This window comes from Plutella xylostella, chromosome 11 (genome assembly GCF_932276165.1).
Source record: "Plutella xylostella chromosome 11, ilPluXylo3.1, whole genome shotgun sequence".
NCBI classification, from domain to species: domain Eukaryota; kingdom Metazoa; phylum Arthropoda; class Insecta; order Lepidoptera; family Plutellidae; genus Plutella; species Plutella xylostella.
Window position 1 is genome coordinate 358,635 of NC_063991.1, and position 61,366 is coordinate 420,000.

The 61,366-nt window shown below is 37.5% G+C and overlaps 8 protein-coding genes across 9 annotated transcripts in view; 4 read left to right on the plus strand and 4 right to left on the minus strand.

The window, feature by feature from the left end:
* Nucleotides 1-11,796: 11,796 nt before the first annotated feature.
* LOC105397669 lies at nucleotides 11,797-25,543 on the minus strand. Its single transcript, XM_048624185.1, has 11 exons — nucleotides 25,198-25,543; nucleotides 23,047-23,167; nucleotides 21,495-21,662; nucleotides 20,954-21,039; nucleotides 20,267-20,357; nucleotides 19,586-19,721; nucleotides 19,097-19,219; nucleotides 15,844-16,005; nucleotides 15,285-15,380; nucleotides 14,311-14,373; nucleotides 11,797-13,998 (listed from the first exon to the last, which is right to left on the minus strand). Exons 1-11 carry the CDS (start codon nucleotides 25,262-25,264, stop codon nucleotides 12,133-12,135), a joined length of 2,979 nt encoding a protein of 992 aa, XP_048480142.1. The 5' UTR covers nucleotides 25,265-25,543; the 3' UTR covers nucleotides 11,797-12,132.
* A 241-nt stretch (nucleotides 25,544-25,784) lies between these two features.
* LOC105397667 (protein LLP homolog) lies at nucleotides 25,785-26,349 on the plus strand. The gene has a single exon (XM_011569684.3). The coding sequence runs from the start codon at nucleotides 25,858-25,860 to the stop codon at nucleotides 26,302-26,304; it is 447 nt and encodes a 148-aa protein (XP_011567986.3). The 5' UTR covers nucleotides 25,785-25,857; the 3' UTR covers nucleotides 26,305-26,349.
* A 71-nt stretch (nucleotides 26,350-26,420) lies between these two features.
* Nucleotides 26,421-27,500, minus strand: LOC125489189. The gene is made up of 2 exons (XM_048624182.1): nucleotides 27,087-27,500; nucleotides 26,421-26,653 (listed from the first exon to the last, which is right to left on the minus strand). Exons 1-2 carry the CDS (start codon nucleotides 27,396-27,398, stop codon nucleotides 26,510-26,512), a joined length of 456 nt encoding a protein of 151 aa, XP_048480139.1. The 5' UTR covers nucleotides 27,399-27,500; the 3' UTR covers nucleotides 26,421-26,509.
* A 704-nt stretch (nucleotides 27,501-28,204) lies between these two features.
* Nucleotides 28,205-30,205, plus strand: LOC105397668 (zinc finger protein 64). Its single transcript, XM_011569685.3, has 2 exons — nucleotides 28,205-28,888; nucleotides 29,152-30,205. The coding sequence occupies exons 1-2, from the start codon at nucleotides 28,716-28,718 to the stop codon at nucleotides 29,894-29,896; spliced, it is 918 nt and encodes a 305-aa protein (XP_011567987.3). The 5' UTR covers nucleotides 28,205-28,715; the 3' UTR covers nucleotides 29,897-30,205.
* An 859-nt stretch (nucleotides 30,206-31,064) lies between these two features.
* On the minus strand, nucleotides 31,065-58,459 carry LOC105380693 (possible lysine-specific histone demethylase 1). The gene is made up of 13 exons (XM_048624272.1): nucleotides 58,264-58,459; nucleotides 57,257-57,340; nucleotides 56,369-56,489; nucleotides 55,824-55,927; nucleotides 54,701-54,917; nucleotides 54,182-54,283; nucleotides 53,236-53,312; nucleotides 52,326-52,407; nucleotides 33,962-34,039; nucleotides 33,399-33,509; nucleotides 32,560-32,657; nucleotides 31,908-32,027; nucleotides 31,065-31,220 (listed from the first exon to the last, which is right to left on the minus strand). The coding sequence occupies exons 1-13, from the start codon at nucleotides 58,443-58,445 to the stop codon at nucleotides 31,100-31,102; spliced, it is 1,497 nt and encodes a 498-aa protein (XP_048480229.1). The 5' UTR covers nucleotides 58,446-58,459; the 3' UTR covers nucleotides 31,065-31,099.
* LOC125489188 lies at nucleotides 34,241-38,934 on the plus strand. Its single transcript, XM_048624181.1, has 4 exons — nucleotides 34,241-35,730; nucleotides 37,161-37,415; nucleotides 37,592-37,717; nucleotides 38,544-38,934. The coding sequence occupies exons 1-4, from the start codon at nucleotides 35,720-35,722 to the stop codon at nucleotides 38,917-38,919; spliced, it is 768 nt and encodes a 255-aa protein (XP_048480138.1). The 5' UTR covers nucleotides 34,241-35,719; the 3' UTR covers nucleotides 38,920-38,934.
* LOC105390813 lies at nucleotides 43,339-44,383 on the plus strand. Of its 2 annotated transcripts, XR_007266799.1 has the most exons (3): nucleotides 43,339-43,673; nucleotides 43,766-43,836; nucleotides 43,926-44,383. XR_007266799.1 is itself a non-coding variant. In XM_048624183.1 (2 exons), exons 1-2 carry the CDS (start codon nucleotides 43,825-43,827, stop codon nucleotides 44,313-44,315), a joined length of 402 nt encoding a protein of 133 aa, XP_048480140.1. In that variant the 5' UTR covers nucleotides 43,352-43,824; the 3' UTR covers nucleotides 44,316-44,383. The 2 variants fall into 2 exon arrangements, 1 of the variants encoding a protein (XP_048480140.1); XM_048624183.1 differs by having other exon boundaries at nucleotides 43,352-43,836.
* A 2,091-nt stretch (nucleotides 58,460-60,550) lies between the features above and the next one.
* The window catches only part of LOC105380648 (UPF0547 protein C16orf87 homolog), a 2,028-nt gene continuing 1,212 nt past the window's right edge, over nucleotides 60,551-61,366 (minus strand). Inside the window, exons 3-4 of the mRNA XM_011550242.3 lie at nucleotides 61,361-61,366; nucleotides 60,551-60,953 (exon numbers count right to left, since the gene is read on the minus strand). The exon at nucleotides 61,361-61,366 is cut by the window's right edge and continues 70 nt beyond it. Coding sequence (XP_011548544.1) covers nucleotides 60,775-60,953; nucleotides 61,361-61,366 — 185 coding nt within the window. The 3' untranslated portion in view covers nucleotides 60,551-60,774. The remainder of the gene's footprint in view (nucleotides 60,954-61,360) is intronic.

The window sequence follows — 61,366 nt, forward strand, 5'->3', positions numbered from 1 at the left end:
CATAGCTGCACGTCTTTGGTGGAATGGCACCCTTACGGAGACGTTATCAGAAAAGTACATACCTAGATGTATCTAGGTGTTTCACACGGCCTTAAACTAGGAAGCTGCAGATATAGACAATGCGTAAACAGTAGGCTGACCTAACATTCTATTGTTTTTAAGAATTTCTTGAGGTGGCCATTTTCACATGGCAGTAGGCACCTAAGGTGTTTTTAAACAAACGAGGTTCTTAGATAATTATAGTAATTTTAGGCCTTAGGCGGGTAGCCGGTAGTGGTTGGATGAGGAAGGCCGAGGACCGAGTGTTGTGGCGCTCCTTGGGAGAGGCCTATATATGTCCAGCAGTGGATGATTATTGGCTGATGATGATGATGATAGTAACTAGCTACTTACTGGTCACATCTGTCGAAGAACCGATAACCAATGGGATAAACATGTTCTGGGGTGGAGACCGGGACTAGGCAAACGTAGTGTGGGACGCCCTTCGGCTAGATGGGGTGACGACTTGCGAAAGGTGGCTGGTTATGATTGGATGCGGAAAGCTATAGATCGCATCCAGTGGCGTGCTTTGGGAGAGGCCTACGTCCAGCGACTGCTATAGGCTGATGATGATGATAAGGTACCTACTTACTTTACTTCTTCGGTAGATAAAGTAACGCATCATAATACCTATATTTACCAACTAAAAACGTAAATCCTAACTAATACCTATTATCAATGCGAAAGTAACTGTGTCTGTCTGTTACTCTTTCACGCCAAACCTACTGAATGAATTTGAATGAAATTTGGTATACATATGCTCTAGACCCTGAGAAAGACTACTTTTTTCCCGGAATTCCCACGGGAAAACTTTTTTAGGCGATGCGAAGCTCGCGGGAACTGGTAGTATAATAATGTTATAGTGTTATGTTATTTAATGGGGTTGTATTTATTATTACAGAAAGCTACCTAGTTACAGGAACTCCACCGGTTATAGATTACCTAGGTGACCTACAGAAGTCTAGGCCCGCTGTAATTCCATCTGACGCTACATTTCATTTAAGTATGCTATTCTCTCGATCCGGTCTACTTGTTGCCGATGATACATCCATGAGACTCGGGTTGAATAAACTCTGGTTTACAGGGTGTATACGTATTCGAGCCAGCTTCAGTGATAGTAACTGAACATTGAAGTTCAGCAACACATACGCACTAGTAAAAAAAAACAAAAAAAAACACGCTTTTACGCCTTGTAATAATGTACTCCCTTGCGGGGTAGGCAGAGATGCATTGCTGCACCCACTTTTCGCCAGAGTGTAATGTTAGTCCCAATGTAATAGGAGGCGGGCCTATTGCCATTTTACGGGCACATCCAAGACCCGAGAACAAATATCTGTGTTTAAACAAATATCTGCCCCAGCCGGGAATCGAACCCGGGACCATCGGCTCACTAGTCAGGGTCACTAACCACTACTCACTACGCCATTCGGTCGTCTCACACATACTCACTAGTACTTTTATTTAAATGCAATGTTACGTGTACACCTTCCTCTTTTACTCCACAAGTATTTCATTCACCCAAAGGTGGTCTGGAAGAGATCGCTTTTAGCGATTAGGCTGCCTATTCTGCTTATTCCTTTTTTATATTGTATTGTAATGTATTTATAAGTACTTATATGACAGGTTCACCAATGTGATGATTTCAAGTGATTGTTTTCTGGACGCTTCCGTGCTTCGGACGGCACGATAAGCCGTGGGTCTCGGTTGCTGCTTCGGCAGCAATCGTTAAGCCAAAGGCCTTCGGACAGCTTGAAAATATCTGACATTCGGGTGGCCCACTTACCCGACAACTCTTTCAGCACAAGCTTGCTTGTTGTGGGGTCAAGCGCGGTTATTGTTCCTATCTGTTAGAAAATGCAACCTAGGGTGGATTTTAAGAAACGTATCAAAGACAAATGTTTTTATTCATCGTATAAATATAAAAAAAATTGATGAACGATATAAAAAAAAAAATTATGAACGAATAACGGATGATATCATATTTCTAAACTAGCGTAGGGCAAATTCTGTGACATATTTAGGTATGTTTACCTACGTTTCCCAGAATCCTGGGTGTTTGTCTGGGACAGTCTGGGTCAAGTCTCTTTGCCGCGGTCTGTATTTTTTTGGCACATTGTCAACCAATAGCAGTCCATTTACTGGAGACACGCCCCTTATTGTCACTCCAGCTGTTAGACGCCATATTTGTGGAAGTTCCCGCGAGCTTCACTTCGCCTTAAAAAGTTTTCCTGTGGGAATTTCGCGATAAAAAGCAGCATATGTGTGTGTTAATCCACGGTGTCAGCTAACTCCATACCAAACTTCATTAAAATCGGTTTACGCGTTTTAATATGAAGAAGTAATAAACATACTCACAAACTTTCGTCTTTTTCTTTTCATAGGTTATTTGTAAAATATGGCATGAGCCCAATACAATACAATCCTCTTTATTTGCACCAAAAAAAATGAAACAATACAAAATAAAACTTAAAAATAAGAACAGTTCAAAAAGGCGGCCTTATTGCTTATAGCAATCTCTACCAGACAACCTTTGGATGGAAGAGTTATATAAATAAATAAAAAATAGGATTATTTATATCTATATTTAGATTGTAAAAGAGACTGGGCACATATATATGGAAGCTGGGACCATCACCAATAGAAATGAGTGATACGTCGTTGAAAAGGTATTTTTTTGCAGAATATGAATAACGGAAGCGCTAGTTTTGATTTTCTGTCCAATTAGAATAATCGTACTTTGAAAGTTTTTATATTTTAATTCTGTAATTTTAATGTTTTTGTAATTTTTTCACATTTATTTTTATTTTTTATAACAAAATGATCATCATTCATCATAAAATTATATTTGTTTATTACCTCAGTAAATAAAACCAGTTAAAAGTAATTTCTCCCATTTTAATAATACGTGTTTACGTGTATTACGCCCTAACTGTCATCAGGAGAGAGAGTGCAATTCCATACAAAAATACTTCCTTCCGACAAATATATTTCGAAACGGACAACTTATACGGATTTGTCGTCATAATATTTTTTTGCTCACTTGAAAAGAGCTATCCAACGATGTATGACTCATCTTTATTGGACATAGGTCCCAAAACGCCCATTGTCATTTAAAATAGAGATTTTTAAGTTTAAAGAGTTGTCGTTATCTACCCCACTCGACCCAACTGACCTGATGTCAATTTTATGAATTTATTCGTTTTAACCGAAACCCACTGATATGGTGATATGGATGCATTTATTAATATCTCGTCAGTACTTGTGTTATTATGTCTGCTTTAGGAGCTATTGTGAAATGTAACGGCCAAATATGTAAACTTACAGGGTGTGACAAAAGTTATCTTAACGTATTGCTGTCTGTACCCGTATCACGAAAATTCGAGCTAACGAATAGAATCGAATGCGAGTGCGACTATTGTCAACTTGACAGCACTTTCGAACACTTTTTACCTTTCGAATGAGTTTCGAAAAGAATGACCACAGAGTACATAATATTATTCTGACAATGACCTATGGAATGATAGCTGTCAAACTTTCGCAAATCTATACACCGCCATTTTGTTGTTGACAGGTTGACAGCACTTGCGAATAGACTATCGAATAGAATGTGCTGCGTTTTTTCCGGATCGCTCTACTGATGTCGAGTGTGTATAGACAGCACCGTAGCTAAGGCGTTAGTGAAGCTGCTTCTGAAGATTGGGACCGCGGTTCGAATCCCGCCCAGAGCAGCAAACATTTATGTGTTGAGCATTTGTGTTTGCCTTGTGTCTGGTTGTCGTTTATATAAATGTTTAATATGTATCTATCTATGTATTTGTGTACTTAGATATATCAGCTGTCGACACCTATATCATAGGCTCTGCCTACTTTGGGGTCGGATGGCCGTGTGTGAGATGTCTTCCACATATTTATATTTAAATAAGTATATAGTGTTTCCATAAAAATTGACCAGAGGCGCGAGCATAGGATTCGAAACCTCCGTTTACGTTGCGTATCGTCAACTGTCACTGTCAAAATGTAAGGCAAAGTTAGTTCCAAAAGTGACATTTGTTTTTTCCATAATAATATGTTAGGTGGAATTTCACCAAACGCTAACTGTGCTACTACAAAAAACTTTAAACACTGTTTAAAAAGTGTTTAAAACGAAATTTTACAGATTTTGTAGGCGTTTGACAGCTCTAAACACCTGTTAAATACTGTCTAAGTTTTTGTGGTAAGGCCCTAAACGTTTCTAGTAGCCTGTCATACGCCTGTCAGTTAGTACAAAATGTATTTAAAATTTGATTTAAATACGTTTACCGTTTGGTAAAAGTGACCCTTCGTGTAGATTCGAAAATAGTATCGAATCCTGTGCTCGCAGTACATATTTACTGAGATTTACGGCCAGTTTTTTATCCGTAGTTAACTCAACCATAGGTCAAAAATGGAACCATTTATTAAAAACCACGGAACCGGTCCCATTTAATTTTTATTTTAGCTTAGCCCACATTTGATTTTAAGCTTCAGGGTTGACTGGCAGAGATCGGGTTTAGGCGATAAGTCCGCCTTTGTATACTAGTTAAGTTAAAATACCTCCATCTTTTTTATTGTAGATACCCATGTAAGTACACAATAAAGCGTTTGAATAAATAAACTAGTTACCTAAAAGTAAAAGTAAGTAAAAATCATTTATTTGCGTAAAAGTGGTAATAATACAATAAGATCTTAAGTTTCATAATTCGTCCAGCACTTCCTGTCAAGTTTTTGACATGCAAACATACAAAGAATAATAATACAAAAGGCCTACAATATTTAAAAAAGATATATATATCTGTACAATACATATTTATCAGCGCACAGAATAAAATAACAATCTAAAAACTCCTTTCGTTTAAGTATTCATTTATTGAGTAATAGTTTTTTTCTAATAGCCATTTTGTTATTCTCCTTTTGAAGGTATAATCTGTCATTGTATCATTCCTGAGATCATTTGGTAATTTATTATAAATACTAAATGCCATGCAAAAGCAATTATTTTTGTAAATTTTTAATTTATTATGTGGCAATCTATTTTTGTGTCTTGTTTGTCTACTCAGTGATTCACCATGTGTAGGGAAGTAGTATTTATTTTCGCGCACAAATATTGCCATTTGTTTTATGTACATACCTGCTAATGTGAGTATTTTTAGTTTTTTAAATAACTTTTTGCAAGACTGCCGTTTTCGTGCTTTGCAAAGTGCACGAATGCATTTTTTTTGTGCTACAAATGCTTTATTTGCATCAGTTGAGTTTCCCCATAGTATTAGGCCGTAGTTCAGGACGGATGCGACATATCCATGGTAAGCAGCTAGTGCAGTCTCTAATGATGAGGTACTACGTAGTTTTCTTAGGGCAAATATAAATTTATTAATGTATATTTTATACAATAAAGCGTAGGTATGAAATAAATAAATGATTTCTGACAAAAACACAATAAGACGTGCGGTGAAATAATACTTAAGTAGGTACCTACTTAATTTACTTAAGTACCTATTTGTAACATAATGACAAAACCGTGCCGCATACATTTGCATCAACTTAGCCGCGGAGAACATAAACATTGCTTTAGTTGGCAGAATTCTCTAAAATCTTTGCCATTTTTTATTATAAACGAGTTCCAATTTTGAACTACCTACTTAGGATGTTTTTTAAATGTTTTTTCTGTAGTAACAACGTACTAGCTACTTAGGAGGTACTTATTTGTAAAAAGAAGTTAAGTTTAGTAACTACAGTAATTAAAAACTATGAAGTCCTGAAAACGGAAATTCTAACTAATTGTTACAAACCGTATTTAATCGATATACTTATTATATTTATTAAAGGACAAAACCGTCAAAAAGTCATACCCAAATAGTATTTACTTAATTTTTAAATAGTATGTAAATTTAAGTAAGTAAATAACTGGTAATGATAAAAAGTCTTAGCAAAATCGCACTCTTTTTATCATGACTTTTTAGTTGGACTGTAGGAACTTACGTATAAACAGACAGTAAAAAAAACAATAAAATCTTATTCATTGATAAAATACATTTCCCAAATTAATTACTTGATTACTGCTTAGTCATTCTGAAAACAAAATATACCTACAAATAAAGGACCCAAAGAACAGTGGCGTTGATTCACTGAACGTATAATACAGTGACCTATTGACTCCATTAATTAGCATTCTTAACTGTACTGAAGCAAAACTTTTATCTCACCCTCCCGCCAAACTCGCAAAACCGCAAACCAAAAAGAAAGTCACATAAACAGCAAGGAGTTTCAACTAAAAATGTCACATCACTAGTTAATAAAAACTTTTTTGACCACAAACTCTTTTTACCAAAAACCGCGCGACACCGAATGTTTGTTTTTATTTTTTTCGACGCAACGACCGCGCTTTGCAAACAGCCAGCTGAAAACGCGTGTAGCAATGGCGGGGTTCTAGCTATACTGACAGAATGGCTTGGAACGGGCAATGTAAAGAGAAGTACAAGTAAATGAAATACAGTTATGGCTCTGCACTGTCACCTAACCGCTAAGTAGTGAAAGTCCAGTAAAGATGCGCCGTTGCTCAAATAACATGATTTAATTATAGCAAAGACCGTGCGAACGAGTGGATTTTGCCCTATTTAATTTTACATAAGTACATGCTGATACTGTAATCCTCGAAGGGATAGTCAGAGATGACTCTCAATCGCGGCCGGCTTCGCCGAAAAGGGTAAAATTCCCGATTAGGGTTCCGCAAAAATTCAAAAATACTGAAATCAAATAATTTTAGCGCATAGTTAAAGGCCCAAACTAGGGTTAAGTATGCCAAAAACACGGCGGGCAAAAAGGCGTTCCGTGGAGTGGGGGAGTAGAGAGGAGTGGCATAACTTTGGAACGGCTAAACCGATTTTGCTAAAATAATGCTAAGAACACTCGGGTTAGTGGGTCATCTTTCGTTGTAACATTACCTATGATACGTAATATATCTAAAAGAAAATCGGTTCAGCCGTTTAAGCTAACTACCACAGACAGATACACGAACACACAGACGCGTTAAACTTATAACACCCCTCTTTCTGCGCCAAGGGTTTACAAACGCACTCTGCATGTTCTGAGGTTAGAAATCGGGACCACATGATGTTTGTAACGGTGTGAAATTAGCAACATTAGTCGCGTAACGTTAATGTATGGTTGACCTCCATTTTGACCTATTGTGAACCTGAACGAGTTCTCGAGTGGAGACCACGAACAGGCAAACGCAGCGTGGGACGCCCTCCTGCCCGCTGGACTGATGACCTTAGGCCGGTAGTGGTTGGATGAGGAAGGCCGAGGACCGAGTGTTGTGGCGCTCCTTGGGAGAGGCCTATGTCCAGCAGTGGGTGATTATTGGCTGATGATGAACCTGCGGGCCGGTATTACCATCCGGTGTTATGTTTGTAACCCTTCTCTTACCATGGATTAGATATGTAGCTACACATGATTTAGTTATTTTTTGCCAGATTATGTGCTGCCAGAAAATCTCTCGTTGCATGGAAGCGAAACGAATCGGGCCATGTAGCACGGGGCGCTATTAAGACGTGACAAAAGTTGTGAGTGAGCGCGATGCAAAACGTACTAGCCCTTTTGAACGGTTCATGAACAGTCGATTATTCTTATCCTTACTAATATTATAAATGCGAAAGTAACTGTGTCTGTCTGTCTGTCTGTTACGCTTTCACGCCAAAACTACTGAACGGATTTGATTGAAATTTGGTATACATATGGTCTAGACCCTGGGAAAGAACATAGGCTACTTTTTATCCCGGAATTCCCACGGGAAAACTTTTTAAGGCGAAGCGAAGCGCGCGGGAACAGCTAGTTCTAAATGAAACGTTCAAAATCTGTCAATTTAGGACTTATCTGTGATTTAAAACCAGACTTTAGTAAGTCGGTAGGTACAGCCAGGGGCAGAGAAACCTGACCCCTTTCAGGTGAATTTTTGGTGCAAATAAAGTATATTGTAAAATGTAAAGTAAACTTTAGTTTAAGACTGTGATAGGTTACGGCCAAAATACTCGCGTGCAAGGTGTAAGAGGATACAATACCATAAGTATACTTTTTTTTTATAAATGGCCGAATATTATTATGCGCATAGAATGTGACTGTAGTAATAAGAACATATCACATTCATTTCTCAAGTGAAAGAGTGGGTACTCATTAGTAAAAAACAAAGTTGCTTAGGTTTAAATAAATATTTATTCAATAAAAATAAAATGTAGGTAGCTACAATTTTTATACAAAAACCTCAAAACGTGCCAATATAGGAAAATAAACAAATCCATATTTATTTTTAACTTAGGTAGGTAATTCATACATATCCTTACATTGTCAGAAATAATTTTTCTAAGCGTGAGATATAAAACAATCTAGCTCAACTTTAAAAAATATAGCATGACCCCATGACAGCTGTCAAATCCTTATCTGTCATTTGTTGGTTTTCCGGAAAAAAATACTTTAACTTTATTCCCCAGGCATAAGCATCTGTCAAACAAACGTCAAATGGGTCTTGCTATACTTTACAAAGTATAATGTACGTACAGTGCTCCTAAATTGATAATGCGCATAGAAATCTTTGACAGATCGGTTGTTTTCGATTATGTGACACATGATATTGACTCCTATTTCTTTCGAACAAGGTGCAAAATTATAGTGTTTTTTTAAGGCTCTTACGATTTAATGATTCGGGTGTGAAGATCTGCATGTGCATTATTAATTTTGGACAAGTGTACTTTCATGATAGTCGAGACTTAACTGAGACATATTCTAGCATTGGGAAACAGGCCATAAATGCATAAGTAATTAAATCTTATCTAGGACAATCAGAGAGAGATCAATGTTATAAAAAATATTCAATTTAAATGATTTGTGATAAAAGTGATTTCTGTAGGTTAATAAATAAAGACATAAAATTAAGGAGATTTACTTACAGCTCAATAAACAAAAAGAGAACTAAATCGTAGATGGCACTAGTAATGCCTGTACGAATTACCACTGCATATTTTCATTACAGTGGTCGTCGTGGGATTACTAGCGCTATCTATCTATCATAATAATATGTGAGGAAATCTCACACACGGCCATCCAACCACAAACTAGACAGAGCCTGTAATATGGGTATTGGACAGCTTATACATATAATTATCTACACACATACATATTAACAACAAAGAGCCGAGTACAATCTGTTTTTAAACAAATATTGTAGCCCGGCTAGGAATCGAACTCAGGGCCTTCAGCATAGCTATCACTACACCAGTAGGTCACCTATCTATCATTTATGATTTTTTTATGAGCTGTCAGAAAAACCCTCATTTTCTGCACACATTTTTCTTTACTATGTAATACAGCTACATTACTGTAACATAATGTTCTATAGGTAGGTAATATTACTTATCTTAAACATCAAGTTCAGTATCTAATAAAATTTTAGCATCATCAATTATTCTACATACAAACTATCTTAAAACTACAACACAGATCGTAATATATTATATACTTAAACATACGGTGTATGTACAGTATAAAGCAGAGATATCTGACCCCTCTCAGAAGCATTGTTACTATGAGAGGGGGGTCAGGTTTATCTGCACATGACCGTACCTAATTACCTTTTTTTAATAATTATTTCTATTCATTATTCAATAATGCAAATTTTATAGATTTGATTGTTCCTGAAGTTGGCTGCGATTGCACTTTTGTGCTTTGTCAAACTAACCAACTGTCAAACTTTGAAAGAATGAGTAGGCGCTTTGTTAGTTTGATAAGGTTCATTTATGTACTCTTATAAGTGTACCAAGTTGTTTAAATCAAACTGTAAATAGGTAACTAGAAGTAGTAAAATAATTTTAATAAATTAGACACAACGTTTACCTGTTTACACAAACGTATTAAAGAAACGTAGGCGTTTACAAGCATGAATAAGATAATTTTAGATTTTATGATGTCTTGCCTTGATCTCACAAGCAATCGACAATAAATTATAATATTTACTAAATATTTAGCAGCGCTCCCATCTGTCAAATCAAAACTAATGTTTGTTACCAAAACGCTAAGGCCCTTTAGCAAAAAATAGTAGTAGAGTCTTCTTAGGGCCGGTTTTTAGCTTCCTAGTAAACTCAACCATTGGTCAAAAACGGTTGAGTTAACTACGGATAAAAAAACTGGCCCTAAGAAGACTCTACTACTCTGGGAGTTTAGACAGGACACCAAATGAAGAAGAAATAAAAGACCTAATTTATTAATTTACTTAAATATCAATTACTTAAGTACACCTAGATTTTATAAATACTTACTTAAATTTCGATACTTAACTTTTATTTTTATTTAATAAGTATGCATATTTATCTTAAATTCATTATATTTTTAACTATCACTATAACATATAGGTAATCTTAATATTTTTTATATAATCTACGTTACCGACATTTCAGTAAGTATCATTCTTAAACCCATGGCTTTAAATATACATTTTAAAACTTTTCAACTGCAAACCGTATAATATAATGAATTCATCACATCACATTAAAATCCAATATTTTAAGGTACAGTCAGGTCAAGACAACATGGTAGTTCTTAAAATAGGCTATTATACTATTGTGCTTTGTCAAACTAGCCAACTGTCAATCTTTGAAAAAAGAATGAGCCGTTTGTCAAAAACAAGAACACAACTTTCATTCTGAACTTGTAAATTAGACTAAATAGAAGTACATACTATTAAAAGTAGTGAGTTCTTATTCTGAGTTTAATACTTCAACCACTTTGCTCTCTGTGTGCAATATTTGACAGTTCGGTACACTACGTTGTCACGACATCTATCGGCTTGAACAAAAACTCAACTGACAGCTGTCAAGGAAAACGGCTCATTAGGGAGATTCGTTAGTTTGACAAGGTACAAAAGTGCATTCACTTCGGAACCACCAAGTAGTTTAAACGGAACTGCAAAGTCTGGTGAAAAGTAACATGACTCCTCTAAAAAAGCTTTTTCACTCGGAGGGGTCAGCTTTCTTTGCCCAAGACTGTACGTAGCCACACATCGTCTGCTAATAATTCGCACCTTTATTTTTTTTTACTATACAATTCAAGTTTATTTAAAAACAAACTTATTCTCAAACACCCGGCTATGCCAGTTTAGGTTAAAATAAAATTTGAGCCTAATTTTGTTCAAACTGATCTTATGTGCGTTATTACTAATAAATAAGGTAAGTACAATGTTGGAATAGCTATGGCTATAATTTTGGACGGTTATTCCAATTTGGTACCGTAATAAATTATTTTTTTTAGCTATAGTAGGGTAAATTCTGGGAAAAAAGTTTCCCGGAATCCAGCCTAGGGTGAATTTTCTAGGGTATCATGTCAAAATAACCGATTCTGACGTTTTGAATTCACCGAGAGAAGATTAAACAAAATACAATAACCTATTTATTTATCGTATATCGTATGGCTTCACTGGTTACACAAAATATTATTAAAATAAGAATTTATACAGATCACTAAAAACTACATAACCTATTCCAACGTTATACTTACTAGCTATTCTTTAGGATGTTAAAAAAGTGGTATAGAAAGCCGAAACAGGATGATTGAGGTCATTTATTTATACAGACTATTATCAGTAATTCATAAAAGTTTGCAAAATGCGCAATTTTTTTTTAAATTTGTAAAGAAAAATATGATCAGCGTGACGAACTTTACCTGTCACCGTATTTCAGCTTATTATACCATACTTATAACAGTTTGCGAAACCCGAAAAGTAACATTTTACAATTCAACTTAAACCACTCACAAATTATGTACATATTTTTAACTAGTCTTTATGTTATCACCAAATCACTCACATAATAAACATCCATTCACAATTTACCTTGGCCAATCCACCACGGTGACAAGACCAGGCACTATTATTTGTCACCAATACTGGCCAATCTTTCACGGTGATAAACCCCTCATCATCATTTGTGACCAAGCCAAGTCCACTCCCAACAGCAGCCTTATCACAGCTATTAGACTCGCAGGTATTACCACCCGGTAATCCGCAGTCACCGGCAACCAGAAAAACATACTAAACCGCTAGGTATTATTCCCATACAAAACTTGACAGTCTGGGCGCAGAATCCTAAACGCCTCGACCCCTTGCTCGTTAACTTTAGTACCGGTCACGTCCACCAGAGTCAAATCTGGCGCTGCTGTCGCCAAATGACTCAAACTCGAGTTGGTCACGCCGCTGTAACCTGTGCATACCAGTATTCTTAGCCTAGACTTACTTGGTCTTTCTGTGCTAGCATCACCAGGCCTTGGGATCCCAATGTGCACATAATTTATATCTTCGCCGTCAGATCTTCCAAATCTTCGCAATGCTGAATCGGTTATTAGAGAGCTAGGGTCTATATGTGGGGTTGGCGGTCCGTAGATGACATTTCTGACGTAAGGGAACCGCATTTGTCGGTAGATATTGCGAATGTCTAACCTCGGTTCTTGGTCAGGCATTTGTCTGTTCGGTGGGACTTCAAAATCGGCTGATAGTTGGTAGACTGCATGCAATTGCCTGCCCACATTCACGTATAGTACATGGTATCTGTTGTTCGCTTCCTCAACTCTTTGTACTGGTGGTGCTTGTTCTATTATCTCGTATTCAGGAGGGTTCCGTGGTCGGTCTATGACTTCATTGCGATGTGGATCTATCAATAACTGAGCGTCATCTCTGTCCTGTTGTTCGACTGGTGCTATGATCACGTGTCTAGGGTTCCGTATGTTGACTTCTCCGTTTTGGTTCGCTTCTATTATTGCGTTGGCGTTCTGCTCTTGATTTTCACCGTTCTCTACAGCGTTATTAGCGTTTATTTCGTCCTTTTTGTCGCCTTCGTCCATATTTTCGACTTCTTGTGTTTTATCACCATTTTCTTCATTATTACTCGCAATAGCAGTGCCATTCTGCTTTTTCTTGACAAGATTAAGTCCATTTTCTTTCACCTCTCCATTCTCCGACTTAGTAATAACAACTGGTGGACAATTTCGACGGAATTTTACAAACTTCTGAACGGTACCATTAGAAGTTGACGCGCCATCTTTGCTTCCGTATGGCTTCTTAACTGCTGGTTCGTCATCGTCATCATAATCGTACACATCTACATCTGGTTTGCGTTTTAAACCGTTGCGGACCGTACTTAGGTCTTTAACTTCTGGTGGATTTGCGTAACTTGGACCTGGGATATCTAGATTTTCTGCAGCTTCACTATTACTAGGACCAGCTTCGTGCATTTTTGAATCAGATAATTCTTCTGTATGATTTTTATCGATATGATTTATTGTAGCCGCTATTATAGGAGTGTTATCATTATTACGGTCATTTTCATTATGATTACTATCTATTCGGAGATCTCTAGGTTCCACTTCCATTTCTTCATTCTCTGCACCAGGGTCTATTCTAAGGTCCTTAGCTTTCTCTTCTACCACTTCTTGGCTTACACCACCAGCCTGTTGATCATCTTGCTCTGCCGGTATTTCTGGCGCTTTACTATCACCTGTTACGTTATCAGCTTTTGCATCATCTGTTGCATCACCCTCCACTTTTTCAATTTCTCTATTGCTTTCTACAGCATCCATCTCCACATCTGGTCCTTCTACCACATCCTTTACATCTCTTTCCACTTCTTTCATTTCCTCATTATCACCACCAATCATTTCATCTTTACCGTCACCGTGATCTCTTTCCACTTTCATTTCCTCACCACTACCCATCTCATTGTTACCTGGTACGTCAGCATTACCGACTGGATGCGCGTCACTATGGCCCGCGTCCACCTGCCTGCGGTTGAGCGTGATGGTGACCGCGCTGGCGGGGGCGTGGCGGGGCGCGGGGGGAGGGGTCGGGGTGCGCGGGGGGAGCGGGGGGAGCGGGTCTTCTGGGAGGAGCGGCTCTTTTAAATATTCAGGTTCCTGTTGAATAAAGAATAGAATAGACATTCTTTATTTGTACACAAAATGCAAAATCACAGAAAAACTTGGACACATATACTGTACAAATGGCTGCCTTATGGCTTAAAGCGATTTCGTCCAGACAATCTTTAAAGTTAGTTATTGGTTTGGCGTTTTTCTTCTTCGATAATTAACCCGTGTAGCGGCAGCAGATGGACATAAATATATCGATGTATTAAAGCCCTTCGTCTGCCCGGGATTTCATTAAATAAGCTATAATAAACAGTTAAATAGCAAACAAATAAACAACTATAATAAAAAGTTTTCACATACCTCTTTCTCCCAGGACCAGAGTTCAGGTTCGACCTCCGCGTTCTGCAGTGGCGGCGGATCCGGCTAGAAAATTATAAAATAAAGGTGAATTGACGTGGTTAGTGACCCTGACTACTGAGCCGAAGGTCCCGGGTTCGATTCCCAGCTGGGGCAGATATTTGTTTAAACACAGATATTTGTTCTCGGGTCTTGGATGTGCCCGTAAAATGGCCATAGGCTCGCCCCCTATTACATTGGGACTAAACATAACACTGGCGAAAAGTGGGTGCAGCAATGCACCTCTGCCTACCCCGCAAGGGAGTACATTAGTACAAGGCGTGAGTGTGTGTGTGTGTGTGTTTGTTTTTATACATCAGTTGTCCGATACCTATATAGAGGGCTCTGCCTGGCTTGGGGTCGGATGGCCGTGCGTGAGATGTCCTCACATATTTATTTTATTTATTTATAATTAGACATTTCAGTTATACAATCACTTGCATTCCCAATTTTGTATACCACACAGGTTGTATGTTTATGGGTGGGATATTTATGTTTTTACTTCAGCATAATACTCTGATACTCTGTTAAAGTACTTCATTATTGCCGACGACGTCATTAAGCTAGTTTTTTTTCCGTTTAGTGCTATTGTCACTGAAACTTTTTCTTTGATCCTGAGTACACATTTGTAACAGTGTTATATTATAACCCATTCCACGGGGAAAGACATCTGACAGAACTCTTATTACATTCGAATAAGAGTAGTTTATGTTTGTATCAGATGTCTTTCCCCGTGGAATGGTATATAGGTGGAATTTTACCAAACGCTATTTAGTAGCCTGTCAAACGTTTGTCAGTTGGTACAAAATGTATTTAAAATTTAACTTAAATTCAATTTTAAATATGTTTAGCGTTTGATAATCTAGGGGTCACATATCAGTATCTCAGTAGCATTGTTACTCTGGGGGTCAGGTTTATCTGCACACGACCGTACGTACCTGTTGCACGGAGCAGTACAGTTCTTCTAGGAGCGGCAGCCAGCCGAAGGCGGAGACTTCTGAGTCCGCCAGAGGAGACCCACGCACGTCTAGTACCTGCAGAGGACGAACGTTCATTTAATGGGGCAGAAAACCAAGTGAAACTTTGGTAGCACAATCGAGTGTGCTTTCCAGGTTCTGACCAATTATGTTGTTGGGGAGAAAAAATGGCGACTGAACCAACCAATTTAGAACTGGAGAAGCTAGCTTACACGACAGTGGCGACATCTAAAAGTAGCTTTGCGTTATCCTCCCCTTTATACAGTATCTTAAAAAAGGTATACAGTGCGGAACATAACAAAACGCTTGTTTTCAAATTTTGCAAAATAAATTATGTATGAGGTGATTCATACCATTTCGGCTTGCTGTACCCTTCTTGCAACACCATGCATAGGTTTAGGTTGAACACCACCATACCGCGATGAAACCAACGCCATCTACTATGAACTAAAGAAAACAAATTCTAACCTTTTAATCCGACAGCGCCATCTAGTAGCAAGTAGTGAAAATACAATCTTACCTTCAAATTCCTAAACCCGTATCTAGCAGCCAAACTCGCATAAGCCACAAACTCAGCCAGTCGTTTGCACCCCCGCGCTGCGAGGACTCGCAGGGAGCGTAGTTTTGAGAGTGGGAGTAGGGCGGCTCCACATACCCAGGCGCACAGGGATATGTTCACTGACTGTAAGGGAATAATAATGTAAATATTAATGTATTTATTTTACTCGTTGACCAATGAAATGAGTTGAAAATCTATTAATGTCTCGCCCACGGAGGTATTAGGTTAAATGCCAATTTCTCCATAGTCGGTTAGAGCTAGGGTTTCTGCTCGAGAATTCTCGAGCTCGAGAAGATTCGAGAAATTCGGCTTGGTTCGAGACGAGAAAAAAATCTGAAGACTCGAGAATTTCTCGAGCCTTGAGATAAAAATTAAGAATATTGAATTCGAATTTTTCTGCGCCGCTTTACAACACACACGCATACCATTCGCGTGTATTATGATTAATTATGTTTCATCCCCATTTAAAAAAGCTAGTGTGTACTGATAATACTAATGAATGATTAAAAGATAACGTAGAATAGTTACGTACTGTTTCTTAGTTCAGGTGGACCAAAAAAAGTCATCCGATATTGTTTGGCTCTCATTTTTTTTCTAAATGAAAAACTTTGATTCTGTTTTTTGATTATGTTTAGATATTTGAAAACCTTTACAATTTTATTGGTAAAGTCGAGAAGATGATATCGGCCTAATGGGCGCCGTCACAATTGATTGCCATACGGGCTCGCCGAAAACTTCGGGCGAGAGATTCTCGCACTCGTGTCGAATGTTGTCCTTACGAGCTTCCAGAGACGGGTTTATTCACATAAACAAGGGACTTCAAAAAACTGCAGAAAAACTGTCTGAAACGGTTAAATCGGGCGATATTGCAGGGGAAAATGGCAGATAAAACGAAAAAAGGCGACCCGAAAACTGAATTAACACAATTATTCCGAGTTTTTGGGGAGTATATCACTCCACGGCTTCTGAACTTGTATTCTGCATTTGTCTAGTCCACCAATATCAAAACTAATTTGAAATTGGCGGCCATTTCCACAAATGAGAGCAACTTCCAATAGGGTGATCACTTTTGGCCCACCTTGTACTAGTAATTAGTAGCTAGCTAGACAGCTAATTATGAGTATTAGTATAGTATTTTTTTTGTGATTAAGTTGACAAAGTAAAAAAAAAGGAGATTTAGTGGTTTTTTTTTAAATTTAGGTTATTTTCTAAAGGTTTTCTTAGAAAGGCTCGAGACTCGAGAAGACTCGAGAATTTGGGCTCGAGAATTCTCGAAGCTCGAGAACGCAAATAGGTCGAGAAATCAGAAACCCTAGTTAGAGCATAACCAGTGCCGGTTTTAGTACTACCAGCGCCCTGGGCGAGATTTCTTCGGCGCCCCCTAACTGCGATTCGGTGAAGCAACCTTGTCGTCGATTTGTGCTTTCGAGCAACCGCGCTATCGGAGAACAATGATTAGTAAACGGTTTGGAGCTCTACAAAGTCCAGTTATAAGACTTTTTACCTTAAATTGGAACAAATCTTGTTCGTTTCCAACCATACGAAAAAATTCGTTTCGTTTAAACCCATACGAAAAAAGGCGAGGCGCGAGGGTAATAATGAAATAACCATTTATGAAAAGAATTAAAAAAACTAATAAAATTTTTCTATTCTAGTCTTTCTATCGGCGAACACTTTTATTAAGTTATCAAAGTCGATGTTTTCAGCAATTTCATTTTCGATTGACAAAGTTGTCAAGTTTGTCAATCTAGATTGAGATATTGTCGATCGCAGATAGGTTTTTATCAGCTTAAGCTTAGAAAAACTCCTCTCTAATGCTATCCAAACATTTGGATATAGTTCTTGTAAGTTGCGGTCTTTGATAAAATTTAAAACAAAAACAGGAGTAACCACTTTCTGATCAGGCAAAAACGATTTCAGACATACGAGTTCATCGCAATCGCTCAACATAAATCCATCTATATCTGTTTTGGAATTAACATTTAAATTCAATTGAAGATCACTACAGAGTTTGATAAGGTCGTGTTTTTCTGGGATCTGTTTTAAATTGTACAAAAAAGACCAAGATTCTGAGTACTCACATAACTGTTCAAATCTTTCGTTGAGTGAAGTTAACGTCGTGTCCAAAAGACGGTTGAAAAATTCAACCTATTTTTTTTCTGCAGAAGTTATACAGGGTGATTGGTAAGTCGATGTATTCCTTCAAATGGGTTATAGACGAAGGCATTTCTAGTCGATTGAACCCCATAATGCATTATCCGAAAGTCAACCATTTCTGAGTTATTTAAGTTTTAATTTTTTGCCAATATTTATTTTTAAAAGCAAAATATTTAAATATCTAACCATTTTTTTAATACTTTTTTGATTGTTTTGCATCAGTGACACCATAGTTTACTAATTATAATCATTAAATGCGCAACATTCAACTTAATTTAGACTCAGTGCTTCAAAATAGTTAAAACATTAAGAAAATTTTACGAAAGGTGAAAACAAAAATGCTAAATTAAAAAAGAATTTTATCTGAAAAAATTTCAGGCACTACAGCTTAAAAACATAGCCAATTTATGAGCTTTAAAATGACATATTCCAATCTAAAATCGATTAAGGTATGACCAAGATATAGCCAAAACTACTACATAGGCGGACAAATCTCAGTAGCTAAACGAACCAGATTTGTTCAAATTTTAAGGTAAAAAGTCTTATAACTGGACTTTGTAGAGCTCCAAACCGTTTACTAATCATTGTTCTCCGATAGCGCGGTTGCTCGAAAGCACAGATCGACGACAAGGTTGCTTACCGAAATGATGCTTGTCCGTTAACACGTTAGCCGAAGGTACTTTTCGCGCCGCTTAACGGCGCCCCTTAAAGTCCGGCGCCCCTGGGCGGTCGCCCAACCGCGCCCTACCCTAACGCCGGTACTGAGCATAACCGCATGAACGCCATCTACCGTCAACTTAAATAAAGTCTAGAACATCAGCCGCCAATTTTTTTTTCATTATAAACTTTTACTTGTTATTTTCATAAGAGATAAGAGGGTTGTTTACCTCCAAATGCAGTAGATAAAGCAAAAAATTTACCTCCGAATGCGGCGGTTGATATTCACGCATTCAAACATGCATTTAATAACACGAGGCGTATGTTACGTGGCGCCATCTAGCGTCAAAAATTCAAACACATTTTAATTTTAATTTGTGTAGACAAGTGTGTTTTTTACCTCCAAAAGCGGCAGGTAATCATGGACCCGGAACATGAAGGACTTGTCGACGGGCAGGTTGTAGCACTTCACCCCCTCCAGCGACAGCGAGCGCAGCAGGCGCGGGAACTGGGACAGGTTGATCTGGGGACAAATTGTTACAGCAATTAAAGTCTGTTTTTTAATCTCATATACTAAATTGAATTACGTTAGACGTTAGTACGCTCCAGCTCACGCCGCCCCCGCGTCTGTGTGTCTGTGTATCTGTTTGTGACGGTGTAGCGGGCGAACGGCTGCACCGATGTGCGTTTTGTTTTTTTTGTTACATAGCTAGTGTCACCCCGCGTGTTCTGAGCTATATTGTGTCAAAATCGGCTTAGCCGTTTAGGAGTTAAGACACTTTTAGTGTAAAATTTCGGTTTTTTTTGCATTCAGTGTAGAATTTGGTTTTTTTTTTCTTTCAGTGTAGAATTTCGCTATTTTTCTTCAGTAATTAGTACAAATAGTCACCTCGGCTGCGTCTAGGTTGCAGTAGTCGAGCGCCAGCACTGTCAGCTGCGGGCAGCGCGCCGTCAGCTGCTGCAGCAGCGGGCGGGAGACGCTCCAGCGCACGCCGCTGGAGGAGTCCGCGTCCGTCCATGTGATTCTGGTGGATTGAACGAGTTGGTGAGTGAATGAGTTAATGAATGAGGAGTGATGGGGTTGGTTAGTGAGTGAATGAGTTATTGAGTGAGTGAATGCTTCTAATCTTCACGAACAAGTGGATTCATGGACGAATGAGTAAATTGAGATTTTACAGTAATATAAAGGCATTAAACTCTGCATACTATTAAAATATTTATTTTCGTATCGACATTGTAAAATCCGTTTGCATCCGAAGTCGTGACGGCCGGTCGCTTAAAGAAACATTAATTTGTTTGGTACTCTCACAAAGACAGAGGCAACACAATTTACATACAAAACAAAGAGAGTAACATAAAAGTAGCTAAATTAGGACTGCGAGCATCCAAAGGTCTCCAACTCAGCATGTGCTGTATATACAATACATACCGTGGCATCTGCCGGCTGTCGGTGCCGCGAATGCAGTAAGTGGCATATAAATACAAACAAAACAAAATTTAACAAAAGGGAAGACCCTTTTGTTAAACTCTGCCCACTCAGCATGTGCTGTGCTGTATACATATTACATACCGTGGCATCTGCCTGCTGTCTGTCCCGCGGATGCAGTAGGTGGCCGGCAGCCGCATCGGGTGCGCGGGCTCTCCGAGGTAAGCGGCTGGCACTGACGAACAAAATACATCATCAAAAATGTACACCTGACAAATTATCTATCAAGATGACGATATAAGGAAAACATCTGGTAGCAAATGGATAGAGATGGCCCACGATTGTAATGAGTGGCATAGACTGAAGGATGCCTACACCTTTGAGGTTGAAAATGGCTAAGAAGAAGAAAGAATAGCAATCAAAAAAGTATTTAACTCTATCCGTGGGAGCACTAATTGAAATCATTTCGAAACGATTCAGTAATATGCGGTAATAATTATTATAATAAGTTCATTTTTTTGTGTGTGTTGGTCACAAAAATAAAGACTATCAGACAAGCGTTTTTGAAAGGATTGGCCAGTCTGATTACATATTATTATGCGGTATCAATGCATGAAGTATGTGAGTTAAAATTTGGGATGGCCTCTAACCCTCTCAACGTTAAAAAGTTAAAGGTGTGAATTGCTCTTCCTGTACAGGTTTTTAAACTTGCAAGAAGAGACTCATAATGTAATAAGAAACATTAAGATTGTTAGTAAAAACAATAAAGTTATTTTTTTAAATTCCTAATTTCAATGGTCTCGTATATGTTCTGCAAAGTAAATATCTCACCATCAACATCGCGACTCCCTCCCGCGCGCGGTTCGGCGGGGACGGGTGCGGGGGCAGGGACTGGGTCGTCTTGTTCCACAGATGCGCTGTGGATGGTATAGTGTTTTAGGACGAGACATCTAGTTTTGAACATTAATTCCATTGAATAGGTAGGAATCTGAAGAATCTACTTCTTTTGATTCTTCCTCTTAAAATGTGGATGAAGAGACAATGGTGCGTGTCTATGGTTCGTTACTGCTGTAAAAGGATTAGTCAGTAAGATTTGTTTGAATGTTACTCGTTCACGGCGGCTGGACCAATTTATATGAAATTCACCATTCAAATAGTAAGCTGACACCCTGGATAACCTGGATTAACACTTAAACCTGGCAAACCTTTTAAAGGAATCGCTTCGCAGGGAAACCTAGTTTACTACGAGACAGCAGTACTTTTTCATAAAACTTCAGGGTGTTGCAAAAAGGGTACACTAAGCCGAAACCTAAACTGAAAACAGAATTTCAAAATACTCGAAAAAAGTTCTGTATAATGAATGAAAACTCACGTGACCACATCGGCGGCGTACCCCCTCAGACTGATGGCCTCCGTCTGCGGGCCTAGCACGCGGCGCAGGTACCAGCGCAGGCGCGCGCGCCCCGTGCTCTGCGACCGCTCCACCAGGCGACGCCAGAGGGAGCGCTCACGGATTAGTTCGCCTAGGCGGGCGCAGGTGCTATAAAGAGCAAAAATGACTGTAATGGAAAACACGGAATTTTTGCTCATCTAAAGTCTTACTCATTAGCTCCCTCGCTTTCGCTCGGTCGCTAGACACCTTCTCTGAGATAAATATGCAGATTAAACCACGTTTAACCAGTGTCTAGAGTTGAATCAGGCACATTTTTGTAGTAAGCATTAGATAGCGTTTAGCATGTGTCTATGTTCTAATGGTATCTCTTCTACAATGATCAATCGTCTTCCTATCACGATGCAAGGACTAGCCAGCAGGTACCAGCGCAGGCGCGCGCGCCCCGTGCTCTGCGACCGCTCTACTAGACGCTTCCAGAGGGAGCGCTCACGGATTAGTTCGCCTAGGCGGGCGCAGGTGCTATAAAGAGCAAAAATGACTGTAATGAAAACACGGAATTTTTGCTCATCAAACGTCTTACTCATCAGCTCCCTCGCTGACGCTCGGTCGCAAAACACCACCTCGGAATTAAATACTCATATTAAACCACGTTTATGTAGGAAGCATCAGACAGCATTGTGTCTAAATATGCGATGCTATAATTCTCTATTAGAGATTGCATTCAATGGTAAAGCTTGTTCCTACGCGGCGCAGGTACCAGCGCAGGCGCGCGCGCCCCGTGCTCTGCGAGCGCTCCACCAGGCGCTTCCATAGGGAGCGCTCGCGGATTAGTTCGCCTAGGCGGGCGCAGGTGCTAGGAGAAAGGAACAAAAGGATAGTGTTTTAATGAAAGACACAAACGCCTCTAACTCATTAGCCCCCTCGCTACACTCAGTTGCAAGTAAGCAGCAAGTTTTGACAACACATTTCGAGTGTCTAAGTTTTGATGACCGGAATCTATCTGTGCAACCAAAAAAATATATATAAACCATCGATTAACCAGTGTCTAGAAATGAAGAGGACACATTTTTAAATAAAGCAATTGACACAAGGAATAATAGTGCTGTAATGTGTAAACAATAACAAAAAAACGGTGTTTAAACCTAGGGAAACCGCTTATTTACCCTCTCGATCTATTAGCGCTCTTGCAACACTCAGGAACCCATAAACTCCTCCTTGTACATGCACTGTTACTGAGGATGGAATTAGATTATGCAGGTAGCAGACGTAGGAGTACAAAACCAGCAAATTTCTCTAATAAAATTGTGACCATCACTTACTGCCAGTTTCAATAACTCCATCTACTGATGACTGGTGGTTAATTTCATACTATTTTGACACATCAAAAATTACAATTTGTCAAAATCGTATGAATGTAACTACCAGTCATCAGTAGATAGAGTTATAACAACGGGCAGTGAGCCACTATCATCTGTTGATTACAACACCTTTAGCTGAATTTCTAACAACACCTTGGAAGGATGACACTTACAACCCGAGCGCCTTCAAGTCCCTCGGCTCGCAGTAGCGCAGGATGCAGAGCAGCACATCATCAGACAGGTCCAGCAGGTTCACCCGGGCTGGAGGCGGCTCCTCCATCTTAGTTGGTGACTCTGAGGACAATTCATAGATAAATAGATTACATATAAGCATACATATGCACTCACAACTGTAATCCCCGAAGGGGTAGTCAGAGGTGGCTCATAAGCGAGTCACCCACTTTTCGCAGCACATTTGTACTCACATGATAGGTTGCGAATCATCGACATAGATAGATAGATAAAACGTTTATTTGTTTCACTTTCTTACATACACAACAAATCACAGTGACAGATGATAAACATAGTTGTACTTTAGTTACAGAAAGGGGGAGGTCAACCAGTAAAAGATCAATAGTGTGTGACTCCCCTTGCTGAGTCAAATCTCAATTTACGGATCTCTAGTTCTTTTTCATTATCATGTAAACACATTAATTGACGACCGAATGGCGTAGTGGTTAGTGACCCTGACTACTGAGCCGAAGGTCCCGGGTTCGATTCCCGGCTGGGGCAGATATTTGTTTAAACACAGATATTTGTACTCGGGTCTTGGGTGTTGGTATTTATATTTAGTATCTATCTATCTATGTATTTGTGTAGATATATCAGCTGTCCGACACCCATAACGCAGGTTCTGCCTAGCTTGGGGTTGGATGGCCGTGTGTGAGATGTCCCCACATATTTTTTTTTATATTTTTTATTAATTGTAATAATTAAAAGATTTTTTTGTTATATTTTTTGTGCATTGCATACCAATTTACTAGTGTTTCTGTACCTCTTGTAGGTTGGCTGGTAGGACAAGCCCACCTTTTGTACATTTATATCCTATACTAAAGTGCAATAAAGAGTTAAATAAATAAATATGCTTACACGCATAGCAGTAGAAGTGGAAATAATTAGTTTATAGCATTACAGAAGTTTCATAGATGTCCATTCGCAATGCAATAATTTTGTATTTCTACATATATCAAGATGTTGTTAACAAATCTATTGTTTTTCGCGCAATATCACACAGGGATGCAAAAGGTTAAACTACATTATTAATGTACTTAGTAAAATGGCAATAGGCCCGCCCCCTATTACATTGGGACTAACATAACACTCTGGCGAAAAGTGGGTGCAGCAATGCACCTCTGCCTACCCCGCAAGGGAGTACATTAGTACAAGGCGTGAGTGCGTGTTTTTTAGTATTTTATACTAGAAACAAAATATTGTTGAAACAAAACAGTACAGTATATAAGTATAGAACATTTAGTGCCTGAGGATATAATATATATTTGTATATATTATGATGTTGTTTAAAAATTAACAACTTAACTAGGACACATTTAATACAAATAACAGTTAACTACTAAAAGGAATAGATTTGTACTTTTAGAATAGCCATGGATAACAATTTAAAGTGAATTAAAGCCAACATTATTAGGTAGAGGGAGAGAATAGACAGAAAATAGAAATACATAAAAGAGACATGATTATCAGCATTAAAGCACTAAGATGAATCAACAAGTATACTTATCAATCTAACATGATACTAAATTAATTTGTACCTTTAGTTAAGAGCACAAATATTGAAATATGGACAGCCATTCTACCACTATTGGTAAAAGGGTTAAATATACAATAGTATACACCTAGTGCTCCTAGGTTCAGTCTGTTTCTAGGGCTCTAGGGGGCAGGCGCGAGTCTAAGTGCAGTATTGATTTATTGCCTTTGTAAAGCTACATTCACACTAATACACTTGCTACACAAACCATGGACTAAAGTTTTAAGGCATTACTAATAAATGAGGTATGCTGTACCTACAACACATAGATTAACAACAGGCAGTGTTTCTTCTGCATAGGCGTCGAGATTTAAGATATTATAAGACATATTTACAAAGGATGTAGTAACTTTAAGATTTTCAGTACATCTATTATATGCCTTAAGTGTAATTTGAATAAGAATTAGCTTTTAAAATGTTAATGTAGTTCAAAGAAGCCATGGCATCGTAATAACAGCCTGTTGATTGTTCAACGCGATGGTATCATGTAGGTAGATGATACTATACGTAGGTGCAGAGAAATAGGTACATAGTATTGATGAATTAATTACATACTTACCATCTTGCACACATCCACTATCATCCATATCACGCGGAACTGCACTATCTGGGTCTGAAGTCTCCATTTAAACGGAAAGTGTCACTTATCACAACGAAATTCAAGGAAACCAAATATAACTAAAAGTGCAATCAAAAATGTCGATCATACAGATTTCAGGTGCGCGACACAAAGAAACTGGTCGTAAGGGAAACGCGATTCACGGAATGTAAACAATTCAGTTTTGGAAACCATCCAAAAAGAATGATAATCACAATTTATTTCCAATTTAGAAGCGAAATAATTTCTCGCTCGGCTTCTCTGCACAAAAACCAGAAAGAAACGTCAATTTCGTTTGTTTTGGTTTTATTTTACTCTGTGCTCGTTTTTTGATTATCGACCTAGCACACAGAATAATATTGGTAGATTAGTATTGGTCTATGTTTCGATAAATACCGGTTTTTTAATTAAGTATGTTTCCTATGCAAATGTCAAAACTAATTTCGACTATAAACGCAACATCCAATGAAAACAATGACTGTAGGTTCAGCCGTTCTGTGATTGGACGAATTGAATTTGACATTAGTACGAATAGTACGATACAAAAAAAAACAATTCCTTTTCATTTGACGTGACCCACACGGGCACGTTTTTGTTTATATTTTCATTAATAAAAACACCATGGCCAAGTCTATCAGAAGTAAATGGAAGCGGAAATGCAGGGCCATAAAGCGGGAAAGGTATGCCGTGAAAGAACTAGCCAGATTGAAGAAGACCCTGGGAATAAAGGACGATGAAAGCAAACCTGCGGAAAGTGAGGTTATGGAGGCTGACCAGAATGAAGAACAAGTGATTTTCTTGGACGCTGGCGAGGTCACAAAGAAGGCCAAAAGCAAGAAGAAGAAGGTCGAGGCCGCAGCGGAAGAAGAAGAAGACGAGGCAATGAGTTCTGACGACGAGAAAGTCCAAGTGGCAGATGAGGATGGCAAAAAACGAGTATTCAGCAGCAAAACACTCAAAGATGAAAATGGACAGTACCCCGTGTGGCTTCACAAGAGGAAAATCGCCAAAATGAACAATACAATCAAGAAAAAAATAAAGAAAAGGTCAAAGAAACGAAGGCGCTAGTTTAGTTTTAATTTCTCTTGTGAATAAATTTAAGTTTAAATTCAATTTGTGTTTTATTTTTGATATTGTGTAATGTGACGTTAGGATTATTAGGAAGCTAAAACTATAATATGGAAATAGAAAGGAGAACTATTATATCAAACATTTATTAACATATTTCTTACATCAAGCAACTAAATCACCGATAATATTTATATTTACAAATCTAATCAACAGACTTATAAAAAGCTGCCCTGTTCTTGGCTTTATTCAGTTCTTCCTTATGTGCCTCGGTGCTGACGTGCCGCACCGTTATGTACTTAGAGACAACCACATTACATATTGTGCAGTAGTAGTTATCGGGATTTACCTGAAAACAGTGTCTTTGTTTAAAATGGAAACCAGTTGCAGTAGTGGCTAGTGACTGAGGTTGAGGCAGATATTTGTTAAAAGATATGGTGGTTTTTACTGACATACTACCTAAGAACTCTTATAAGGAAAAAGGTGGGGGCTTTAGTATTTAAGTTAATAACAAATATGGATAGAAGAGACATTCAAAGATGCTTTAAATTGGTTTCTTTAGGCTGCCTTTCCACCAGAAATGTGCTATGCTATGCAATGAGATGAAAATTAGAAATCCTCTTATGTGGACAAATGAATATTATGATTGGTGAATATCAAACGCATCCATAGCCATGTCATCTCTTGTGGAAAAGCACCCATGGTTTTATTCATCTGTATAATGTATTACTAAATAGATGGAGGAACCATATCAATCTACATAACGTGATCGTGTGACTAACCTGCCTCAACAAATGAATAGAGAAGTCTTCCAAATGCGGACACTCCATCAGCTTTTTCTTATGTTGCGGACTCAGCTTGTGAAGATCCTTTATATTCATATTCTCCATACTAACGTCACAAACGACGCATTTAAACATACCCCCAACCATCAGGATGCCGTGATAGGCGTCTGAAGCCACCACTAACTTAGAATCGGATTTTAAAGTCACGATAACATAGTCGACCGGCGTTTTTGAGACTTCCTTCTGTTTGGAGTGTTCAAGTGGTTTGTATTGGAAGTGTTTCGGTTGCCTTAGCGGTGGGAGCGACATGGTTGGAAGGTGTTTTACTGATTTTAGAACTTTTTACTGAGTACAACAACCGCCTATTTTAACTAATTTCATTTGAGGTTGGTATGCTGAGGGTAGAGTGAAAAAAAAATATGTTGCACTTGCTCATCGGCTATAGTTACTCTGTGGTAGAGGGTGTCAAAGGTGTGTATCTGAGAATAATAACCGAAAAGTTATATGTATTATTAAACCACGCTATCTATTCACTTTACACATAGTTGTGCAAAGTTTTTCAAAAGTTATTGTTCTAAAGGAAACTTTACCATTGTAGTCTGTGGTCGTGGCTAGTTTATTTTCTCTATGGTCGTGGCTGTCAATTGTCAATATATGTCAAATATTTTAGTCTGTCTGTGGCCTGCGCTTGTTTTGTTTACTGTTTGTCGGTCTGTTTGTTGTTTTCTGAATCTTTTGTAAAATCCACCTAAAATCATAGTTTACCATTCATTGTGATAGAAACTACATGTGTAAATTATTCTTCAAGATTTACAGGTAACAATCATCCAGGATTAGGTACTTTTATAACTATTTAAGGCACTTTCAGGGTTCCTTCCCAAATGCAGGAGATACGTTGTTGTACCTATCCAATTAATTATTTTATTTTCTCCGATTGTTCAAACTCAGCCAGTCCGTTTCTACCACACACTAGGCTACTATCCCATTATATGTCCATATACTTAGGTTTCAAGTACCTAACCTCCAATTCGTTATTTTAAGTATAACAGCTGCAGATGAAATTAATAACAATCATATAAGGCTCCCTGCACACGGGCCACCGGCCACAACTCCAAAACGCCGAGACTGACATATTTCCTGTAATTTTCTTATATTTTATATGGACTCGCCGCACACGGTTGACGCCGGTGGCGGCCACACGCTACAAATCGTTTCTATACAAAAGCTTCTCGTGACGGTGTTTGGGCTGTGGCCGGTGGCCCGTGTGCGGCGACACTAAATTGCTGCTGTTTTATAAGGTGTATTGACAAACCTATGAAGGTTGAGATAGTATAATTTTGCATTTTTAAATTTATTTCTATGCATTCCATTTGTATGCAATATTGATATTGTTTCGTAATGTATATGCATGCATTATAGCAGGGCTGATTTGTTTGCAATTTTACACACTCCACATTAGAGTGTAGCTGTACTAAAGTGCCAAAGGTCCTGGATTTGAATATAAAACTAAATGTCATAATATCACAAAATGGTTAAATTAAAAACAAGAATGTAATGAAAATTTGAAAATATTTATTAAAACTAAAGATTACAAATATAATATTCCAGTGTCCTCCAGTCAGCAAGATGGAGTCAGCACCATCCAGTACAACAATATTCATAGACGTGGGCACCGGGCCAGAGCCTTACACGCTGCCCGTAGACTTCTGCCAGCCGCCGCCCGTGCAGCAGATACACATCATGCAACTAGCTGAGCCGAGTGTGATGGAGACTGATGCTGTGGAGAGTGGTTGTAAAAGGTGGGCATTGTTCATCATCAGAACTACACAGTGACAGCTTTTAGCTCTTACCAATATATTGATGTAAATGAGTTTCTTCTAAAGTATAATGGAGGGTTATTTGATAGTCCCTGTAAGAAACCCTGTAATGTGGTGGATTTTATGTTCTTTTTGCACCATAAGTAGCCCTACGGGACTTATCTGTACATTAGCAAGGAAACTATAATTATGATTTGACTCTGGTCTAGTTATGATATTAACAATAATTTATTCCACTGTTTCAGCCAAGAAGAGTCCACTGTAGAGCCGACACCCCAACAAACAGCATCCATTGCAGAAGAGAACTCAACACTTCTTGTGATCCAGCCAAAAACGTTCAAATGTCCAGAATGCCCGCGGTTTGCTGCAGAAACCGATGAAAAACTGCAGAGGCACATCAAAAAAATACACAGAGGTGTCAATCCTTTTAGCTGCTACATGTGTGACTATTCTACGTCTAACAAAACTATGTTTGAAGAACATGTCAGAATACATCAAGGTATTAAACCTTTTAAATGCTCGTATTGCAGCCACAGAAGCGCATCAAAGAAGAATATGAAAAAGCACGAGTTAATCCACCGACCTGACAACCCACTGCGCTGTCAAAACTGTGGCTTCATAGCCCAAAACCCTTCGTCACTAAAAAGCCACGAGAAAAAATGCTCGGACAACGAGTGCAATAAATGTGACTTTAAATCTGAGGACGCAGACGAAATGAAACGGCACATGCGTGCACACAAGGGGTTAAAAATCTACAAGTGTAAAATGTGCAGTTACAAAACTAAGTCGTCGGTCAATTACAAAGTGCACAGTAAAGCGTGTAAGACGAAAGTGAAAGATGTGAATGTGAAATTCACTTGTGCGGTGTGTCAGTGGTCGTCTAAGCAAGATGTGAAGATACTGTTGCACTTGATACACCATCCTGAACAGGAAGTGGATGAGAGTGTGATCGATGTTAGTGTGTTGCGTAAACATGGCATTATGGTGTGAAGTATTGCAGGCAGTTTATATCTTAAGGGGATATGTATAAATGTTACATTCGACTCATTCGAGAGAATAGGATGGAATAGAATGGGTGTCATTCTCTAGTGATCATTGATCATAGACTGAGCCGAATAGTGTAAAATAACCTTTAGGGTGAAGCCCCATTAGTGCGTTACGTCGACGCAAACGAACGAACATAGAAAATATATAGAAAACTACGAGAAACGCACTGATATAGCCTCACCCTTACTGTTGATGGAAGAATTTAACTGGGGGGACTGATTTAGGGTGCCCGCACACGACCGCTTTTTGTACTAGCAAAATATAATGTACAGATGCAATAGTGCAACGTTCTACAAAAATTTTGCTGGTTTATATGAGAAAAACTATTAATTAGACAACAATCTTTATTGTATTCAAAATAATTTTATATTACATTTTCGTAATAAAATTGTAAACATTATAATAGTATATTTGGTTTCATTTGATATTTTATACATCGATATAAAAGTTGATATAGCTCTCTACATAAATAAATTAATAATTTTACTTAATTTATATATGTAAATCCGGCAAGAAATATTCTCAGTCAAAGTTGAAGTCAAAGAATTTTCTTTAAAATTTAATTAATATGGCCATGTTATTTAATAGTTACTAAACATTTAAATATTAATGATAAACACATGCTATGCTACTTCAATACTACGACTAGTAAAATAAACTGTAAATACAATGTTTTTTTGTGAACACAAACGTTGATAATACCTTAATCTTATAGACTTCATAGAGCATAATGCATAAACAATTGCTACACATAAAACAGGACATACTTGACTATTTCAATAAGAAAATGAATCTAGGAAGTTTAATCACCTATTCCCAGCTATTCCTCAATCAAAAGTTTTAAGCTATTTCAGCATACCTGGCACTGACAAGACGCGCAAAACAAGACTTGACAAAAAGCTTGAATGAAACGTGAATTTTTTTGACCCTTCATATCTTGTACAGTCAGCTGTATAAGTAGCACTGCTATACATTTTTGTACCTTGTCAATCTGAAATCGCCTATCAAATTCAAACATTGGCGGTTCGTCAGTTTGACAAGGTACAGAAGTGTATATCTACTTATGCAGCTGACCGTACGTCTTGCGCCTCATGCTAGGTATGCCAAAAAGTCACACTTTCTTGAAGTAAATAGTTTCGAAGAGTTTTATATCTTGCTCTTGACCCCCAGCAGACGGCTCGCCTCTCTCACTCCCGTCTCGTAGGCGCCGTGAACTGTCGAGAAGTGGGTCTCGTTTGTTGCTTCACCCGCGAAGAGAAGCTTAGGTCTGGAAGTTATAATAATAATATGTAGAGACATCTCACACAAGGCCGTTCGACCCCAAACTAGGCAGAGTCTGTTATATGGGTATCGGACAGCTGATATATGTCTAAATAAAAGATGCATATTTATATCCTAACTAATATTATAAATGCGAAAGTAACTGTGTCTGTCTGTCTGTCTGTCTGTTACTCTTTCACGCCAAAACTACTGAACGGATTTGAATGAAATTTGGTATACATACGATATAGACCCTGGGAAAGAACATAGGCTACTTTTTATCCCGGAATTCCCACGGGAAAACTTTTTAAGGCGAAGCGAAGCGCGCGGGAACAGCTATTACCTATATAGCATTTATAGATAGATTCTTTATTTGACACAAACAAGATAGAGTTACAGATATTATAATATAGGTTTCAGAGGGGCTGGTCATAGTACACCTATGTTCTACTTATGATCAAAAAATATACACAGGTGTTACAAAAAAATGTAATCCGGAACTTTTGGAATTAAGCAAAAAAATATTCTTCTCTCTCTGTTGGTCGTGCGAGTTTTTACCAACAAAATTTCTGTGGAGAACCAAATTAGGTAACTACCTACAATGTTTTTTTTCCGAATTAAAAAATGACCGCTTGAGTTGCCCCTTTTCGGCTTACCATACCCTTTTTGCAACACCCTGTATAACTATAGGTACCTGTTAGCGGAGTCCAGCACGGGCTCAGCGAGATAGGTCCGGGCGCGCGGGTGCTGGTGCCGCATCCTGTTGTCAAATGTGTAGCTCCCTCTGGTGTACGGATTGCTGTACCAGGTGGACCTGTTGATATAGTTGTTTACAGCGTAAGTACAAAATAATCTAAAATTAAACATGCTGCAAAAATTCTTGCGTCAAAGTAAATAAAAGTTAAACATCGTTTAAATTCAGCATTAAATACAAAACTTCATTGAAGAGCTGATCCCTGCCCACTGATAGCTGTAGTCTATTTTTTAACAAACGAGTAGGTACTGATATTGTTTTACTGCGTTGTTGTTGGTCCTAACAATGACCCATCTCGCTCTGTCAATATCGGAAATGTGCGAGAGACATGCTCGTTATAAATAGCCTTCAGAAATGATAATGTCATGGTTATTTACATAACAAGTACAAAAATAATTTACGTTAAATTAATTTCGATAAATACATGTTAAACATGGTTTAAAGTTATGTTGGGACTTATAAACAGCACTCTGATTGCAGGGTAAGCCAAGGATTACGTTTCATGGAAATATAATTTATTTCTGGTATGAGTGTAAAATATGCAAACACAAAAAATACGACCTAATATTGAACCCTCAAACTACATCAGTACCTGATCATCCCAGTAGGTTCAGTAACTTTATCTCCAATGAACCTTCTCAGCAGGTCCACGGCTTTCCTCTTCACCACGTCCTCGGGCAGTGTCTCCACCTGGCGGCGGAAATAGGAACTAAATATCGAAATGAAAGCGAAAAACTTTTTTTTTCATTGTTATACATAAGCTACATTACCATTACCAGACGACCAAATGGCGTAGTGGTTAGTGACCCTGACTACTGAACCGATGGTCCCGGGTTCGATTCCCGGCTGAGGCGGATATTTGTTTAAAGACAGATATTTGTACTCGGGTCTTGGGTGTTGATATTTATATTTAGTATCTATCTATCTATGTATTTGTGTAGATATATCAGCTGTCCGACACCCATAACACAGGTTCTGCCTAGCTTGGGGTCGGATGGCCGTGTGTGAGATGTCCCCACATATTTATTTATTATTTATTTATTTATTTACCTATCGATAGGCAGTTCACTTGAATTTGTATGCTATTAGTTTCTAACGTTACCGACAGGGGCGCTTATCAAGATGTCATAAAAATTACGCTATCGACTTAAGTCGACAATATTCGTGATTCACACACAGATCAAGAGACCCTTTTGGTTCGACTGCCGCTTGGTAGGCACGTTCCGCACCGATCTATGAATTCTGAATGAAAAGTTGCGTATGCGTTTTAATACGTCCAGCAGTGGACGATTACTGGCTGGGGTCGTTATTGAGGTCGCAACGTATTTATGGTGAACGACGATATAGTGACGTTTGTCTACGTCGACAACAAACCCGTGTAGCGACAGCTAATGATGATGTAAGCAATTGCTAAGCCATTTTCTCTCTCACCAGTTTAGCCACCTCCCCGCTGGTCCACAGCGTGAGCGCGTTGCCGGCGCCGCGCGGCGGGGACGCGCCGAATATGCGCGTCGTCCAGTAGTCCTCCGCCGGGACACGTACCTGGGACAACCACAGACATTCATGTACAGGGTGACAAGAACCTGGGACCATAGATATTCATGTACCTACAGGTTGTTTAATCATTCTAAGTTTGGCAAAAAAGGTAAAATATTTTATTGTATTTCTATCTTAACTCATGGCATGGAGTTCAAAATAAGGTGGAAATATTATAGCCTCTGTCAGTAAAAGGGTTAAAAAGGGTATAGAAGAGAATAAAAGAGGGTAACTCAGAAATATTTTAAAAGATGATGAACGTTTGAAAATTGTGCAAATATTTTTGCTGATTCATAGATAACTTTGTAACTATTAATCTACAAAAACAAATAGGTATTGTTAGAAATGACAAATCGGCTTCTATACTACTTTCGCAGCTCTTTGTATTTTGGTCCTTTTTAGTACTAACGGAGGTTACACTTTTGAAGTTGGTAAAATCAAACAAAACATCAATTCACCTTATCTTCAGTCCGCCAAATGAACCCGATGAAGCTCTCGCCCTCGCTCCACCACGGCGCCGCGAACGACAGGATGATCTGCGGACGAGTGTGAAACGTGATGACATGGAATAGGAGATGAAGGAACGTTGGTGGTGGAGGAGTGTGAAAAGTGTTGAGATGAAATGTGATTTTGAGGAACGTAATTGTTACTGTCAATTTGAATAAGAAAACAGTTGAAAGCTGGTTGAATCAGGCTGAAAATTTGGGTTTTAAAAGTTCGAGTAGTAGTGAATTATTGGGAAGTCTATCCCACTCTGCGTTCGCTCCGCCGCCGCGCGCTTCGCGCGTCGTCGTCGCTCACTTGAGTGTGATAGCCTTCCCAATAATTCATTATCACACGGCGACAATGGATCAGACTGGGACGGAATGGGAGAGACTTCCCAATGTGTTTTTAATTTAAAGAACATGGCACGCACGGCTTTGGTCTTAATACAGAGTGGGATACACTTCCCAACGTTTTGATTATGAGGTTTAGTAATTTTTAGATACCTGCATTACATGCACACTACATATTTAATACACAATCGCAATGGAATTTCAGTAGGTACACAACGCACACACACACACACAGTCTATTACATACATGACTCTAGTTGGTCAGTGTTGGCTGTGTGATGTTGAAGATTCCGGGTTAGAATCCCAGCCGGGGCAGATATTTGTTTATAACCAATAAGTGTTTGATCTCGGTGTTGGATGTTAAGTGTGAATTAAGTATGATGTTTGTATTGTATGCCTATGAATAAGTGTTCTTGACGACCCTACATTCATAAAAAATACAACGTCTTAAGAATACAAATAATTAAATTAAGTCGGATGGCACAGTGGTTAGTAATTCTAACTGTTGTGTCGAGGGTCCTGGGTTTGGTCTCCGGCCGGGGTAAATATTTGTTTTAATCATAGATAAGTATTTATTCTCAGGTTTTGGATGTGTCGAAAAATGACAATAGGCTTGCCCGCTCTTACATTGGGTTTCTAAACATCTCTGCCTACTCATAAGGGGGTACAGTAGTAGAAGGCGTGTGTGTGTGTGTTTATGTGCATGTATATGTGTAAGTGGGTACTCAAGAAATCTTGAATGCGTAAAACACAAAAAATATATACCTACTCAGAGCAGAGATTACAATCTTATGATTAAGTAAAGATGACTGACGAATCTATTAAGTACCTACGTCACCTTTTCAGTTAAAACCATTTAGGCTATATACCTACATAATAATACTCAAAAATAAGTACTTTAAAACATGACCCTCCTTCTGACATAGTCAGGAATACACAGACTAGGTTCATTAGCATAAATTATGTTCCCTCATAGACCTATACTTACACAACTAGTAACTTGAATATTAAATCGAATATAGAATATTATCTATCATATACTGTACATTAAATAATTTAATAAAATGTGTTCCCTTTTTTTATTACCTAAGTCTGGAAAGTAGTGGGGAACCCAAGACATCTATTTTGCTAGTCTACCACCGTAACCACTAGACCAACGAAGCATTCAATATTATAATTTAGTTCCCATCAACACACAATTATTGTCAGCAGTTTTAATGTTAATTGTGAAGCAGTGGCGGCGCGGCGGCATAAACTCTTATTACAAAAGTATGATATTTCATGGCGGCGGCGCCGACGACGGCGGCGGGGCGGCGGGGGAGGGGCTCACGTGTAAAATTTATGCATTGATATCAAGTTTACCCGTGTGACCTGAAAATCATGAACGTAAGGTAAGTATTTTTTATGACTAGCTGTTGCCCGCGTCTTTTAAAGTATGGAACCAAAAAACAAAAATAGGTTTAATTTCATTAAGTTCCCTTAAATGCAAATGAGAATTTTATTATTACTATAATGTGTACTAACTTTATGGTATAGTTTAATGATTGATAGTGTAGTCAAATGAATTAAATAGTAATAAAAATATTTACCTGCATAGTTACATGTAAAAAGCTTATTTCATTATTATTAATTTTATTACAAAACATTACATTGTCGAACCATAAGCCTTTATTCTACAGGGTGTTGCAAAATTGGTATACTAAGCCGAAACCTACATGTGCAGCCTGGTATATCTAAGCCCAAAACTGAAATCAGAATTTGGAAATTCGCGAAAAAAAATATTCATTCTCCATAGTAAAAAGTCACGTGACCAACATAGTTTTTATGGAAAATTATTTTTTTTTTTCGCGAATTTCCAAATTCTGAAATCAGTTTCAGGCTTAGATATACCATGCTGCACATGTAGGTTTCGGCTTAATATACCCTTTTTGCAACACCCTGTAGAGGGCTAGGTGGATGCACCGGTTTACCTCAACTCGATCTATAAGTTTGTAATAAAACAATCAGATCAAAATAATATAATTAAACACTTATGTCTTGTACCTACCAATGTACCCCCATACGGCCCATGCGGGGTAGGAGGCCGGGGTGCATACGGTGAGCCTATTACCATTTTTCGGAAACATCCAAGACCCGATACAGCGAATCGAACCTGGGACCTTTGGCGCTTTAGTCAGTGAACTAACCGCTGCACCATTGTAACAAAACAACTATAATAATAAAACCAGATGGGTGTTTAATTAGCGGGTTAGGGAACGTGTTGATCTAAACTAAGGGTTGTATCGAGAGGGGTTGATTGGTAAATTAATACCTATAAAATAGGTTCTTACTTCATTTAAGTATCAATCTATTCTGGAATGAGTATTATTTATGTACTATCTAATATATTTTTTATAACTATACAGCAATGTTACATAAGCTCACGCGTTTCATTACTCTAGAGGGGTAGGCAACTAAGAAGATTTAACTGTTTGTCAATTTATGAGATTCAATCATCTTTCGTGGTTAGGACCGGAGGGTTACTTTTTTCATCAAAACCATACTTTGTACGTGCTTAAAATTTAGATGCGAACGTATGATACCTACAGCAGCCATGAGTGGTCCATTAAGCATTCCAAATAGAGTAAATTCTATACTGGTTTGACTAAATTACCAAATTATGAAATGAGGTGACACGTGTATAATTTTATTATTCCCCCACCACTAGGTAAGAATAAACGCTAGCAGAACCTAAAGCAATAAAGTTCAATATAGTGTGATTTTCTTTTTTGCACACGCATCAGTTTGCATTGTTATAAAACAGTAATTTACGCCATCATAGCGTTCATTTCTGCCTGCGCGCTTCAATCAAGCATCCATCCTGTTGCACCGTGTGTCGCTACCATACCCCGCCCCGCACCGCGCCGCGCCCCCCGCAGACACCCGTGCCGTACCACTGCCACCGCCGCCGCCGCCACCGCCACCGCCGCCGCCACCGCCGCCGCCGCCGCCGCCCACCGCCCGCTGCCTCCGCGCCTAGCCAGCCTATAGTGCCGCCTGCATCAACTCAAGCAAACAAGCTCTATCTTTGTAAAATGTTAGTAAGTATTTTTGGAACGTTTTTATTTTTTTTGAATGTTTAACTACATCCCCATTTAAATTATAATGGATTCTGTTGTATTTATCTTGTAATTTAATGTCCTGTCATAATTTAATTACTTCATCATCAAGTCGTGGGAACCTACTTTAATACTTTTATTATTCACTTTTCAGGTCTGATTCTGAGTGCGAATCATTTGTTGCGCAAGACGCCGCCGCCGCCGCAGCGAAGAAGAAGCCAGCAGCGAGCAAGAGGAAGTCGAGCGCAAGTGCATCGAGTACCTCAAGCAGTACCAACAAGTAAGATCACTATATTATCATTTATTTACTAGAGTAGGTTATAATTTTTTTATGAGAATTAAAATAATAATTAATAAGTATATCAACACGCTAATTTTACCTCAATCAATCAGTAATATTGATTTGCATTGATTCTAAGTTTAGCTAATTTCATACAGTTATGTTTTAAATCATTTAAACAGTAAAAAAAATTAATGATACGATAATAATAGGAGTTAATTCACATATTTTTATGACAACAATCACTTTTTCTATAGTTAAATAACATACCTACAGACGAATTGAGAACCTCCTCCTTTTTGAAATCGGTTAAACACTATTTTAAATAAGAACTCAGTGCTGTGCTATCACAGCTTTTGCTAACACATTACTACTATATACTTATATATTTTTATTAAGAACTTGGACTGGCTAGGTCTTTGACTAAATGATAACAATTACGAAGACTTAAAATTCATAAATTAAATATATAAAATAAAGCTCAAATCTCGACCGGGGTAGATATTTGTTTGATAAGAATATTTGGTGCTCATGTCTTTGATAGTAAATATTTGTATTGTATGGTATTGATATATCCAACCCGCCTGCTAGGTGTGGAGATTATGCTCATAACCCTCCTGCAGTTATTTTTGTGTGTAATGAAATTGAGGACTGTTGAGATTCATTAGATATTTATTTATATATTGTTTACATAAGTACGACATCATAAAATTTAATTAAACTAAACAATCAAAAATACCTACTTCAAAAATGACTGTGATGTTTAATTTGTGTATTTAGCGAGCAAAGTAAATACCTATATATACTTATATATTATTTTTTTCAGGTCCCAGAAAAAAAAGAAAACTGTGGATGTGTTCGGACTCTGCAACGAGGACGAATACAACGAATGCGTGTTGCAGTCGAAGACTCTACCATCATTCGTTGTGAATCGCGTGGCCAACGGTAACCAGCGGCGGGTTGGCAGCACATCCGGCGAATTCTATGCGGAGCTGAAAGTCTACGCGCGCCACGACGCTGAGGAAGCTCCCAAGGACACCCGCTGGACAAAGGCCTTGCTCCGACTAAACTGCTACCTTGAAGAGGGCTCACCGCAGTGGAAGCTGTTGCATCGCTTCGTGAAAGAGGCCGGTACACTCTTCGAGGACTGTGTACCGTCATTTTATAACCCCGACTTGGTTAAAATTAAACAGGCCGACTGAGGCAATTTTACTATATATTTCCATATTTTTATTTTTCCTATTGGGTACTTATATGTGGTATTAAATATTATTTTGGTATTGGTATAATTACAGGTAAACGTGGTATTGGATATTATTTTGGTATTGGTATAGGTATAGGTACAGGTAAATAAAGCTACAGCTAATTTTTTAATTAGTGTATGTTACTTTGTAAATTCTGAGTTAGTATTGGTATAGGTATAGGTACAGGTAAATAAAGCTACAGCTAATTTTTTAATTAGTCTGTGTATGTTACTTTGTAAATTCTGAGTTAGTTAGGTACTAGGTAACTTCAATATTTTTGTCAGTCAATCTATCCCTAAGCTTGAAGTCTTCTTCAGTCTATAGAATTCCACTGCTGGACGTAGGACTTTTCGCATCCAATCTATTACCAGACACCTTTTGCAAGTAGTCATCCTTCGTCCTACACTACGTTTGTCTAGTCGCGGTCTCCACTCCCGAACACGTTTGCAGCTTTGAAGTTTTTTTTACAAATTTTATAGACACATATTTAGCGTGAAGGAAAATATCGTGAGGAGACCTGTGTGCATAATTAGATACCTCAAGACCACTTTAAATCAGACTCGGTGAGAGAAGGCTTTTGTCGTGCTTGGTGGCTTGGTGGTTTATAGTACCTATAAATTGCAATAATATATACCCATATAAGTACCTAATTTCTAGTTAGTTAATCAACAGATCGCAAAATGCCATTTTGCACTGTATGTACAGTAACTATTGACAAGAGGAAGTGGATTGGTCATTTGCGGAGTAATTCCCATAAGAAAAATAACATTGTTATTGCCGTGGAGGATGGAGTGCAAAAAATTTTGTCCGCATTCCGAGATAGAATAGCTACTTATAGAATTGTTGTGCCAGAAGGCAAAGAGCTTTACTCAACGTCTTTATTTTTCATCAATATAAGGAATAAAATAAAATCACTTTTAGATCAATCACTACAAAAACATACTAGTATCAAAGTAAACTTTGAACTTTTTTCAACATTCTTGATGATGAGCAATGATAATCAGGAGATAAAATCCTTTTCAACCAAAAATATTTCTCTCCATTTTAATTATGATTTTAATAAAATTTTCTCTGAAATAGAATCCGAACTGATGAAAAAAATGGAAGAGTTTCAGGAAAGGGACTCGGGCTGGACCTTTTTGAATAACTCACATTTTGAGATTAACATCAATAAATATCAACCACTCAGCGGGTCCAAGTACACAGCTTTACCTCGATTTATAAAGAACAAGAAAGCGTGTTTAAATATTCAAAACAATGATGAATATTGCTTCCTGTGGTGTGTTACAGCAGCCTTACACCCAACAAAGATCCACCCCGAACGGGTGTCTTCCTACCCTAATTTTCAGGATTTATTCAACACTGAAAACATGAATTTTCCTGTAAGTTTCGCAGATATCACCATATTTGAAAAAAATAATCCAAATATTACTGTCAACGTATATGGTTTGAGCGATGGTAAGTTTATTGAAGGACCATTATACAGATCACAATCAATGAACAAAAAAGCTAGGCATATTAATATATTGCTCGTTGAAAACGAGGATAAATCACATTACTGTTTGATTAAAAATCTACCCCGCCTTGTGAGAAGTCAAATCACTAAGCATCATGGAAATTTATTCTTTTGTGATACATGTTTGTCATTTTTCAAATTACAAGAAGACTTAACCAATCATGTTTGTGGAGAGACAGCCTATTTTTTACCCGAAAAAGGTTCTTTTCTCCAATTTAAAAATTATGACAAGAAACAAGATGTACCCTATGTAATCTATGCTGACTTTGAGACAATGTTACAACCAGTGCATGGTTGCGAACCCAACCCTAATATTGCTAATACAACTGACCTGCACCATCATATACCGATTGCTTTTGGATATAATATAATTTGTTCAGTTGATGAAACCCAAAATCGCTACGTTTCTTACAGAGGTAGGGACTGTGTTTCAAAGTTTATTCAATCGCTACAAACTGATTGTAAAAAAATTCATGATTCGTTAAATACCAACAAACCAATGATTTTCACGGAGTCAGACGATCTGAATTTCCAAAAAGCAAAGCGCTGTCATATTTGTAACCATTTTCTATGGAATGATAAAGTTAGAGATCACTGTCACATCTCCTCACGCTACCGCGGCGCGGCTCATGCTCATTGTAATTTGCAATATAAATCACCTAATTTCATACCAATATTTTTTCATAACTTATCAGGATATGATTGTCATCTTTTCATCAAGGAACTTGGTGAACTTCCTGGAATGATAAAATTAATTCCAAAAACAAAGGAAAATTATATTTCCTTCACAAAATTTTTACCCATCGGTGATGGAGATCACATTCAGTTGCGATTTACCGATTCATTCAAGTTTTTGGGAACCAGCTTAGAGAAATTAGCTAAAACATTAAAAAAAGAAGACTTTCATTGCCTACGCAAGCATTTTCCAGAAGATAATCACTTTAGTCTTTTGACGCGTAAGGGAGTCTACCCTTATAATTACATGAGTAATTGGGAGACTTATTTAGAAGACAGTCTACCTTCCCAGTCCAAGTTTTTCAATACTATGACGAATGAACACATTTCAACTGAAGATTATCAACATGCCCAGTCAGTTTGGAGTCAGTTCGAAATTCATAACTTAGGTGAATATACTGATTTGTATCTCAAAAGTGATGTATTAATTTTAACGGACATTTTTGAAAGTTTTCGTAAGACATGCAAACGCCATTACCAGCTAGACCCAGCATTTTATATCACTGCCCCAAGTTTGTCATTTGATGCTATGTTGTTAAAGACAGGCGTTAAACTAGAACTTTTAAATGATTTATCCATGATCCGTATGATTCAAAGTGGAATTAGAGGAGGAGTAGTTATGTGCTCCCATCGTCATGCGAAAGCAAACAACAAATCTATGACTGATTATGATCCCTCAAAAGAAGATTCATACATAGTCTATTTAGATTGCAATAATTTATATGGTTATAGTATGTGTCAACATCTCCCTGAGTCTAATTTTAGATTCCTCAAGCAATATGAAATTGACCAACTTGATATTTTATCAGTAGAGGACGAGGCGGATCATGGTTATATACTTGAAGTAGATTTGGTGTATCCGCGGAACTTACATAGTGAACACGATGATTTACCATTTTGTCCTGAAAAATGCACCCCACCCGGAGGAAGAAATAAAAAGTTAATTCCAAATCTGTATGATAAATACAATTACGTTATTCACTATAGGCATTTAAAAACATGCTTACAGCATGGCTTAATTTTGCAAAAAATTCATCGCGTGATTACGTTTAAACAAAGATCTTATCTTAAAACATATATCGACCTTAACACAAAACTTCGTCAAGAAGCTAAATCAGTGTTTGAACAGGATTTCTTTAAACTTTTAAATAATTCAGTGTTCGGAAAAACATTAGAAAACATCGAATCCAGGGTTAAAGTTCACTTGGTGAAGCAATGGAGTGATACGACCAACAAAACCAAAAAGTCATTGAGTGTTGATAAACTAATTGCAAGCCCAAATTTCCACAGTATCTCTGTTTTTAGTGAGAACTTAGTAGCTGTTCAGATGAAACCTAAACGAATCGTTATGGATAAACCGATATATATTGGATTCTCAGTTCTTGAGCTATCTAAAGCGCACATGTACCACTTTCATTACGATATTGTAAAACCATATTATCAAGATAGTGTTAAAATGTGCTACACGGACACTGATAGTTTTATTTATTCCATAAAATCAGATGATTTTTACCACGATTTGAAAACTCATTTCCTAAAATATTTTGACACGAGTAATTACAGCATTCAGAACGAATACGACCTACCTTGCATTAACAAAAAAGTACCAGGTCTGTTTAAGGATGAAATGGGTGGGAGGATAATAACAGAGTTCGTGGGTCTAAGATCCAAACTGTACTGTGTAAAAACTCAAGATATGGTTATAAAAAAGGCTAAAGGTGTCAAAGCATGTATAGTTCGAGATCTGACTGATTCAGACTATAAATCCGTCCTTCATAAAAATAATGTCATCCGCAAGAAAAATATTTTGTTTAGATCGATCCGCCATGAATTAATTACGAAAAGCATTAATAAAGTAGCTCTATCTCACAACGATGACAAAAGATTGATACGTAGCGATAAAATTAGTACAATAGCCTGGGGTAGTACACATATTTTGTGATCTGTTGATTACTTTGATATTAAATATAAATACATAGTTTTAATATAGTATAGTTAAGTACCCTAAATGTTAATTAAGATTATGTGAGTGTAACTAGATATAAGAATGTAATCAATTAAAATGTTTTTTAATAATAAAATCAAAGCAGAATATTTATTTGGTTTTTTTTTTTTTTTTTTTAGACCTATTCTAAATTCATAAAAATGCTATACATAGGTAGGTATATTATTCACTATCAAATAGTTTGATGGAAAACAACCAAACACGTGTAGCTCACTAATGTAGCTCACACGCCCCGTGTCTGCGTCAGCAAAAACAAGTCTATACTTGTCTATACTGCCGGCACTCTTTGTAATAAAATCGAAGGTATTCTACTGGAAAACTGCAACGCAAACATTTTTGTAAGTGTGAAAAAGATAGTATGTTATAAAACATGGTGTTTTCAAATTGTCGATGTTGCATATTCATTATGTTTTCACAACACGTGGCTACTGCGTAAAGTGCAACGCAAACGTTTGTGTAAGTGTGAAAAAGATAGCATGTTATAAAACATGATGTTTTCAAATTATCGATGTTGCATATTGATTATGTTTCTTTCATTCTACCACCAGCGTGCGCACGAGCACCTCACTGTTAAGACTCGGACCATTCTCAAACAAAACTCTACAAAATGTCACAATCGGTAAGTTATTTATTTCTTCTCGCATATTTGAATGTAAAGTGCTCGAGAGTTATGGTGGACAATTATTTAATATTTTTCTTTCTTTCCAGATCCTGAATGAATCTAGTCCATACGGGTTAGGTACGCCGCATTCATTCGACCAGCTGCAGTGCGGACAAGTCTGGTTCGACAGCGATGTTGAAGAGGTGCGGCCACCAAGCCCAGAGAGAACCATCACTAAAAAGAAAAGTGTTGCGACCAGACAGTCCAGAAAACGGCGGGCGGAGGATGACTCCACAACCTCTTACGTGATGAGCAAATCACCGCGACCAGGACATCGGCTCGTGAGAATTGAGGTTGTGGATCTGAACAGCAGCACTAGTGACAGTGAGTGTGTGGTGCTAAAAGCACAGTACGTTGTGACGCATCCGGTAGATGAAATAATAGACATGACGGAAAACCTCGTGAAAAAAATAACAAAGACTATGTGTAGCTCTTAAGTAATTTTAGGTTTAGTTTAGTATGTAAACTATATTTTTGTATAGATGTAGGTATATTAAAATGAATAAAAAACTTTTATAAAAATCTGGATTTTATTTTCTTTAAACATAATATTAATAATTATTATAATACCATTTCCTTAAACAAATAACTGTTTTTAAAGCACAATATTTTTGATGGTTAAAACAACAAATTTTGTCATTACCTTGATAACTATCAAATAATGATTTTAAGTTAGGGCACCCCCTTTCTCCGATATCTAGAACTTTACAATCAGGTGACAACTCTCTTAACCACTTACATTTCTCATAACCTTTAACAAATACATTTGCTTTGTCTAAAACTGGTTTTATTAACCTGCTAAATTCATTATAATCTATGTACCCTTGTCGCCAGTAAATTCCCCTATTTCTCTCCAACCATTTTACTTGTTTCTTTTCATCATTAGTTAATTTTGAAAATGGATAAGGAGGCTTTACTAAATAGACCTGAGTATATTCTTTTGTAGCATATGCTAATTCTTTGATAATAAATCTATTTTTATAGTCACGAAATCCTTGCAAATCCAATAATAATAAATCAGTACTCATATTAGTTTTTTTACAATATTAGACAGTGGTTTATACTCGATTATACAATCATTTAAAATAAGACAATAAGCTGTTGTTTGATCGGGTATTTCTACATCACTCTCTATCTCAACACGTACATCCACCGGTCCGGTTTTTAATGTTTCGTTTTGACGACAACAGTCAACCACGAACAAGGGTGCCTTTTCTTTAAACTGTTTTAAACTTAACAACGGCCCTAACTGATGTCCAAAATATGACTGTTGAAATTTCACGTACTGCTCGTATATTAATAGATATCGGTCTTCTCCAAATTTTATATCAAGATTTTCATATGGAAAATAGGTAGAATTTAAGAACACTTTAACATCGCGTAAATGACAATGATCGAATTGGGACATATCCGACTTAGCATTGCTTTTTCGATTTGTTTGTAAGCCTATAATAACGAACCGCGGTTTTTCCATTTGAGATGTAGTTTTTATTGACCACGTATGTTTGGTACTTCTTGGTAATAGAGGATATTCATAAAGATCCCAATTTCTAAATGCTATATTAATAGCTTTGTCTTTCTCTAAATATCTCAATAAGTGAATCCTCTCGCGATCTGATACTTTTATATGTGGCATTCTCCACACTAATTTATTTATGGTTATATCGTCTAATACTTCATTAGTACTTAATTTTATTGCGTTAAGGTTCGTGTTACTACGCAGAAGTACCAACTCATGCTTACAATTCATAATAATTTTTTTGTAATCCTCAGCGAAGCCAAAAATTTTATTTAATGGTATAGACACGGAAAAAGATCCTGAAGTAATTTTAGAGCCCTCAATTTCCCACCCCCACAACCGTGACATTTTAGATTCATTTTCATTCATTGACAACAAAGATTTTATAGTAGTTGTTATTCCTGCGTTTTTTATTCTGTCTATCTCAACACCGTTGAGTTCATATCGAATATCTTGAAAAAGAAACAGTATAGCATTGTTAATAAGTTCAACACTGCTTACTTTCTCTCTTTTATCACCAACAGGACGAGACACTGTGATAGACCCTTCTATGTATAGTGTACTCGCTGTCGGCAAAACGTACAGGTCTTGTTGATTAATAGGAATGCGAATCTCATCATTAAGGTTAAAACTGTTTATGTATGGTTTATACGAATGAACTTCATAGCTTTCAATACTGTTGTCATGGGTGATCGGATCTGTTATATTTAAAATATTCATTTTAAGAGTTTGATGGATTTCAGAAATTGTTTGTTTTCCTTTGTAAGCTTTTTCCTTTTTATAGGTGGTGGCTGATGGTCTGCGCGTAATGTACTGCGTATGTTATATAGCGGTTCAAACCTTTTATTGATGAAATCGATCATTTTTTTCTTAAATGCAAATAGAGTTGTAATTCTTCTTGTCGTAAATTAATCAAGTTGTTTTTTGCGTCTAAAATTCTTATGTTAATTTCACTAACAGTGTCTTGATTTACCGGAAAATATATTAAATTTTTTGGAATTTCTATTATTCGGTATCCTGGCGGTACACTAGGAGCAAATTCGTATATAATGTGACTGGGTTTTCCGTTAATATACGATCCGCTCACAATGTCACATTCGATGCGAACGATGGTTGTAGAAAGAATGCTTACTGGAAAGACGGAGTCATGTAATATATTGGCTTTAAGTATTTCATTTCTAAAACCCAATGTCCTCGCAATTGAACCAGCTTTTTCAAAATGAATGTCTTTCGAACAAAATATATTTGTACTTAAAGTATTATTGTTGCACATTAACTTAAATGTGCAATCAGTTAAATGTGATTTTAAGAAATCGTAAATATCTAGCAGTTCGTAAGATCCTTCAGGGATTTCTACCATTTCATTATCACCATAATAAAATTTATTGTTGTTTTTACCTACGTTAGGTATCGAATTGAATGTTGAAAAAAATACTAGTCCGCATTCATATTCACCACCAAGTTGCAAAGCCGGCGAATAATTTGTAGACAAAGCGGATTTACAACCAGTAATTGATAGTGTGAACGACATTGTGATAATGAGAAATAATATAATCAATCGCTTGTTATAAACGGTTTCCAGATTTTTTTCAGAAATTTAATGCATAAGTGACCACAATTATAAAGATTACTTCCTTGACAATTTTGATAATTGTAGAATACATTATTTTTTTTTGTTAAATAAGTTAATATTTCTTTAGGCGGTTTTAAACCATAACTATCAAAATAGTTCGTATAATTATTAACTTTGACTATAATAACGAACCGCGGTTTTTCCATTTGAGATGTAGTTTTTATTGACCACGTATGTTTGGTACTTCTTGGTAATAGAGGATATTCATAAAGATCCCAATTTCTAAATGCTATATTAATAGCTTTGTCTTTCTCTAAATATCTCAATAAGTGAATCCTCTCGCGATCTGATACTTTTATATGTGGCATTCTCCACACTAATTTATTTATGGTTATATCGTCTAATACTTCATTAGTACTTAATTTTATTGCGTTAAGGTTCGTGTTACTACGCAGAAGTACCAACTCATGCTTACAATTCATAATAATTTTTTTGTAATCCTCAGCGAAGCCAAAAATTTTATTTAATGGTATAGACACGGAAAAAGATCCTGAAGTAATTTTAGAGCCCTCAATTTCCCACCCCCACAACCGTGACATTTTAGATTCATTTTCATTCATTGACAACAAAGATTTTATAGTAGTTGTTATTCCTGCGTTTTTTATTCTGTCTATCTCAACACCGTTGAGTTCATATCGAATATCTTGAAAAAGAAACAGTATAGCATTGTTAATAAGTTCAACACTGCTTACTTTCTCTCTTTTATCACCAACAGGACGAGACACTGTGATAGACCCTTCTATGTATAGTGTACTCGCTGTCGGCAAAACGTACAGGTCTTGTTGATTAATAGGAATGCGAGGCTACCCAGTGAGTTCCATCATTGACTGAAAGATCTAAATTTACAATAGCACACTCAATTTTCTTAGGCTTACTTGGCAGAGTATCTCTCATATAAACTCCACGGAAATAAGGTATATCGCGAGTGTGACTTAATATATCAATATTACTTAGAGCACGTCTGGGTAGCCGCGAAACTAGTTTTTTGACGATTTTACACATAGTCCTTTACCCTTTTTGTAGGGTTTTATGTATAAACCTTTCCCCAATGCGATTGATTCCATCGTCTTATTGTGACGTTCAGATTCCGCCAGATTTTTTTGCGCTGACTTATAATCATTTACAGCTTTAGCTATGCCGCCTACACCACCGGCTAATGATCCCAATGCCGATAGTCCCGCAAAAATTGGAATTAAAGGAAGTATCCCTCCTGTTTTAGGAATGGGAATAATTCTAGGTAATTTCACACGGTTATTTTTGTGAAATATTTTTTTTGCAGCCAAATATGCTAACTCTATGGCATGTTTGTTATTTTTTGGTTTTATTTTCCTAAGCACTGATTTTAATTTGTTAACAGATGATTTAAATGATTGAACCCCAGCGCCAGTTCTAAGTTTAGCTTTCATAATTTTGTTTACCAACCAAGATGCGACTTTTTCTCCTGTACTAACGTCTTTTGATTTCAATCTTTGTTTTGCCATATTTTTTAACTCCAAATCTGCTTTATGTCGATCTTGTAAATTAGAATAGTTTGCGTAAGCTATATCGTGTTGCATGCATGCGTTGTCCAAACGATTAATGCCTTTATCGCCTCTTCTTAAACGTTCTTGTAAGCGTGTACCTGGACCACAGTATTGATAGCCTGGTAAGTGTAACTCTACTGGCAAATTATTTATCAATGAGTTAAGGAGTCCTTTCCCTTTCATTACTGGGTGACTAATGAAAATAAATGGAACAAAACAGTATAATATATGTACTTCAATCTTTAATAACATTGCTTTTATCGATCCAACTGTTTTCTTTTGAGCTTAGACCAAGCCATTTAACACAAACCTTATTTCCAGACGTTTTAATTACCTTTTCAACTAAATAAATATTAGGATACTTAGTTTTTTGAAGTTCGTATTCATAAAAACAACCTTTTATCGGAATTCCATGTTGATCTCGTACGTAATATGTAGTAGGTTGAGATTTTATTACTTTCATAACCGTAAACAATTCGGTGGACCAGTTCGGTGTATAGCCTTTTTGAAACTCTCCTTTATACTTGCTTATACGGACAACGTCACCTATATGATACTTATTTTTTTTTAATGATATAGCCTTATGACGATTTTTTATATTCTTAGCTACGATTGATTCATTCAACTTATTTATCTCAGATGGTTTATACTTTGTAGTGGTATGAATAGTATGATTATAATTATATACTATATCATTTATTGGACTTCCTATCCATTTATATTTTCCAACAAAACTGAAATGTTTAAACATCTTGCCTTTTAAAGTTCTTATAACTCTTTCCACTATTGATGCTTTTTTTGAAGAGTATGTGGAATAATGATTAATTCCTCTCTTTTGCATAAGCTGTCGAAATATGTCATTGTAAAACTCCAAACCCATATCAGTTTGCAAATTTGCAGGAGTTCGTCCTTCCTTTAAAACTCTATCAAAAGCTAAAACCACCTCACGCTTTGTTTTACTCTTCAATGCTACTACCCATGTATACTTAGAAAAGGCGTCAATAACAACCAATATGAATTTAAAACCATTGTTGTATTTTTTTACATCAATCAAATCTGCTTGCCATAAATCATCTATTCCTTTTAGGATAACTGACCGACGTGGGAAATTTCGTCTGGCAGCTTTATGAATTTCATTAACCACACCTTTTTTACTCATGTTGGATGGTGAGATGATCTCTCAAATCTACAATATGATCTTTGATCATATTACTCACGTCTACTTTAGAGCACTTGCGATGCAACTGTTCCTGAAGAAGACTTAATTCAGCTTTTATACTTGTGAGTTCTGCAAGAAAGTCTTCTTTTTTGCAATAAAGGTTGTAGCTTTGGTCGAGGTACTCTTTACTAACAGCTTCATCACCCTCAATTGGCAATTTCAATCCTTTTAATCTTCTTTGTTTTAAATCGTAATCACCTACTTCGTTTTGACTAAGTATTTTAGTTAATGGTGTAAATTCTAACGAGTCTAGAACACGCATTCTTTTATGAACGTGGTGACCAAACTTATCGATGTTCATCATGTAACTGAGGTGGAGGTTATAGTTATAATAAAACTTAAATTAATTTGCACAAGTATTTATTTACTTAATGTCTACACATGTTCTTAATTCTTTCATAACTGATAATATTTCATCATCTAATCCAGTGTTACCAGCATCTCTGGAAGCTATTAACAATTTTAATGTTTTCACTAAGTCATTTGGATCATTCCAAAAAATGTAATCTACACTTTTACCAACTTCTTTAAATAATGGCAATCCCTTCCCTTTCGCGGTGCTGCTGTTAGATTTGTCTGAAGGTGAACTTAACAATGGTTTTATAATTTCTAAATACTTAAAACCCCTATTGCTGTTAATTGGTTGATTTAAATCATATTTTCTTTTATGTGCATTCGTGAGCAATAACATGGACTTGTAAATTTGTTTGTCATCTTCAGTGACTACTCCTAAATCAGGTTTTCTTTGATAGAGTAATTCAGATAGCCCTCTTGTTCTATTAAATGAATGTCCAGCTACTATAAATTCATTATCGGTTATAGTAACGCGCTCTGTTCCGATCATTGGTTTTCCATTTTCTATCCTGATTCCGTATGGAATATCTTTAAACACTTCTGATGACAAAGACCATGATGATATTTCCTTAGGAGTCGGAGTCGAAACACCATCGCAAGTTTCAAAAAATAAATCACTCGTGTTATTCTTTGAGTTTTGTTCAAACTCTGAATCACTTACAGATTGTTCAAAATTTATATCACTTAATGAATTTTGCAGTGTATCGCCTGATACTTTAGTGGGTACCGATAATTTTCTTTTCCTTGAAAGAGTAATATCTGGTATGGTATTGTCTTCTTCCTCACTATCTTGATAACCACCATCATATTCTCTAGCACTAGAGTTTTTTCTGGCTAGCTGCTTTAATGGGTCAGTTACTGGTTTGAAAATAGATTGCAGTGCTATTTCAGAATCTAATTTGTTGTTTTTCATTTGTTGAACTTTCTTTTTAACAGCCTCAGCAGATTTGATTATTTGCTGTTTTATATTTTTTTCATCGTTCATTTTCGCAAACAGTACAACTTTCTAGTCGAAAAGCAAATGAAAAAGTGCTGAGTATATTGTTGAGAAGCTTTATATATTCATTTCAACCATCGACGTTTATAAATGTATCAAATTTCATTCTATAGCAACCTTTGTTTTTCTGACAGTCTTTATTTATGACTAAGTAGCTAAATTCATTTTTCCAAACTCTGGAACACATTTCACGAAACTTTGACCAGGTCATATCAGTGTTAACATGTTCATCATATACATGTCGGAGGTTTACGTCATCTTGCTTAAATAAAATTAAAAGATTGGCATTGTCACGAATTAATTGTTTTGGGACTTTGGTGTAGGTTTGGTTTAAATAAAAACAGTCTATATTTTTATGTCTTCCCATAGCAAAATAATCTCGAATATTATTTTGATTTTCGCATGCTACATCATCAAAAATTATGATGGAATTTTGAGCGGCGTTAATAGGACTTAAAACTTCCTCATTGTCGTGATATTTAAAATAGGAAAGACCGGATACTAGATTCAATACCTTTTCTAGAAATATGTATTTTGGTTGGAAAATTGTTTTTGAGTACAGGTATACGTTACTAAAGTATAATCCATCTGGATGTAAAAGTAAGCCTATCACTAAGTTTGTTTTTCCACAGTTAGATGGTCCGCAAATAATGCAACGGATAGTATTGGGTAAAAGTATCCCATGTCGGTGAGTTACTTTGTTTGAATCAACATTAATTTTACTGAGCTCTAGTGAATTTGGTTGTTTAATGAATTTCATGTTTATTAAATGACAATGTGTTACCACTTACATCGTCATTGAAGAAGTGCGACAAAAAATTAAAAACTCAACTTTTTATGTTATCTACAAAAATCTGGAATGAATTATTGGGAAGGCTATCACACTCAAGTGAGCGACGACGACGCGCGAAGCGCGCGGCGGCGGAGCGAACGCAGAGTGGGATAGACTTCCCAATAATTCACTACTTCGAGTTATATTTATTTATTTATTTACACACACACACACACATTGTAACATAACAGGAACACAAAACCCAAATCGTTACAATAATAATTTAACATATAGCACTCACTGTCATATATATGAAATTTATTTGTTTACCCATTTTCATCATTATCATGCTTGTGACAATTTTTTATGAACACCAAAACTATCTCTATTTTTCACTTAAGCCTACAGATAAAAGCCCACCCTCTATTACCTTGTCCATGACTCCGATGGAGAGTGTCTCTATGGCTTCCACCTTGTGTTCTGGGAGCGGCGGGTCAAATAACTTCATGTGTCTGTGAAAAACAAGGTTTAACGGGTGTTTCTTCTTCGATCGTGTGAATGCACTAAGCTAACTTCCTCCAGTATTTTGCTACTCTTATTGCGAGATCATTGGGTGTTTAGAACGGTATTTGGTAGCTCTATACATCATCATCATTAGCGTATAGCAGTCCACTGCTCGACGTAGGCCTCTCTCAAAAAACGCCACTAGATGCGATCTATAGCTTTGGTGGTAATATAAGTATCATCAGTGGCCACAGCATCTTAACAGATGATAGTTACAGCATATCCAGAGCAGAGGCACTAGGTGGCGGATGGCACACCACATCTTCTCCTGTGGCTGTAAAGTCCAATCGCGGCACCACACTTTCTCCCACAGAGATCGCAGGTGAATTGCGAAATCGCACAAGGTACTTCCTTTGTACGAAGTCTTTTCCGCTTTATATTGTTTAGCCAGACTTCGTCGTGTTTTTTAACTCCCTGCTTTAATACGCTCCGCCATTTCGATCTGTCATGCGCCACAGTCTCCCATGTGTCAGGATCGATTCCAAAGGAAGTCATGTCGCGCTTGCAGCAGTCTAAGTCTACTAAGTCTTGCAGTAGTCTGGTAATATAAGTATAAATATCCCAAAAGTATAAAGATGTGGTAATAAAGATACGAATCTTATACTTATATGTAAATCATTAAAGTAAAACCGTCTGCAAAATTGGTGTCTTGTCTAGATTAGCTATATAGGATAGAAGGTATGTAGATGGTAGGTAAAAAAAGTAATTTAGTGTCGCAGTTGTCAACTTGAGTGAGTTTAACTGCACTAGCGCTATTTAATATTTGCATCTCTCACCTCTCCTTTAGAACTCCGACTGACACCGTGACTAGCACGGTCTTGGCTCTGTACTGATGACCGTCCGCACACGACACCTGAAAATACAAATTAATAATAAGTATGTTTTATAAAGTCTATTCACATTCATACTGGAAAACTTTTAAAGGGAAAATGAAAATAAAATAATACATTTTTGTACTCCTTTTTACTAGTTTTCTGTGCGGGTTGGCTGGTAGAAAATACTTTTAGCATTAAGCCCACCTCTTATAAAGGCCGACGCACGAGTAAAAGAGACTGATTGGTCTTGATGTGTTTAATCCATAATTAAAAGTGAACCCAGTACAAAATCTAACATAATCTTATAAATAACAATTGGTGCTTACTAGGCACAAGTTGCGTGCGTCACGTTGCAGTTAAAGTGGAGATGTTGCAGTAATAAATGGAAGTAGTGTTTAATAAATTATGCTACTTCATCTCCCCCTTAAAGACCCTTCACACCTTTTCTACATGTATTTCTTATACTTGTACAACAATGAGTTATATAGCTGTGTGTGCGGACCGGCCGCGAACACCAGTTGTTATAAGTGCTCAATTATAAATATAATTTATCTTGCCGGGTACCTAACCTACTATTCTGTTATTGTTATTGTTTTGTAATTGTCTCAAGATCCGAACTCCGCAATCTCAGATAAACCCTGCGGGTTTTTGTGATTGTTGCATGACTGTAATAGATTAAGCTTATGGAAATAAAAAACTTACAAAAAAAAAAATAAAAAAAAAATAAATGTGGAACTATGAATAAATTACAAACACAACGAAAGTAGCTGATATAATATACGAATACCCAACGCTAAGAGTTGGGCAGCCAAAGTCGTAGTCGTAGGCTTTGCTATAGACGTGCACCAACACAATACCATTATACAGGATGTTGCAATAAGTAAAAATTTCTTTCATTCTTTCTTACCAGTACAGGCTCTGCAGGGTTTTTACTCCACTTGATCTGTGTGACGGGCTTGTTGAACTGCATGTCGGCGCCGGGGATGCCGGGGCCGTTGTTGTGTTTATTCTGAGAAAGTAAAAGGTAAATAAAGTCGGTGCAAGCTATAAGAGGGGGTTGAGTGTAAAATGTGATGGAATGAAATTTTATTTTGAGGTACCTTTATACTACTTACTACAAATACATTTGTCGTATAAGCACGTAGAAAATAGGCACATCTAATTTAATGCTTGATTAATTTTTGGGAGGGATTATTGCTACTGAGGTCAGGTCAGGAGAGTCAGTCTTTAAATCGACGAACGATCGAACAATAACTGTCACGCATTCGGCACGAGATAGAGCTGCGGTTCGCGCAGCGCTCCGATACTTCGGGAAAGCAAATCCCATATGACAATTTTCGTTCATTTGCTCTCTCTCTTCGATTTAGAGAGTGACCGCCAGGTTTCTGCGCAGGCCACCGTTAACTTCTTGGCTAAAAGAACTTACCAAAACAATATCAAACAGCGTCTTAAACCCTTGTCTCTGCCACGACATGTGCTGTTCCCCGTCCAGGTCTTCATACGTGGACGAGGTGGTCACGTCGTTCCAGTCGTTGGAAGACTCGTAGTTGTTCATTAGGAGATTTGCGAATTCATAGAACTCTGTTATGAAGTCTGTGTCTTTTAGGAGGCCGGGGTGGTTGGCTTGGATGTATTTGTTGCATCTGTAATAGAGGGGGGGTGGTTAGAAGGCTGGATGGTGTAGTGGTTAGTGACTGTTAATGTTGTGCTGAAGGTCCCAGATTCGATCCCCGGCAAGGGCAGATATTTGTTTAAATACAAATATTTGGTTTTGGGACTCATTCAATATAAAGGGTGTTAAAAAAGGTTTTGCAACATTCTGTATAGTTACTTCGTCTTAGAGTGTATAACGCAAGCACTGAACCAAGCAGACCTATATAAACGCCAGCTGTTCTGTTCTCGGCTTATTTCAACCAGAGGTAGAGATTTAAAACTAACTTAGAATGCCTATCAATAAAAAACAAAGTGCAAGTCAGACTCGCCCGTCAAGGCTTCCATAGTAAGAATTTCAAAGAGTTGCAACATAAATTTGACAGAATGTAATATATGCTGTTGTAAATTTGATCAGTATAACTGTTAATGACGTCGATTCTGAAGACACAAATTCTAATTTTAGTACTGTCAGAACAATTTTTTTGGGATTAAAATTCTGCTGCATAATTGAACCTTGTCAAACTCACTAACTGCATATTTAAAACAATGACGTTTTATTTAGTTGGTAGTTTGACAAGTGTACAGTTACTTATACAGCTGACTGTACAACGCAAGCACTCAACATAGCAGGAGTCTAATAAGCGCCACGACGCTCTCTCCTCAGCTGCCACTACATGGGTTAGTTACCGACGAAGATTTGTTACATACATAGCGATTCCCTATAAATACGGCGACGCCGATAGACATTCCGTGTAGCGGTCGCAGCTTTCTTAATATAACTGTGATAGAAATGTATACCTACTTCCGAATACTAACTAATATTTCAAAGAGTTGCAACATAATTTTGACAGAATGTAATAAATGCTGTTGTAAATTCACTCAACACACAAACTCACTCCCTCACGACATAGTCCCCCAGTCCCGCCTGCTCCGCGTTGGGGCTCCACAGTCCGCCCGCGCAGTAGTCCATGAGCGAGTTGACTAGAGCATCGTCGCAGGGCTATGGCCGCGTTACTACGTCTTATTGTGTCGGGGATAAACTAATAAGGTCACTAAATAACGCATCCACAGTCCACAGGCCTCTTAAGAAGCGCTACGACGGCGACGCTCTATCCTAGTTAGGCTAGTTATCAACGTAGATAAATATACATAGCAATTCGCTATAAATACAGCCCTGTGATTCGTGGAACGCGCATTGAACAATTTTAACGACGTCTATATGTATACCGATTCGTCATAAATACGGCGCTGTGATTGGTGGAACGCACATTAAAATAGTAGGATAAAGAATAGACGTCGATAAAGATTCCGTGTTGCGACCGCAGCTTTCTAAATCTAACTAGACGGACCTACTAATATTTCAATGATTTGCAACATAAATTTGCCAGAACGCAGTATATGCTGTTGTAAATTCAATCAACACACAAACTCACTCCCTCACAACGTAGTCCCCCAGTCCCTCCGCCGCCTCCGCGTTGGGGTTCCACAGTCCGCCCACGCAGTAGTCGACCAGCGAGTTGACTAGAGCGTCGTCGCCGCGGGTTCCGTCGCTGCGGTAGACCCTGTAGAGATGGGCGGTTATTAGTAATCATGATGGAATTATTTGATGGTAGACGTCATTCAAATGAATCAAAACCCTATCTTTTCGAAGTATTGCGTCGTCGTCTCGTTTCCTCTCATTCGAAGGAAAGTACCTAGTGGTTTGTAAATTACTTATTCCCACAGCCTATACCTTTGTCAGAATAGCAAAAGCCGCAATTTTGTATGGCTAATTGAAACATCATTCCAAATTCATTGTGATATCGTTCGATTATGCATATTAGTAGTGAGCGGTTTGTAAATTCGATTATCATTATTAGTGGCATGGTACCAAACCATTCTATCTAAGGCGGCAGTGAAGATGCTTCCGAAGCTTGGGGCCGCGGGTTCGAATCCCCCCCAGGGCAAATATTCGTGTGATGAACACAAAATGCTCATCACACAGATGTTTGCCCTGGGCGGGATTCGAACCCACGGGCCCAAGCTTCGGAAGTAGCTTCACTATAGTCGTCGAAATATAATAGGCTCGTTTGGAAAATCTCAGCCCCAAAATGTATGGGATGACAGCTGGTGTCAAACCTAAATCATAAAAAATCTAAACAATAAGTAACTTTTGGTGCTTTAAAAGTTCTTTTTTCTTTCGGCCGTTAAATAATAAGCCAGATTATGTGTCTTTTTATGTATTTCATCAAGTAAATCGCAAATTTGTGTAGCTGTCCAAACGGGCCTATTATATTTCGAAGACTATACCGCCTAGGCTACGGTGCCATCAAATATCGGCCATCTTTACCTGAATGTGAGGTCTTGCGGTGCGACCGGCTGGTCGACGGAGAGGACGATGTCGTAGATTCTGTTGTTCACTGTTCCGTGGATCCTGTTGGCAAGTGGTTGTTGAGTTTAGGCTTGAATTGAAAGAAAAAGATAATTTATTTATTTAAGAAACTTCACAAACATAAGTACCTAAATATATTTTTTTAATTAAAAAGTATTTTTTTAATGAGCGTGAGTGTTGCTTTCCAGCGCTGAAAAAGGTCTTAAGAAGACGGTTTCCTAAACACTTGAGCTGGAATGTTACATTTTAGGTAGTAACTAGATTCATAAAAAAATAGACATTAAATATGATAGGTGCACTAGATTGCCTAGAAGTTTATAGGACAGAAATGTCCTTTACATACCTAATTATGTATTGCTATATCAATATTCACATGCAGCTAACAAAACAACCCTAATATAGTAGGTACAGTAGATTAAAGTTTAATCATACAATACATGTAATAGAAGTGGAAGTATTTACATAAATTATATACACAATTAATTTACCTTATCAGTTGTATTATGCACACATGACTTGGTACAATGATAATGAATATAGATATTGCTATGAAGTTGCTTATGTAAATCAATTGATAAGAAACTAATCTTATTATTATTGAAGTTGTATACTATGAAGGAAGTCAAGACACTATCAAGCAAATCTAACATGATTAAGATCTTCCAAAGATTACATTTAACTCAGCCATAGCCATGTGCAAGAAAAAACAGGTCAATAGTACTGTTTGTATAACCTAAATGTGAAAAATTATGATTTGTGCCTTTAGCCACCCACGTCCAACACCTTTTAAAGGTAATTGTTCACTGTTTGGCATTGTAGCACCCATGCATCTGCATTCAATATTCATACAAGTGCATTCACTTCATCAGCATTGCCAATGCCTTTTCTCCATACATTTATGACAATGCCTTGGAAGCAATACGTACAATAAGTGGATGCGTTAATGGTATAGATCCTCCACTCACCACTCAGCGCCAAGTTCCACCACCCCATCTCCAAACTCAACTGTCTTCACTCTTCCCCCGACGCGGTCTGTAGCCTCCAGCCCCAGAACCGACAGGCCCCCACGGGCCAGCTGCGCCAGCGCTGTCGTACCGGAGATGCCGAGACCGATCACTATCACATCATAGGTGTGCAGTGTTGCCATGTTAGTTGGCTGTAAGGAATGGAACAATGGTTGTAGATGTTACAGTAATATTAGCTTCTTGAAATTAAATAAATTATAAGTAAGAAACAGTAGGAATAGAGTTGGTGAAATACTTAGTGTAGTTATCTGATTGATACTTTTCGATTAAGTACATTTTAAATATAAAAAAATATATGGGATAACCTGCAATATTACAGTCTTTTAGTTTATGTACCTATTTTATGCAGATGTAGGAAGCATTATAGACTACGTAGTTAATGCGTTATGTATTGTAGAAGGAAAGTATATAAATGACTGAAGACTATTAATAGCAATATCATCGACTAAACGAACATTATTTGAGTAAACATAAAGTTGAATGAAATATCAGATTTTGGTAAAAGTTATAAATAAAATTTTATTATTAATGAATAGTATGAGGGATAAAGTACTTACCTTATATTTGGATGAGTTAAAACTGTACGTAGTGGTTAAATAATCGGCTTAAATCGTGAATTTCACAAATATTTTATTTTTGTTATCAATTTTTTAATCAGCTGATTTACACATGCACTAAAACGTCTAAAACATCAATGACAGATGGAGTATTAACAAAGTACTCTGTGGACAATAAATCCTTGTTCTGAGTATTTGACTCATGAAGGGCCCACCGCCGCCGCGCCGCGGCATTAACGTCATCATCATCATCAGCCTTCTATCGCCCACTGTTGGGTATACCTCCTTATTTGTACGCCAGTCCTTCCGGTCCTGTGCCGCTCTGGTCCACTGCTTCCCCGCAACTCTGCAAATGTCAACGGACCATTTAGCAGGTGGTCTGCCAACAGCTCTTCATCCGGGTCTAGACCTCCATTCTGTGACCGCCTTTGTCCACCTTCCGTCCTCCCGACGAGCCAAGTGTCCCGCCCAATCCCATTTCATTTCGAAATATAAGGCAATTTGTTAGTTCCAAAAATGACTACGTTGGCGCTGTTCTTTTTCCATTATGTTTGTGTAGTACCTACCTACTTATCGAAAATAGTGCCACGTTAGCCCGTGATAGGCCCTCTTATGAAATATGTTACTTTTCCAGAAAAGTGTGAGGACTGTGTCTGTGTCATGTCAGCTAACAATACACCGGATTTCCCAGATTTGGTTGGATATCTTGATGGTTTGTGGAAAGTTCAAAAATATTTTTTACAAAATACCTAATAGTCAAATTACGCAACTCAAGAGATTAGAAAGGCTGAGAAAGACTTTCAGGATACTAGAAGATGAATTATGTGCATGCTATGTGCCACTAGAGGAATGTGGGTAATGCAATATTTAAATTAAACTAGAATTGAGAATCTTACTGACCTTTATTTTATATCTACTAACTTACTTACTACATATATGGACAGCAATAGTAATGAGAAATATGGAATACTTATGTTATAATTATATCCCTAGTTAGCAAATCTTTTAGGTACTTATTGAATTTGATATACACTGCCTAACTAAACTAAGGTAGTTAACTAACTTTTTCTTATTTAAAATGACTTACATGTAGGTAACATATTAATTTAAATGTCTATACACATTTTTGAGCTGCAGGAACACTACCCAAAAGATTGTTTTCACGAAAACATTACAGAAAGCCGTCTCCTGTCATATTTTTTCCCTAAAACCTTCTGTGGATCACATTATCTTCAGCTTCCACCAGCCATTTTGTTTATCCACCATCTTATCTCACACGGGCGCGGGCGGTTGGCACGTGACGGCGCGCATTTTCCTGATAGGTAATTTAATAAAGCGAGGGGGCGTCCCAGATACAGATATTACCTGACAAGGTTACACTATAATAATATCTTCAGTTGCTGTTCGGTAGCAGTCGTTAAGCTTAGTCAGAGGCCTTCGGGCGGCTTGAAAACATCTGACAGTCCGGTTGCCCACTTACCCGACAACTCTCTCAGCACAAGCTTGCTCGTGTTGGGGTCCACCATCCCGCACTTGGCCAGCGTGGTGGACTAGGCCTAAACCCTTCCTTCATTGGAAGGAGACCTGTGCCCCAGCAATGGGGACGTAATGGGTCGTGATGAATATCTTCAGAAACACTATACTAAAAGTTGCTTTCACTATTGAAAAAAGTCACAAAAGTCTATCACATAATCAGCTGTCTTCCACCCGCCATTTTGTTCATCCACCATCTTGTCTCACACGGGCGGGTGCCACATAACAGTGCCCATTTTCTTGTTATTTAATAAAGCGAGGGGGTGTCCCAATTATATTATATTTCAGAAACACTACACAAAAAGTTGATTTCAAAATTGAAAATTTGTCTTATCAGCTGTCTTCCGTCCGCCATTTTCTTTCACATTGGCGGTTGCCACGTGACAGCCCCCATCTTCCTATTAATTTCATCCAGTATGAGACTACATCTCGCTAGCTGGGCCGGCCCAAGCTGCGGGGCGGGGTCGCGGCGCGCGGGGGGAGGGTTCGCCTCGCGCTGGGCGCGGCGGAGCGCGCGGCGGCGGCGGGCGCGGATTGTTGCTGGGGGATTGATTAGTATGATTTATTTTGGGTTGTGTTGATATAGGTACAAGGTTAAAGTGTCAAGAAACAAAAGTGGCTTAGAATGATGATTAGTAGTTCCTCCTACTGTCACGAAATTGACTAATGGGCCAACCTGTAAGACTCAAGAGAGGCCCCTACTAGCGGTGAACGCGCTGCACTACCTCAGCTCTCTTTCTTTTTCAAATTCTTTTACAAATTCCTGTTAAATTTTTAACTGGATAGAACAACTCTTCTGTATACACATTTTTCATATTTAGGTTGGGGTTTTATCAGATAAGGCAAACAATAAAATATTGGTTGATTATAAATATAGGTAATATATGTTCTGCATATTATTCTTGAAAAGCTTGTTAAAGAAGGTGGTTTAATAATAACAGTCTTACCACTTT

Bases quoted from the DNA above. Each gene is read 5' to 3' on its own strand.
- LOC105397669 (XM_048624185.1), bottom strand. From the start codon at position 25,264: ATGGAGACTTCAGACCCAGATAGTGCAGTTCCGCGTGATATGGATGAT. The intron at 21,663-23,046 runs GTAAGTGTCATC...TGCTCTTTATAG, and splicing joins GACTTGAAGGCGCTCGGGTT to CACCTGCGCCCGCCTAGGCG. The intron at 19,220-19,585 runs GTGACTATTTGT...ATTTGTCCCCAG, and splicing joins GCAACCTAGACGCAGCCGAG to ATCAACCTGTCCCAGTTCCC.
- LOC105397667 (XM_011569684.3), top strand. From the start codon at position 25,858: ATGGCCAAGTCTATCAGAAGTAAATGGAAGCGGAAATGCAGGGCCATA.
- LOC125489189 (XM_048624182.1), bottom strand. From the start codon at position 27,398: ATGTCGCTCCCACCGCTAAGGCAACCGAAACACTTCCAATACAAACCA. The intron at 26,654-27,086 runs GTTAGTCACACG...CACTGTTTTCAG, and splicing joins CTATTCATTTGTTGAGGCAG to GTAAATCCCGATAACTACTA.
- LOC105397668 (XM_011569685.3), top strand. From the start codon at position 28,716: ATGGAGTCAGCACCATCCAGTACAACAATATTCATAGACGTGGGCACC. The intron at 28,889-29,151 runs GTGGGCATTGTT...CCACTGTTTCAG, and splicing joins GTGGAGAGTGGTTGTAAAAG to CCAAGAAGAGTCCACTGTAG.
- LOC125489188 (XM_048624181.1), top strand. The intron at 37,416-37,591 runs GTTAGTAAGTAT...TTCACTTTTCAG, and splicing joins AAGCTCTATCTTTGTAAAAT to GTCTGATTCTGAGTGCGAAT. The intron at 37,718-38,543 runs GTAAGATCACTA...TATTTTTTTCAG, and splicing joins ACCTCAAGCAGTACCAACAA to GTCCCAGAAAAAAAAGAAAA.
- LOC105380693 (XM_048624272.1), bottom strand. From the start codon at position 58,445: ATGGCAACACTGCACACCTATGATGTGATAGTGATCGGTCTCGGCATC. The intron at 54,284-54,700 runs GTAAGTTCTTTT...TTACTTTCTCAG, and splicing joins CGCTGTTTGATATTGTTTTG to AATAAACACAACAACGGCCC. The intron at 33,510-33,961 runs GTGAATTGATGT...TGGTTGTCCCAG, and splicing joins TTTGGCGGACTGAAGATAAG to GTACGTGTCCCGGCGGAGGA.